This window comes from Pelophylax lessonae, assembly GCF_965119305.1.
Source record: "Pelophylax lessonae genome assembly, chromosome: 9".
NCBI classification, from domain to species: Eukaryota; Metazoa; Chordata; class Amphibia; order Anura; family Ranidae; genus Pelophylax; species Pelophylax lessonae.
In genome coordinates, this window is record NC_138776.1 from 202,812,075 (window position 1) to 202,884,163 (window position 72,089).

The following is a 72,089-nucleotide window of genomic DNA, read 5'->3' on the forward strand; positions in this document are numbered from 1 at the left end:
AGTTATTTTGAGGGGACAGCAAATTTACACTGTTATACAAGCTGTACACTCACTACTTTACATTGTATCAAAGTGTCATTTCTTCAGTGTTGTCACATAAAAAGATATAATAAAATATAAAAAAAATGTGAGGGGTGTACTCACTTTTGTGAGATACTTAATATACACACACACACACAGGGCAAAAACAAAAAAACAGAAAATTGAATTGGAATGACGTGTGATGACGAAACCAGGACATGTGTATGTGTATACCTGATACGCATTGGGAAGGACAAAGGACAAAATTGTTCACCAGATCAAGTATGCTATAGATGACGGTTATGATTGGCAGGGCCGGACTGGCCTACCGGGATACCGGGAAATTTCCCGGTGGGCCGCTTTAAGGGCCGGCACAGCTGCAGTGCTGTAGCATTGGGACGGTGACGGTCCGTCTGTCTGATAGTTATTCGCGTCAGGCGCTGTGAGCGGCATGACGTCACAACGCCGACGGTCGCGGGTGGGCTCAGCCGCTGGCTCGGCGGGAAAACTCAGTGGCTGTGGCTGGAGGGGTGGAGGCCGAGCCTGCGACTGACTGAGTGCCACGGGCGCTGCACGCGGCGCCAGCCAGCCAGTCAGCATGTGATCGCTCTCAGTGAGGTGAGCCTGAGGTCAGTCAATCAGTGCACTGCAGAGAGCTATAAAGATTGTGCAGCTAGTGGCATCTCCTGTACAATGTCCATACAGCCCCTGACCTCTCCTGTACAATGTCCATACAGCCCCTGACCTCTCCTGTACCACGTCCATACAGCCCCTGACCTCTCCTGTACATGTCCATACAGCCCCTGACCTCTCCTGTACCATGTCCATACAGCCCCTGACCTCTCCTGTACCATGTCCATACAGCCCCTGACCTCTCCTGTACCATGTCCATACAGCCCCTGACCTCTCCTGTACCATGTCCATACAGCCCCTGACCTCTCCTGTACAATGTCCATACCGCCCCTGACCTCTCCTGTACAATGTCCATACAGCCCCTGACTAGGGTTGAGCGGACACCTAGATGTCCGTGTTCGACAGGTTCGGCCGAACTTTAAAAAAAAGTCCGGGTCCGTGTCCCGGACTTTTACCGAACTTTTCCCGGACACCGAACCCCATTGAAGTCAATGGGGACCCGAACTTTAAGGCACTAAAATGGCTCTAAAACACCAAAAGAAAGGGCTAGAGTGCTGCAAATGGCAGCAAAACGTAATTAAGAGCATGGCAAGTGCTCTGCAAACAAATGTGGATAGGGAAATAACTTAAAACAACAAAAAAAACAGAAAAATAAAACAATGTTCTTCTTCATCTCTGAAGGACGAGGCCCATATGGAGTAGGAGGGAGGTTGAGGTGGTGGTGGATGTGGCGGTGACATAGGCATGCGCACAGGGTGTGCCGGGTGTGCCTGGGCACACCCTAATCACCTAGGGCACATAGCATTGCCAGTGAGGAGATGGTAAAGATCTCCCTCGGACCTGCTCTGCTCTATTTCTCTTTGCCTACAGGTACATGGCCCCGATACATTACTCTCCCTGCTGGCAAACACATGCATGTGTATTTCAACTTTGGGGTGCACACCTTAATGCAATAGGCTGCGCACACCTATGGGTGGTGTAGGTGGAAGCGGCGGTGGAGGAGGACCAGGGCCGGATTAAGAGCATCATGGGCTTGGTGCTGAGGATTTTGAAGGGCCTTAAGGGCCGTGCCTTGCCATGCACCCAGAGGAGGAAGGGTGCAGCCATGCATGCCTAATTCAACATGGGATGCTGTCTCTGAAGCCCATAAACACATCCATGCATCGGCAACTGTCCCTCCTTGTCCGGCCTTCGCGCTGTGTGGGGAGGTTCTGAGGGTGCTGCCTGGGGAAGCGAGCATAGAAGCCAGACTTCTGTGTTTACAAGTGACAGAAGAGCGGTAACAGTGAATATGGCCAACCCGGGGCCTATATAAAAGGTAGGGGCCTGGAGCTGCAGCTCCAATAGCCCCTACGTTAATCTGGCCCTGAGGAGGAGGACGAGGTAGCCAACACTGCTTCTTTTCATAAATTTTAAATGAGGGTACACCCCAAAAGAGTGAGAAAGAGCAAAAATGGAACAATGGGTGGGTAAGGTCGGTATCCATTGCTATTCTGCACAAGGTACGGAAAAGTCCCGTGGGATCCATGCCTGGTTCATTTTAATGAACGTGAGCTTGTCCACATTGTCTCTGGACAGGCGGCTGCGCTTGTCTGTTATAACGCCCCCAGCCGTGCTAAATACCCAGGGCCGGTGCAAGGTCTTTTGACACCCTAGGCGAAACTTAATTTTGCGGCCCCCATTGGCTCCGCCCCTGACTCCACCCCTTTGTCAGTGTTAAATGGTTTTATTTAACCCTCTAACTGCTACATCTGCAAGACGGCTTGTTCTTTTAAAAAACGATTGACTTACTAGTAGGATCAGTATGTGAAAACAAAAGCAAGAAAACCTAAAAGCAAGAAAGAAAACTAATGCAGCCACCCATCTAAGAACTAGTAAGCTGCAGTACAATAAATATTTTGCTTTACTTTACCACTTGCCGACCACCCGCCGCAGTTTTACTGCGGCAGGCTGGCTAGGCTGCGCAAAACAACATAGCTCTATGTCAGTTGTGCGCGTAGTGCTGGGGGCAAGCATGTGCTGCCGTTGGTGCGCTCCCCTATTAGGCAGCATGGATGCCAATCCACGGGACAGGCGGCCGTGAATGCAGATGGGCACCCGCAATCCTTCCCTACTGAGAGAGAAGAACGGTCAGCTGTTGTAAACACATCTGACCGTTCTTCTCTCTGGAATGATCACAGAGTGCATGTGATCCTTCTATATAGGATCACAGGTCTCTGTGATCATTTCAGAAGCCCCTCCCCCCCCCATACAGTTAGAATCACTCCCCTAGGCTTACATTTAACCCTTTGATCACCCTGGGTTAACCCCTTCCCTGCCAGTGTCATTACAGTAACAATGCATATTTTTAGCACTGATTACTGCAGTAATGTCACTGGTCCCCCCAAAAGTGTCAAAAATGTCAGTTAGGGGTCCGATCTGTCCGCCGCAATGTCGCAGTCCCGCTAAAAATCGCAGATCGCCGCCATTACTAGTAAAAAAAATAAATAAAAATGACATAAATCTTTCCTCTAGTTTGTAGATGAGATAACTTTTGCGTAAACCAATCAGAATACGCTTATTGCGATTTTCTTTTACCAAAAATATGTAGCAGAAAACAAATTGGCCTAAAATGATCAAAAATTTAGATTTTTACATTTTTTTTTGGGGAATGTCATATAGCAGAATGTGAACAATATTGTTTTTTTTCAGAATTGTCGCTCTTTGTTTATAGCACAAAAAAAAAAAAAAAATTGCACAGGTGATCAAATACCACCAAAAGAAAGCTCTGTTTGTGGGAAAAAAAGGACATCAATTTTATTTTGGTGCAGCGTCGCATGACTGCGCAATTGTCCGTTAAAATAATGCAGTGCCAAATCGCAAAATATGGCCTGGTCATTAAGGGGGCAAATCCTTCTGGTCCAGAAGTGGTTAATACCACTTTAAGTGCTGGTTCACACTTGTGTGATGTCAGACATCGCATGCGATTCACACCACATTGCTGCCCAGGTCACATGCGATGTCTGTGTGATGTGTTTTCAGCCATACAAACTGTAAGGCTGAAATCGCATTGCATTTGCACCAAAATGGTGCAGGTCTCAATTTTTGGTCCACACTGGAATCGGATCGCATGGATGTCCACACCTATGCGATCTGATTCCTGCACCATTTCACAGTTCGCACTGCGATCTTTGAACCAATCTGGGGGTGTCATTAACCTTACATTGACATCCCCAGTGATTCACAGATCTCAGTGTGAACCAGTGTGCAATTCTGGTGCGATGTGGGAACCGGCACTGAATCGCAGGGTTTCCTGCAGTGCACCAGTGTGAATCGGGACTAAGTGCTGGTTCACACTTGTGCGATGTGGGAAGGCTGCGAATATGCAGCGTGTTCCCGCATCACATCCACACATCTGGCAGTTCACACTGCCATATGCGATACGCAGGGGGTGTCAATTAAATGTTAACGACACCCCCAGTTTGATCGCATATCACAGTGCGATCTGACAGTTCGCACAGAATCGGATCGCACAAGTGTGAGCCATCATGCAATCCAATCCTGAGGCATCTCAAAAAATGCCTCCTGTGCGAGTTTGCTGCAGATGCGCTGCAAATTCAGCCATACAAAGTGTATGGCTGAACTCGCATCCACACATGAGATCGCATGTAATGAAGGAGCAGCGCGCTCCGAATCACATGCAATCAGCGCATCTGCACATATGTGAACCGCCACTAATACATAGGGAGATGATGGGAAGGAAGGAGTTTATTAACATTAACAGAAAGGGGTAAAGGGATTTCCAGTGCTGGCAAAGACAGAGAGAGAAGGGTCAGGGAGAGAGAGGGGTGACAAGTAGAGAGGGGGGGGAGAGGGGGGGGAGAGGGGGGGGGCAAGGTCTGGAGGGTCTGGTCAGTGAAGTGTTACCTCATGTGGAATGATCCCCGGGCTCTTTCAGCAGCTTCCCAGTGTGAGTGTCAGCTCGGCTTTTTAATCTTCCCGCCCACCTTCCTTCACAGACGGTGTACTACAACGGAGCTCAGAACACAGGAGGGGGAGGGGGGAGAAGAGATGTGTGAAGCCCAGGGAACGCACGCTGCAGCCAGTGAGAGATACACAGACAGTGACAGACTGTCACCTCTCTCTCACTGATAATCATAGAGGCGCGGCACCGGCCGCCTCTGTTCTCGCACATCGCAGACTGTCAGGGACTCAGAGGGGAGACCCTGATCAGTCTGCAGAGCCGAACGGAGAGGAGAGGGACAGACTAAGAGGGGGAAATCAGCGGCAAGGCGCCCTACAGGCAGTGCGCTCTAGGCGATTGCCTAACTCGCCTAGTGGTAGCGCCGGCCCTGTAAATACCCGTTCAGATAATACACTGGCTGCAGGGCACGCCAGCACCTCCAAGGCGTAAAGGGCAAGCTCAGGCCATGTGCCCAATTTGGAGACCCAGAAGTTGAAGGGGGCAGACCCCTCATTCACTACATGTAGGCGTGTGCACACATACTGCTCCACCATGTTGGTAAAATGCTGCCTCCTGCTAAGACGTTCCATCTGAGCTGCTGGTGCTGCTGTTTGTTGTGGCGTGCTGACAAAGCTTTTCCACATTTCGGCCATGCTAACCCTGCCTTCTGAGGTGCTGGCGGTGCCCTGGTTGCGTTGGCGACCTCCTCCTCCTCCTCCTCTGCCTTGTGCTTCCACTGCGGCCCCGCTGTCAGATGGGAATGCCAGCAGCATGGCGTCTACCAGCGTGCGCTTGTACTCGCGCATCTTGCGATCGCGCTCCAGTGAGTGAATTAAGGACGGTACGTTGTCCTTGTAACGGGGATCCAGCAGCGTGGCCACCCAGTAATCAGCACAAGTTAGAATGTGGGCAACTCGGCGGTCGTTGTGGAGACACTGCAGCATGTAATCGCTCATGTGTGCCAGGCTGCCCAGAGGCAACGAAAGGCTGTCCTCTGTGGGAGGTGTATCGTCCGTGTCCTCTGTATCCCCCCAGCCACGCACCAGTGCTGGCCTGGGTGCCACCCTGCTGTGAACATGGTTCCATCTCCTCCTCCAGCTCCTCCTCCTCCTCATCCTCCTCATCTTCCAGAACTGTGCCCCTGCTGGACAATTGTGTCCCTGGCGTTTGTGTGTGCAGGAACCCACCCTCGGAGCCCCTTGCGAATGACTGCCCTGAAAGCCTTGGAAATGTTACCTCTTCATCCTCCTCCTCCTCCTCCTCATCCTGTGCCACATCCTCTTCCATCATCGCCCGAATTGTTTTTTCAAGTAGGCATAGAAGTGGGATAGTTAAGCTGAGAACGGCGTCATTGCCACTGGCCATGTTGGTGGAGTACTCAAAACAGCGCAACAAGGCACACAGGTCTCGCATGGAGGCCCAGTTATTGGTGGTGAAGTGGTGCTGTTCCCCAGAGCGACTCACGCGTGCGTGCTGCAGCTGAAGCTCCACTATGGCCTGCTGCTGCTCGCACAGTCTTTCCAGCATGTGCAAGGTGGAGTTCCACCTTGTGGGCACGTCACATATGAGGCGGTGAGCAGGAAGCCGAAGTTACGCTGCAGCGCTGCCAGGCGAGCAGCAGCAGGGTGAGAACGCCGAAAGTGCGCACAAACGGCCCGCACTTTCTGCAGCAGCTCTGACATATCGGGGTAGTTTTTAAGGAACCTCTGCACCACCAAATTCAGCACATGCGCCAGGCAAGGGATGTGCGTCAAACCGGCTAGGCCCAGAGCTGCTATGAGATTTCTCCCGTTATCGCACACCACCAAGCCGGGCTTGAGGCTCGCTGGCAGCAACCACTCATTTGTCTGCTGTTCCATGCTCCTCCACAACTCCTGCGCGGTGTGTGGTTTGTCCCCCAAACAGGCAAGTTGTAAAACTGCCTGCTGTCGTTTACCCCTGGCCGTGCTGAAGTTGGTGGTGAAGGTGTTACGCTGTCCGGATGAGGAGGCGGTAGAGGATGAGGAAGCGGAGTAGGAGGAGTTAGGAACAGGAGGCAAACTGAAGCGCCCTGCAATCCTCGGTGGTGGAAGGACATGCGCCAAATTGCTATCCGCCTCAGGCCCATCCGCCACTGCATTTACCCAGTGTGCCGTTAGGGAGATATAACGCCCCTGACCGTGCTTACTGGTCCACGTATCGGTAGTTAGGTGGACCTTGGCACAGATGGCGTTGCGCAGTGCCCACCTGATTTTTTCCCCCACTTGGTTGTGCAGGGAAGGGATGGCTTGCCTGGAAAAGTAGTGGTGGCTGGGCACGACGTACTGTGGGACAGCCACCGACATAAGGTTTTTAAAACTGTGCGTCTCCACCAGACGGAATGACAGCATTTCAAAGGCCAATAATTTTGAAATGCTGGCATTCAGGGCCAGGGATCGCGGGTGGGTAGGGGGGTACTTCCTCTTCCTCTCAAGTGTTTGGGAGATGGAAAGCTGAACGCTTCCACGGGACATTGTGGAGATGGTTGTTGGTGACCCAGGTGGTGGTGTTGCTGACAGATCGTCTGTTTCCGGGGTGGCAGGTGCCGGTATCACTACAGATGTGGCTGGAGCGGCCGAGACTGCAGCAGAAGAGGAAGCAGGATGAGCCAGAGACGTTTCTTGGTTTTGAAGGTGTGTACTCCACTGCAGCTCGTGCTTTGCACTTAGATGCCTGATCATGCAGGTTGTGCTCAGGTTGAGAAGGTTTATGCCTCGCTTCAAGCTCTGATTGCACAGGGTGCAAACCACTCGTGTCCTGTCATCAGCACATTTTCTAAAGAACTTTCACGCTAGAGAACTCCTTTGAGCTGACTTTGGTGCGCTCGTTCCCTTGCTGCGTTGGGCAGTAGCGGGCGTAGTGTCTAGGGCACGGCCGCTCCGCTTCTGCACCCTGCTCCCTCTTCTGCTGTGCTGGTGGCTCTGTGCGACCACCGCCTCTTCCTCCAAACTACTCAGGTCACCTGCATGACGTTCATTCCATGTGGGGTCGAGGACCTCATCGTCCTCCACATCATCTTCCACCCAGTCTTCACCCCTGCCCTCCTTGTCGGTCTCCACAATGCTGAACGCCGCAGCAGTTGGCACCTGCGTTTCGTCATCATCGGAGACGTGCTGCGGTGATCCTTGCATGTACTCATCTTGAGAAATAAGTGGTTGGGCATCGCTGCACTCAATCTCTTCCACTTCTGGGGCAGGGCTAGGTGGATGGCCCTGGGAAACCCTGCTGACAGAATCATCAAAAAGAAGAAGAGACTGCTGTATGGCTTGGGGCTCAGACTGCTTGCCTGATTTGCAAGGGGGTGAGGTGAAAGACGGTTGGACATCGGCTGCAGGTGCCAACTGTGACCTTTCTGCAGTAGACTGGGTGGGAGACAATGTGAAGGAACTGGAGGCACTGTCAGCAGCAAACCAATCTACTATCGCCTCCACTTGTTCTGGCCTCATCACTTCTAGGGGCGTATGATGCCCTACCAAATACTGATGCAGGTTCTGTCGCCTACTCACACTTGAGGAAGGTGTTTCACTTGTGCGTGTAGCTGGCACAGATCGACCACGTCCTCTCCTTGCAACAGGAGCTCTACCAGCAGCACCACGACCCAGGCCACGGCCCTTATTTGACGGTCTCCTCATATTTCTGTAATTTAAGATCTTGCCCTAGAAAGGTTTTTATTGAATAGCGGAATAGGAAATATGATCCAAAAAAGTGTATGTATCTCGCACGTACAAAACCACACTAGGCCCCAATTACTATTGTTTCTACCCCTAAAAGGATGGATGAGGAGTAGGAGGAGTATGGAACAGACAGCACCCTCAAATCTTCAGAAGTATGAGATGAACCTCAAAAACTTGGAAAGGTGGATCTCACACGTACCGACACAGACTATCCCGCAATTCAATTGATCCTCAAAGGTTTTTATTGAATAGCGGAATAGGAAATATGATCAAAAAAAGTGTATGTATCTCGCACGTACACCACCACACTAGGCCCCAATTACTATTGTTTGTACCCCTAAAAGGATGGTTGAGGAGTAGGAGGAGGAGTATGGAACAGGCAGCACCCTCAAATCTTCAGAAGTATGAGATGAACCCCAAAAACTTGGAAAGGTGGATCTCACACGTACCGACACAGACTATCACGCAATTTAATTGATCCCCAAAGGTTTTAATTGAATAGCGGAATAGAAAATATGATCAAAAAGAAAGTGTATGTATCTCACACGTACACCACCACACTAGGCCCCAATTACTATTGTTTGTACCCCTAAAAGGATGGTTGAGCAGTAGGAGGAGGAGTATGGAACAGGCAGCACCCTCAAATGTTCAGAAGTATGAGATTGTGTTCACTGTACCCCACAAATATTGTGTTCACTGCACCCCACAAAGATTGTGTTCACTGCACCTCAAAAAGGATTTTGTTCACTGCACCCCACAAAGATTGTGTTCACTGCACCCTAAAAGGATTTTGTTCACTGCACCCCAAAAAGATTGTGTTCACTGTACCCCCCAAAGATTGTGTTCACTGCACCCCACAAAGATTCTGTTCCCTGTACCCCACAAAGATTGTGTTCACTGCACCCCACAAAGGATTTTGTTCACTGCACCCCAAAAAGATTGTATTCACTGCACTCCAAAAAGGATGTTGTTCACTGCACCCCAAAAAGGATTTTGTTCACTGCACCCCAAAAAGATTTTGTTCACTGCACCCCACAAAGATTTTGTTCACTGCACCCCACAAAGGATTTTGTTCACTGCACCCCAAAAAGATTGTGTTCACTGTACCCCCCAAAGATTGTGTTCACTGTACCCCACAAAGGATTTTGTTCACTGTACCCCAAAAAGATTGTGTTCACTGTACCCCCCAAAGATTGTGTTCACTGCACCCCACAAAGATTCTGTTCACTGTACCCCACAAAGATTTTGTTCACTGCACCCCACAAAGGATTTTGTTCACTGCACCCCAAAAAGATTGTGTTCACTGCACCCCAAAAAGGATGTTGTTCACTGCACCCCAAAAAGGATTCTGTTCACTGCACCCCAAAAAGATTGTGTTCACTGCACCCCACAAAGATTGTGTTCACTGCACCCCAAAAAGGATTTTGTTCACTGCACCCCAAAAAGATTGTGTTCACTGCACCCCAAAAAGGATTTTGTTCACTGCACCCCAAAAAGGATTTTGTTCACTGCACCCCACAAAGGATTTTGTTCACTGCACCCCACAAAGGATGTTGTTCACTGCACCCCAAAAAGGATTTTGTTCACTCCACCCCAAAAAGATTGTGTTCACGGCACCCCACAAAGATTGTGTTCACTGCACCCCAAAAAGGATTTTGTTCACTGCACCCCAAAAAGATTGTGTTCACTGCACCCCAAAAAGGATGTTGTTCACTGCACCCCAAAAAGGATGTTGTTCACTGCACCCCAAAAAGGATTTTGTTCACTGCACCCCACAAAGGATTTTGTTCACTGCACCCCAAAAAGGATGTTGTTCACTGCACCCCAAAAAGGATTTTGTTCACTCCACCCCAAAAAGATTGTGTTCACGGCACCCCACAAAGATTGTGTTCACTGCACCCCAAAAAGGATTTTGTTCACTGCACCCCAAAAAGATTGTGTTCACTGCACCCCACAAAGATTGTGTTCACTGCACCCCAAAAAGGATGTTGTTCACTTCACTGCACCCCAAAAAGATTGTGTTCACTGCACCCCACAAAGGATTTTGTTCACTGCACCCCAAAAAGGATGTTGTTCACTGCACCCCAAAAAGGATTTTGTTCACTGCACCCCAAAAAGGACATTGTTCACTGCACCCCAAAAAGGACGTTGTTCACAGCACCCCAAAAAGATTGTGTTCACTGCAGCCCAAAAAGATTGTGTTCACTGCAGCTCACACACAGAAAAATGGATGTGGATCACTGACACCTGCCTATCTCCTATCCCACACCACACAGCAATATCGATTGTAGTTTGTAGAACACAGTTTCCCTAAAATTCAGCAGCAGCCTCTCCCTAACAGGATTGAGAAGAGATCGTAGATCGGACTAAGTGCAGACCCCACACAGCAATATCGATTGTAGTTTGTAGAACACTCTGACCCTAAAATTCAGCAGCAGCCTCTCCCTAACAGGATTGAGAAGAGATCGTAGATCAGGATTGAGTGCAGACCCCACCCCCCACACAGCAATATCGATTGTAGTTTGTAGAAGACACTGACCCTATAATTCAGCAGACTCTATCCCTAAAATGCCTACAACTCGCCCTGCCTAAACACTCCGACCTGTCCCTCAATTCTATCCGGACACAAATGGTTTTTTCCTGCCTGTCTTTCCCTAATCAGCAGCCAGCACGTTGATGTGTGCTCTGTCCCTGATCTAAGCAGCAGAATGAAGACGATGCGGCTGCCTGGAACTTATAAAGACTTGGTCACATGCTTCAGACGGCCAATCACAGCTACTGAGACATTTGCAGGCATGGCTGGGATGGCTTAAGGCACACCAGTTAAACGATTGTTGATTGGCTGTTGAAAGCCCGCCATGAAAAGAGCGCCAAAGCATGCAAAACCCGGAAATAAAACGACCGAACACGGATTTTTACCCGAACATACAGTAAAGTGTCCGTGTCCGTGTTCGGGTACAAAAAATCCAATTATTCGGTACGAACACGAATAATACAGTCCGTGTTCCCTCAACACTACCCCTGACCTCTCCTGTACAATGTCCATACAGCCCCTGACCTCTCCTGTAACATGTCCATACAGCCCCTGACCTCTCCTGTACATGTCCATACAGCCCCTGACCTCTCCTGTACATGTCCATACAGCCCCTGACCTCTCCTGTACATGTCCATACAGCCCCTGACCTCTCCTGTACAATGTCCATAAAGCCCCTGACCTCTCCTGTACAATGTCCATACAGCCCCTGACCTCTCCTGTAACATGTCCATACAGCTCCTGACCTCTCCTGTACATGTCCATACAGCCCATGACCTCTCCTGTAACATGTCCATACAGCCCCTGACCTCTCCTGTAACATGTCCATACAGCCCCTGACATCTCCTGTACCATGTCCGCACAGCCTCTGACCTCTCCTGTACCATGTCCGCCCAGCCTATGACATCTCCTGTACCATGTCCGCACAGCCCCTGACATCTCCTGTACCATGTCCGCACAGCCCCTGACATCTCCTGTACCATGTCCGCACAGCCCCTGACATCTCCTGTACCATGTCCGCACAGCCTCTGACATCTCCTGTACCATGTCCGCACAGCCTATGACATCACCTGTACATGTCCATACAGCCCCTGACCTCTCCTGTACAATGTCCATAAAGCCCCTGACCTCTCCTGTACATGTCCATACAGCCCCTGACCTCTCCTATACCATGTCCATACAGCCCCTGACCTCTCCTGTACAATGTCCATACCGCCCCTGACCTCTCCTGTACAATGTCCATACAGCCCCTGACCTCTCCTGTAACATGCCAATACAGCCCCTGACCTCTTCTGTACATGTCCATACAGCCCCTGACATCTTCTGTACAATGTCCATACAGCCCCTGACCTCTCCTGTACAATGTCCATACAGCCCCTGACCTCTCCTGTACAATGTCCACATAGCCCCTGACATCTTCTGTACAATGTCCATACAGCCCCTGACCTCTCCTGTACAATGTCCATACAGCCCCTGACCGCTCCTGTAACATGTCCATACAGCCCCTGACCTCTCCTGTAACATGTCCATACAGCCCCTGACCTCTCCTGTAACATGTCCATACAGCCCCTGACCTCTCCTGTAACATGTCCATACAGCCCCTGACCTCTCCTGTACAATGTCCATACAGCCCATGACCTCTCCTGTACAATGTCCATACAGCCCCTGACCTCTCCTGTAACATGTCCATACAGCCCCTGACCTCTCCTGTAACATGTCCATACAGCCCCTGACCTCTCCTGTAATATGTCCATACAGCCCCTGACATCTCCTGTACCATGTCCGCACAGCCTCTGACCTCTCCTGTACCATGTCCGCCCAGCCTATGACATCTCCTGTACCATGTCCGCACAGCCCCTGGCATCTCCTGTACCATGTCCGCACAGCCTCTGACATCTCCTGTACCATGTCCGCACAGCCTCTGACATCTCCTGTACCATGTCCGCACAGCCTCTGATATCTCCTGTACCATGTCCGCACAGCCTCTGATATCTCCTGTACCATGTCCGCACAGCCTCTGACATCTCCTGTACCATGTCCGCACAGCCTCTGACCTCTCCTGTACCATGTCCGCACAGCCCCTGACATCTCCTGTACCATGTCCGCACAGCCCCTGACATCTCCTGTACCATGTCCGCACAGCCTCTGACCTCTCCTGTACCATGTCCGCACAGCCCCTGACATCTCCTGTACCATGTCCGCACAGCCTCTGACCTCTCCTGTACCATGTCCACACAGCCTAAGATGTCTCCTGTTCAATCTAATACGGGGGGCCGGATTTAAAGAAACTGCAGCTTCAAACATCTATGACGTGTTTCAGTTTCGCCGCGTTCAAATCAATTAACTGGCGCTGCGGCGAATTGGCTAGTGAAACAGCAATAATGAATTCCGCCGTCAGCGGGATTCACTTACGATCGCGGCTTCGCCAATTCGCAAACTTATGTCTTCGTGCTTATAGCAGTTTCACATAGCGATGTGGGCTAGTGGATTAGTGCACACATCACACGTCTGTAATTCATCTCCCTCTGCTGTAGGTTCGAGGCTTACCATCTCCACCTACTTTTTTTATTTTCTTTTTTTGTTTATATTGCTAAAATGTAACGGATTACATCATATATATTGCTAAATAATGTTACACTCAGAAGCGCTTGCAAGCTTACACCATTTTAAGTGTTTTTTTGATCTTGTCTGTGTGTCGAATCGATCTTATGATGGAAAGTACCAAAGGCAAGTGACCAAACCCCTACCCTACTTCAGGGCAAGATGAAACCTCACAATTTTACCATGGTCTTCTTCCCACATTCCATACAATGTTTAGTTCTTTAGCTATATGTGCTTTTTAGCCTTAACACACTCCTTTTTTTCCACCATACTGCTTTATTCTGCACAATAGCTAAGTGCTTTGCAACTTCACTGCAGTTAACAACGTCATGGGTTCAAATCACATCACTACACTTGGGATCTCTTTTCACTCTCATTTTTTTTAACAGTTTTTTTTTAACTATCTTGAATTTGGGGGGGGGGGGTGTCCTACCCAAATTTCAAGCACATCAATGGAAACAACACAATTTTGATTTTATGAGTGTGGTCCTAGTTTTATCGAGATGCAATTCTTTACATATTTACCATGGTTCTTACAATTTCTTGACCAATAAACATAGGTGTCTGATATTGGACTCTCTCCATATTTCAACAACACAGACCCTCATAGTCCAACACTACATTTGCCTCACACCTCAACACAACACTGTCACATCCCTCCTCTACATTACAACCCCTCACATCACCAGTACAAGCAGCATGCAAAGTGCAAAACTCCGGCCTTGGCAGCTTAATGGGCCATACACTAACAATTTGTCTAGACTTTTTCCTGTAGACTTAACCAAACCATATAATATAAGCTCAAACCTCAACACTTTCAATTTGGATGCAATCAGGCAGGCCCTTGCACTACATAGAAAATGTCAATCTGAAGGATAAAGTCTTCTCTAAATCTTAGTGTGGATGGCCCTTTTGTCTGTAGGCACCCACACAAAACAAAAAAAACACATGTTCAATTCTAAAGTCTTTATTTATTTGAGAATGACAGCAGAAGGAGGGATGCAGCAAAAGAATATTGTCACTCTCCAGTCCGTGTGCCTTTACAGCGCCAGACCACGATCTTTGCTCCATGGCTACGGGATTCTGATGTCTTCCACAACTTCAGGCAGAGTTCAGAATCCATTCTGCACCTCTACCAGCTCATAGGGGACAGGCATGGCAAGGTTGCTGGTCAGCTTCCAAGCCACTTTCGAAGTTCCAGGGTGTTCATGTTGGTCATTGGCCATGTGCCTTACCAAATATCCACTGACCACAAAAGAAAATGAGTGGAGTCCATCAAGGTGGGTTTCTACCACCTACACCCGCAAGCAGTACCACTCCTGGAAAAATAAAACAAAGGATAAGACATTTCATTATGAAAATCACATCTTAATGCCTGTTTGCTTCATTCTGAACTTCATTTAATTTCGACATCACGAGTGAAATAACACATTTTATGCCAACTTACACAAACCAGAAATCATTAATGTAAACATTTGAATACACACCTGTGACGCCAGACAGCCCATCACCACAGGCTTCCCATGGTACGTGCCATGATTCCAAGATGTTGATGTTCTGGAAAATTACAACACCATAAGATACCAAGCAGCCGTTCATGTTATCAATAACTACACAGGTGGCATAGACACAAATAAACACCTGCCAGCTCTTCTCAGCCCTTTACACTATTCACAATACCAACATGTTTATGGTTAGAGGTGCATGTTTTTGCTCAAGTAACACAATTTTACCAATGTTGACTACACTTTATCTACAATGGCAAGTGTCATTGGCAGATGATAATCACCCTCTGTCTCCCTGTGAGTGGCACCTCTGCTAACTAGCTAATTAATACACATGCCCTATCTTGACCGGTTACAGTACTTACATGTAAAGTGGCTAGCAACCAGGGTATTCCGGGTGGCCATACCGGCAGCGGTGCTCCGCCGCCTGGGGGCCGCCGGCTGACGGACCTCTGCCTCCCTCTCCTCCGTCAGCTCCCAAGAATCATCCCGGGCAACGCACATGTTGTGCAACACGCAGCACGCCAGGATGATCTTGGAAGCCTTTGTAGGAGAGTACAGGAGTTCACCCCCAGGCCGGGCCAAGCAGAGAAACCGGGACTTGAGAAGACCTATGGTCAACTCAATGATACTCCGGCTTCTCCGCAAGGCCCTGTTGTAATTCCTCTCTGCTGGGCCCTGGGGGTACCTGATTGGAGCCATCAGCCACGTCAGCTGCGGGTAACCAGCATCCCCTGAAAAATAAGAAAAATATACATTAGTTATTCATATCATGTGACTTTAGATGACTCCTCAAAATGGGAGACAATTAGGCATTTTACTAAACAACCTGCTCGTCTGTTTGCAAAAAATCATATGAAACATCTCAACTCTGTCTAACTGCCTAAATCACTAATACAAATGGGAAAAAGGACACACAAAGTGGTGGGTTTCTCTTGCAAGTTACAACTTGGCCCCTATTTTGTTCCTATTACATTAGCCTAGGTCTTACTTCTGGAATATATCTGCAACTAGAGTGAGGAAACCAATATTGACTCACTTATGCAAAGTACTTTGGGGATATGGCAATACCATTGGAATCATTTGTCGGTTTTCTTTGGGTGGCTAGAGGACACCATTTACACATTGGTTAACCACCTTCATTGGACTCAAAGACAACTTTGCAAATCTTTCTTTTGTGAGCTGCTAAGCTGCTGATCTGGTTGTGTGTGAACAGCCTGACAACTCCTAACACATCCATTTTAGGTAGGCTTTGCTTAAATCAGGGTGTACACCGATGTAGCTTATTCCTATGTCTATGTAATCTTACAGTTTATGTTGTTAAGACAAAATACTTTACCAATAAGCCACCCTTCGGGCATTTGTCCACTTTCAAACACCTCGTACAGAGTACTTGTTCTTAACATACTGGAATCATGGCACGACCCTGGGTGACCAGTGTTGACACTCATGATGCGCTGTTTGGCGTCACACACTAATTGGACGTTCACGGAGTGGTACTGCTTGCGGTTCCGGTATTCACTTTCGTGGCTCCTTGGGGGCCTAATGGCTATGTGGGTGCCATCGATTGCCCCTAGGATTTGCGGCATGTGTGCCCGCCGGTAGAAACCCAACTTGACTTCATTCCACTCATTTTCATTCTGTGGCCAGTGGATAAAATTGGGCACTATATCCACTATGGCATTAATGACCAACATGAACACCCTTGAAACTGTGGGCTGGCTAATGCCCATGATACTTCCCGAAGTGGCTTGGAAGCTGCCACGCCCTAAAATATACAAAGTGGCCAGCAATCTGGCCATGCCGGGCACCGCATGGCCGCGCTGTGTGTCCGGGTCAATTTTCTCTGCTATGAGCTGGTAGAGGTGTAGAATAGTTCCTCGCTCGAGCCGGAACTTCCTCCTGACATCAGAATCCCGCAGCTTGTCCAAATAGATCCTTGGAGCAAAAATGCGTGGCTGGCGAGGTAAGGGCACACGGACTGGAGGTGCTGCTGCTGGAGGTGCTGCTGCTGCTGCTGCTGCAGCTTCCCCACCTTCTGCTGCCTCCTGTGCCAGGGCCTCCTCAAACAAGGCACCAATAAATGCCAGCATTGCACCATCTAATGCGTCTGGGATATCGTCCTCCATTTTGAACGCGCAAATTCGCGAATGCGCAGATATATATAGAAACGGCCGCTAATTATCACACCTGTGAGCCAGCTATAAAAGGAGCACATGGCCAATATGGCTGCTGGATGTTATAGATCGATGTTTCTTATGTGCTAGCAAGACCCTGTGACCCACAACCTACATTATCTGGAGGTAAGACAATTGTATCTCTCTCTCCCAAAAAAAAGGAAGGAGACAATTTGTACTTATCTTGGGTGTGCTTAAGTTGTCTATGGTGAATCCCCTCCAACCCACAATAGCTTGGGAACCCCTCAAGTGTCTTTTAATCATTGGCAGTTGGCCCCATGTGCATGTGGTTTGGACATGTGTTTTCTCATGTTTGTTAAAGGTGTGCAGTCTAGATTTGGCATCTAAACCTGCCCCCTTACCTTCCCAGCTTCCAAAGACACCATTTTTGCTTTCCTGATAACTGTAATTTATTATGTGCACGTATGTAGGTCATGCGATTTCTCATGTATGTTTAATGTTTGCAGCCTCCTTTTGCCTATAAAGGATTACACCACCACCACCACCACCACTGTGTTTGTGCCATTAGGTAAGTGTTTGGAGGGCCTCGTGTGATTTGTACCCCTATGAGTTTTCTTATGTGTTTTTTTTTTCCATTTCTTTGCAGCCTCTTCTGCTCTTTGCCACCACCACCACCACCACCACCACTGTGTTTGTGCCATTAGGTAAGTGTTTGGAGGGCCTCGTGTGATTTGTACCCCTATGCGTTTTCTTATGTGTTTTTTTTTTTTCCTTTTCTTTGCAGCCTCTTCTGCTCTTTGCCCACTACTACCACCACCACCACGACCAAGTCTGTTTGTGCCATTAGGTAAGTGTGTTCTGTAACTGTTCACTAATTATACTGTATATGAAGAGCAATCTGCAAATCCTGTTTTTTCTGTTTTCTCTTTTGTCATTTCAGATTTAGGAGTTTGGGGCTCTTTGCTGCTGCTGGACAGCCAGATTCTCTGCCCACCTCGTGCTCCCATGGCCCCACCCACTGGAAGGATGAGAAGGGGCAGGGTGGCCAGGGGGGCCAGGGGGGCCAGGGGGGGCAGGGGGGGCAGGGGGGGCAGGGTGGGCAGATCGTCTGGCTCTGGTGTGAGGGAGGCTCCAGCTGTATCCATGAGGGAGTCCACCATCCCCATCCCGGAGGAGGAAGCCGGGGGAGGTGTTAACACACCAAGTGGACAAGCTGGCTCTTCTGACAGTAGTCCTGGAGCGGGTCCGTCCACCAGAGTCAGCTTGTCCACATTACCCCGGCTTCCCCGTTTCACCCACAATCAGTGCTGTGCCCTGGTCCACGCCTATATGGCCAGATATCAGGCGATACATGGGACCAGGGCCGCGTCTTACTCAGTAACAGAGAAGAACAGATTGTGGGATGAAATCCGGGATGCTGTAAATGCACTGGGTGAAGCACCTCGCCACCGTGACAGTGTGCGGAAGAAGGTCAACGACATCTGTGGGTCCGTTCGGAAGAAGCTAATTGCATGGGCTGCGGAGGGTCTTTATGACCGTCAAGGTCGGCTGGATGAACGTGCACGAAGTTCTCTCTGGGATTATCAATTACCTTTCTTGAACATCATAGGACCCGATACCATCTTTCCCAGAGAGGACTTAGATTCGGATGCTTTGCACCGAGGTAGGATATTATCTTGGATGTCAATTGTGTGAGTTGTTTGGAAAAGATTAACTACTATCCTATGTGTGACATTAAGAGAATGTGATACTTGCCCTTCCAATTGTCCTTTTTTTGTTTTCCCCAACCTGCAATTTGTTCATCTGTAGCACGGATCTCAGCCCCTCCACAGCCCATGCAGCTTGGCGAACCAGACGGACTCACAGGTGTTGACATCAGTGCTGACCCTCCTCCTGGTAGGTCCAATATCATACTGTGCCAAACAATGTAGATGTTTTTTTTTTTCCAAGATAGCTCATATTGCTATGTCCTTTACAGAAGATCCGCAGCAGGGAACACACCCAGTGCAGCTAGGCCTGGAGGAAGGTGTTGGTATGTCTAGTCAAATAATGTTTTTTTGAATCTTATTAACCCCATTAACACACATGTTTTTTCTTAGGAAAGAGTGTTGCCTTTTAGATGTTTACCCTGCAAAACACAGTTGACAGCATTAATGGGTGCCGTCATTAGTAGGCAGACCAAGCCTTCTTAACCTTTGGGAGGGTTTAGCAAGTGTCCTATGAGCCCAGGAAAGCACTTTTGAATGTTTGGCCTCAATGCTTCATTCATGAAGCTAGGAGGGCAATCTGGCCATAATCATTACTGACTAAGGTTATGTACTAAACATGTTTTTTTTTTTTTGTTTTTAAAAGAACATCAGGCCCCTCTTGACGTTGCAGCTGGAGTTGGATCAGGAGCTGGCGACGATTCTGCATCCAGTGCTGTGGTATGTGATATAAGGGAACAAGGTGCACATGTAACATTTCAATGGTAGCATTGATTTTGGACTAGATGTGGCTTACATTGTGTGTGTTAAATTAGTGCTATGACATTCTGACGATGCACCAGCACAACAAGAGTTCTATCTTGAACATCAGGGAATTATGTTATAATTTGGTGTGCCACTAATGTTCCAAAAACATCCAGGATCTTTAAAGTCCGGCCCGTCTTTGATTTTCCAGGTCCAAATTCATGGGTATCGTTTGGTTGGGTTGTCCTGTAGCCGATTGATGGCAAGATTTTAGACAACATACGTAGATGTATAAAGTCATTAGTGTAGTAACAGATTTACCAAAAGCATAAACAACCTACCACACCAGGGTTAATTGGGAACACCTTCATGTTGAATCTTTTTTGCCTTTGTCATATTAGTCACACCAATATAATATGTACCCATTATCAGAAGTGTTGCTAGCTTGGATAATCTTACAATGAACAAGTACTCATTAGAAGCACATCAAACTTTTCAACGTTCTGCTTGGGGTGTTAAGTTGTCAAACTAATCTGAAATATTTAGTCATGATGTTTGATAATGATTTGGTCTATTTCTTCTGCTTTCAGGTAGCCTTAGATGCAGAGGGATTGTCACCTACCCAACTTCGTCCATCTATGCTGGATGTAGCCGAGAGGCTGCTTGATGAGTATCAGGTCCAAAATGAGTTAAGGAGGCGTACTCAGCAATCTACTGAGGCAGTACGTCTGCTCGGGCTCATACAGGAATCTGTAGCAACAATGGTACAGGTTCACCAGGATATGTTACAGGTTCAACAGGATATGCGTAACAGCTTGGTAAGTTTAGCAGACCAGCATCAACGGGATCGGCAAAGTGTTGACACTCAGGTGCTGGCCACACGCCAATGCCTGTTTGGATCTGAAGATGCCCCATTGGCAGAGCCCTCCCAAACATCTCACTCACCTGCCACTGCAGGTTGTGGTAGTGGGAGGGTAATGCCAGTGTTGGCCACTTGTCAGGCAGCTGGGGATGGGACAATTCCTCCTGTAGCCACTCCTAGCACTTCACACTCCGTTCGGACTCCCACACCCCTCAATGAGCAATCCTCCTGCACAACCTCAATGCGCACTGGTTCCACAGTACCCCTTCCACCTGACTACATTCCCTCCACACCTTTATCACTTCACTCCTCCCCAGGCCGTTCTTCTTTTTTGTCACCAATGCGACATGTCGTTTGCCCCCGCACCGTGGACCACAACAACCAATCAACCACCACTCCCCACACATCTTCACAACCCTTGCACCACCAGCAGCATCAAATAGCCTTGGAGCAGCAACGATCCCATCTCATGTTAATGGCACACGTTGCCCAAATTCTTAGGCTGACCCCAGAGCAGATGAGACTATTGGCACAACATCTTCTGTCTGGGACATTTCCAAGGTTCAACACCCTGCATCATCAGCAGCCTCAGACACAAGATATGATCCTAATGGGCCACTTGACCACAACTCTACAGCTAACCCCAGACCAGATGGAACTATTGGCCCACCATTTGATGGCAGGAAACTTAACAGTGCTCACCACACTGCTTCAGGCACCACCACCAACTTGATTTTTTGTTTTTTTGTTTAATTTGGTTTAGTTTTGTTAATGATTGTTACATTGGCCAATTTGTTGGGCCATTTTTTTTTTAAATTTGAGGGTGGCACAATATGATTTATTATAGTGCTTCTTTTGGGGATGAAATAAAATTTTATGCTAAATGATTAGTTTGTGTTTGCTCTTTGGTTTTTTAGGAGTGTTGGTGGCCAAGTAATGGCCCTGGTTAATGTAGGCATTTATACACACGTGCTTCTCTATCTCCAAACATATGATTTCATGTAAATTTAGATAACTCAATGTTCACATAACGACCCAAGAAAAGGTCTCCCTTCAAATGTAGCTTCAAAACAAGTCTCATAGCTAACATAAACCAAAGCCAACATACTAACAATTACAGACCACACCACTCAACTAAACAAATACAACACAAAAGACATTCGATGTGTACACCAAAAAGAAAACTTGGGTAATAAAATAAATGTTTTAATAACACATGTGGGTGTCTACCAACTGTAGCGTACAAAAAATATATTACAATATATAATAGAATGAACTAAATTGCCAATGTAACATTTGTGTTGCAAAGAGCAACATACGTAAATTTAATTTAGATAAACATTTTAAACATTTTTTATGTTTTGACATTATTTTTTTGAAGGTTTTCACAAAAACAATTCTTTTTTGTAAACATTTGTGGTTTTGTCGTTTGCCATAAAAACAACAAGGCTTTTTTGTAAACATTTGTGGTTTTGTCGTTTGCCATAAAAACAACAAGGCTTTTTTGTAAACATTTGTGGTTTTGTCGTTTGCCATAAAAACAACAAGGCTTTTTTGTAAACATTTGTGGTTTTGTCGTTTGCCATAAAAACAACAAGGCTTTTTTGTAAACATTTGTGGTTTTGTCGTTTGCCATAAAAACAACAAGGCTTTTTTGTAAACATTTGTGGTTTTGGCGTTTGCCATAAAAACAACAAGGCTTTTTTGTAAACATTTGTGGTTTTTTCGGTTGCCACAAACAACAAGGCTTTTTTGTAAACATTTGTGGTTTTGTCGGTTGCCATAAAAACAACAAGGCTTTTTTGTAAACATTTGTGGTTTTGTCGTTTGCCATAAAAACAACAAGGCTTTTTTGTAAACATTTGTGATTTTGGCGTTTGCCATAAAAACAACAAGGCTTTTTTGTAAACATTTGTGGTTTTTTCGGTTGCCACAAACAACAAGGCTTTTTTGTAAACATTTGTGGTTTTGTCGGTTGCCATAAAAACAACAAGGCTTTTTTGTAAACATTTGTGGTTTTTTTGTTTGCCAAAAACAAGGCTTTTTTAATTTTTATATTTTTTTTGGTCCCAAAAACGAGGGTTTTTTGTTTTTTTTTTATTTTTTTGGGTCCCAAAAAAAAGGGTTTTTAATTTTTATATTTTTTTTGGTCCCAAAAACGAGGGTTTTTTGTTTTTTTTTATTTTTTTTTTGGTCCCAAAAAAAAGGGTTTTTCATTTTTATATTTTTTTGTTATATTTTTTTTTAGAATGTCGAAATGTGCCATTTAAAAAACATTGGAAAATTAACCAAACAAATTAAAAAATAAAAACTAAAATCTTTTTAAGGGTGAGACATTCCTGACAAATGGCTCCTGAGGGGCTGGATCCGCCCCATAAGTGTCTTCCAAAACTAATATTCGGTCTATGCACCATGTTACATATTCCAAAAGGACCTCATAGGTGAGGTGGGTGTGTCCTGGGTAGAAAAAGACATGACAATTAGTTTTATGCAAAATGATCCAAACAACGATTGTAATTAATGTGCCTCAACAAATATGCTTAGGAGTCTATTGGTTGGCTTTTATCAACACTCTGAAGCAAATATGCTAAATTGCTGGTGTAAACCTTAAACTCAAACTTTCACAGCAAATTGTTCAAAAGGTTACATAAGATGGCTTGGAATGTTAGTAGCAGTTCCACCAAAGCTAAGTAAAAGGCTTTTCTTCATGTCAACACAAGCAATCATTTAGAAGAATGTAAGGTGTTTTGGGTTCAATTGGTCAACACGATACATGTGCACACATTTATCTCTATCACCATTGGAGTTTGTGTAGCGTTCTCTCTCCCTCTTACTGTCTATAGATTGAACCTGACACATAGTAGAGACTTACCCTTTGGAATTCGGAGGGCCAGTTCTGGACGGAGCAGATGTGTCTGCTCCCCTGATCTCCTTTCCGCCATCCCAGCTGTGTTAAGAGAGAAGAAAAAGTTTATCAACAAATGGACTCACGCTAACTGTAGGTTAGGCAGTCATGAAAACGCTCTAACACCCACTCATTACCCCTCCACATTTCCCTGAAAGTTTTATTTAGACTTTGATATGGTGGTGATGCAGATTTGTACAGTGCAAGCGTCATTCTACTGGGTGAAGCTTGTAGCGTTAAGGATACGTACTCCCTGCTTTTGTGCTGATTGTGCTTTTCGGATGTTTTTTGTGCCTCAGCCCTGCCTGTTCTAAGTGTTGGAAACATATCATTTTGGGAGGGCTGTGGAAAACTAATCAGGTTAGACTTACACTCTCTAGGTTTTTGGGGACAAGAGAAATAACAATCCTCCTTTTTACATGGCCCCTGTACACACCTCTAGGCACCTCCCTCCTGTTGGTTGACCCCACAGCAGGCAGCTTGCTATGGAGGCACATGAGATGAAGCCAAGCACCCTGTGCCTGTTCAGGCACTAGGCTGTGAGCCAGCCTTGCCCCCCTCCCTTCCGATGGTCTCAATGATTAGGAGTGACAGCATCAGGAGGCAATATTGGCATGCTGTCACCTCAGTTAAGGAGGAGGGGGAGTCTGTTCCAGACAAGTATTAGTGCAAAAATTTGGACAGTAAAAAATGGTCCCAGTAAGTCTTAGGGGGAATATGCACACCTATCACTTGGAATACTAATGCATAGAATGCATTCACATAAAGAACCTGCTGCCTTTAGAGCAACTTGAAGCCTGAGCGGGGACATACACAGTTAGCATTTCTCCACTTACTAAGTAGACACATTACTGGAAAAGCACACAACTTACCATCATCAGTTTTTTTTTGGGCCCCCGAAGTTGATGGCGTGGCTGGCTCGGGAGAAACTGCACAAAAAGAACACAAATTGTGAACTGGAATGTGGTACATTACCGAGGAAGAGTATTTATGAAAGATTGACAAACACACATTTTCAGTGTTGACTAAATCAGGACATGATTAAATTACAATGTCCACAAAAAATTTACAAGTACAAAGCACACCATTTCCAATGTAGAGAAACTAACACCAATTTAGAATAGGGTGGCTTGAGATAACTTACAAAAGATAACATGTCCTGTAAAGCTGCCCAAAACCACCTTTCAAACATGAAGGTTAAGCAAGTGTGTTTCATGACCAACCTTCCTGTCACATATAGCAAAACTACACTTGCTTAGACTCCAACTTAGATTATCCTAGATACACATCATCCTAGCACACACAATTCATGTGAGAATCTAATTTTAGGTACTTACAGACTAGTTCAGGGGAGCCTGGAGTGGGGGAGGATGGGGGAGACCCTACATGGGGGGGTGGTGTCCCTTCATGGGGGGATGGCGTCGTATCTCCTAGAAACACAAAGACACAAATACAATCCTTGAACCAAAGCTATTTGATAAAGGCACACAGAAAGTAGTTGGGAAACATTGAAGGTAGTAGTTACTTTGGACTGGGTAAGCAGCGGCCCCTCTTCCCCAGTCCTCCACAACTAACATCCTCAATGTCATCTGCTACATAACCCCAATGGCAAAATATATATATTACAGCCCTTAGATTTCCCAGGACACATTGAACACACAAACACATGTAGAATACTTACTTCCCATTTGAGGAGAGCCCAGGTCCTCATCCGCTTGAGACCAATTGGCCTCTTCTTGGGCACCAATGTGTTCCTGGCCCGGATCCAGGCGACTTGGCCCTGCCTGAGGCTCCTCTCTTGCTGAAGTTACATCAACCACAAAAGAAAACAAAACAAACAATCATTCCTCCAAGTTCGACCTAATACACAACACACCAGCACATCCACATTACTTACAGGGGGCCTGAGAAGGCTGAGCCTCCACATCCTGATCACTGGTTTCTAAAATAAAAGAAAAACATTATATATTATTTATGGACACAAATAGGCAGTAACCTCTCATCATGCTAGCACCATACTCAATGCCCCTACAATTCAGAACATAGAAGTGCACTTACACCAATGAGATGCATTGACCATGTTTTAAAACAGGAGGGCACCATGCAAATTAAGCGGGCGCCTAAGGCCTCACACCTACAGGGGCCTTGCAGCCAGTGGCGGAGCACCAACATTTCGAAGGGCGCAGTCAGGGAAATCTCCCAAGTAAAAGATTGCTTTCAATCCTCGGATCAAAAAGTTGCAGCAGTGTGCTGCAGTCCCTTCACTGCGTCTGCCAGGTGTCTGTTGTCCGCTGACACTTACTCCTCCTTCTCTGACTGGGGATTGGCCGTCTGATCATGTTATCCTAAGATGTGGAGGAATCGGTAGGTGTGTACCTGCACCAGTAGGAAGTGACTGGCCGGTCAACTCACTCTGCTATCATCATTTGTTGCTCTGGGAGGAGAGCTCCGCCCTGGACCCGGAACATACAGGTAACCAGGCCCAGACTTGATATTTTGCAGGCTGGTCATAGATTTGTTGTGTCCACTATGCAAAGGGGTTGAGTTGCCCAAGGGAAGTTGGAAGAGTCTGAAAATGGTTGGTGGAGGAGGAGGAGAAGAAGGCCCTGGGTGGCTGGGGGACAAGGAGAGGGCCCCTGGGTGTTTTCTAGAGGAGGAAAGATCCACAATGACGCCAGAGTCAATTGCCAAGGAAGAGAGTGGAGCTGAGCAAGTCCTGCCTATCTGACCTGAAAGCCAAACATGGTGTAGATGGAGCCCTTTGCCCTACACAATGACAGCACCAGAGGTGGAAGGTGAGTGGTAGCGGGTCTTTGACATTATAGAGCATATGGACTCTGTCCATTATTGGTAGTTTTGTTTGGAGTTGTCCTTTAGATGTTTAACTGTGTTGCTTTTGACCCGAGCTGTGAGGGACTGAGGTATGACAGCCCACTATGCTGAGACTTATAGTGCCCTAGAATGTTGAGGACTGAGGAATCCTTAGTCCCTAACAGAGGGCACTACAAGTCTTAGCATAGCAGGCAGTATTTCCTCATTCCCCTACAGAGAGGATTACAAGTCCAAGCAGGTAGCCTTCTGCAGTGGGACTTGTTGTGCCCTTGACTGTGGTGGACTGAGGAAGGGAAGTGTAAGAGGGTCTCTGTAAGCTCAGATGTATGGGGGAGCTTTGGGGACCACAGAGTTCCCTTTTACACCAGAGTCCCCAGCTTCCCCCCTCAAATAATGGTTCCCAAACTCTCCTTATATCAGAGTCTTCACACTTCCCTCTTACAGTGTAGTAAGTCTGGAGACTCCGATGTAAAGGGGGCTCTGTAAAATGTGATTAGAGATTAGAAATTTCTAACATTTTTATTTTCTACTTACGATCCACAATTTGCAGTTGCTCAAATGGCTCGCTGCCTCTGAATGCATATTGGAGTGTGGCCGTCCTCCTCCTCCCCTTCTTCACCAAAAGCACAAGAGGGTGCCGGCCGTCCGCTTTGGCTAGAAGCAGAAGAAAAAAAAGAAACATAAAAAATACGAATGTACATAGTAGTATTAAAGGTTGTGAAGAGACACTTGATGGAGGTAGGAAAGGTAGGAGCGAGAGGGAGGGGGGGGGGGGTGTTGGTATTAGTGTTGTTGCATAGCTAAACACATGTCCACCTACCCAAAAAATTGTAACCTATCTGGTCACATGTAATGTATATTTTTACTTACCGGAGATTTGCTCCACAGCCTTTAGCAGGAGCCTGGGTGAGCGCCTTTTGGCATCACTCCAGGCCCGCTGCAGATCCACTATCTCAGGCAGGAACATGAATCTCCGCTGCAGCCTCATCCGGAGACGACACATCATCTTGTGCTTTTGGTGAAGATGCGTATAAACTTTATCATACCCCCAGAGGAGGAGGAGCTGTGGAAAGAGCAGTGTATGTTTGAGTCCAAGTATGTCCAAAATAGTACAGTCTTCAAATAACATGCTAGGTCGTCTTTGAGATATTGTAGAACAAAGAATTCCATTTCTGGTGATACATATATATCGATGTCCAAATCTACCTCCATGACATAGGTTGCCCCACACTGGTGATTTCCTCTACATGATATAGCCATTTTCTCAATTGGCCTTTCATGACACACCCAGGGCCGCCATCAGGGGGGGACAGGCAGTCACTGTATTTACAACCTTATTGCTGTCCATTTAGCAGGGTGCAAGTAACTTTACACACATGTAGCATAGGTATCAACTTTTGTCACCATGTTAAAAGGACAGCAGTATGGGTAGCATTACAGTGACTGTTATTAGTCCAGGCTCACTAAACTAGCCAATGCTTGGAAAAGCAAGCCATGCAGATTGCTTTTCAGGTCCCTTTTAACACGAGCTGTCTGATTGGGTGTGGCTGTTAATTTTTGACGCAGACCTGATAAGCCCCTCAATTCTCCTTTATGGAGTGTTATATGTAAATGGGATTGCTTCATTTGAGATGCAGATTTAAACTGTGTATGGCCAGGCTGAAGGTACCCAAGTTGATTGGTCGATCACCTGGAGGACAACGTACAACCAGTCTGTCAGATTTTACACACACTTATCGCTAGCATCTCTTGTAGCCACTAACAATAATCACTGTGTTTTCCTGGCAGGGGCAGCACCGGGTGAACACAATGGCTCCGCAGGAGGGTTTCCCCTGTCTGTGTGGATGGTGGAATCAAGGCAAAATGTTTTTCCTGCAAGCCACGGGGCAAACAAAGATAGTTTTTTAATTAATCCATGATTTTGCCAAAATGGAAAAAAAAAGATGTTTGCTTTGTATATTCTTAAGTTTGCTACATAACTAGAACATGTAACAGTGTTATATCATTGCAGGAGATTTCCCTTCACTTCCTGTCTTGGTGTCACCAGGACAGGAAGTGAGGGAATCTCCCGTGGGGATATAGCCAGCAATTCTTTCCTTTTATATATATACTATGGACATTATAAGGCAACAATTGCAAGCTATTTCCCCACAGTGATATTCCCCTCACTTCCTGTCTTGGTGACACTAAGACAGGAAGTGAGGGAAAATCTCATGCAATGATATCACCCTACTAGAAATTGTAGTTCCGTCTAAAAAGTATACATAAAGTAAGCACTTGGTTTCCAAAGTGGCAAAATTATGGAGGAGTTAAAACCCCATAGTGTGATCGGGTAATCTGACGGTGTGTTCCTACACTCCTCAATGTGTCTGTTCATTAAGCTGTGCTGAATTATCCTTGATTCACAATTCCTGCAAGAGTTGCACATGGTATGTGGGAGATGCAAATTTAAGGTGGCATAATTATCCACACAATCACACATAATCCTTTTTAAAGGTCCCCAGCAGAATTTGATGGCATAGTGGTTCACAGCAGTGCCATCAGATTCCAGTTAGATCTGTCAATTAACAAAGCAATGTGATCTGGGGGTGTATTTAACTTGCAATGGACACCCCCATTCATTATCATATGGCAGTGTGAGATGGGTGATTTGTTCAAGGCAATCCTTTGAAGACATAACCATTCCAGATTTTTGTGATCACTGATTCCATCTCAGGTGAACCAATTAGCTGCTGTGTGCAGATCCAGCTTATGATGGTAAGAGTGTCAGACAAGACAAACGGGGCCGAGCTTGCAGTGTGTATGGATGTATGTAAGGCAATAATTTTTGGCATTATGCATTTAGGGAATATAATGTTTCTAATCTTGCATATATGAAAAGGGTAAATACATTTGTCTTTATCGAGACAGATTCCAAAGCGTCAGAGCAATCTGTCACAGATAATTGTGTTTCATTTTGTGTAAAAGTTGAAACGAATCAAATCTATCTATATACAGGCATAGCCCACTTTAAGTACACAATGGGACCAGGGCATGTATGTAAACTGAAAATGTACTTAAAGTGAAGCAATCCCTTTGTAAATTTTGGCCACATTGACATAGCCTTACTCCCAAACCATGTGGGAGCATGTTAAGGGGAGCCAGGACTATGACATGATAGATTACCTAGGCAAGCTGGCCAGCCACAAAATGGATATGGTGTAGTCCTGGGTACCCTGTCGTTGCTCCCTAAGTTTGTTATCCCTGTCACTTATGGTTTGTGAGCAGTGTCATGGCAAGCTGAACAAGCTGTGTCCTTACTCACGATTGTATATAAAGTGAGTGTACTTAAAGCAGGGTATGCCTATCTATATCTATATAGAAAGTTCAGAGATGTGAACCTGTTCCCTATTATATACACTAATATATGGTATATAACATATTCTATAATGTATCTAATGTATATATATTGTATATAATATACACACACACACATATATATATATATATATATATATATATATATACACACACATACACACACATATATACATACACATACACACACATATATACATACACACACACACACATATATATACATATATATATATATATACATATACATACATATATATATATATATACATATACATATACATATACATATACATATACATATATATGGAACAGGTTCACATCTAGGAAGTTTCTATAACAGGAAGCTTCTAGATCACGTCTAATAGGCAGAAAGTGCATGCGCAGATCAGCAGACCAAAAGTTTCTTGCACACCCGCTAGATAAGCGACCCACCCAGCCCCCCAGCCACCATCCCCCATCCCGCACCCTGCACATTCACACCCCCTCCTTACCTTACACACAAATGCCACTATTTCGGCAGTAAACAGTGCAGGAGCCATGATGCACACTTACGACAGGGCCTGGACAATTTCCGGAAACGTGTGCACGCACCAAAAGTTTCGTTTCCGGTTTCATGTATAAATGTGAGAACGCGGTTTTGTATATTCGCGAATTCGCGAATAGTCAACATACACAACCATTAAGCAGATTTAACTTAGAAAAAGAAATACAAATACATACATTTGTGGACACCAGAAAACTTTATTTAGACACATGAAGACATTTAAAAAAAAAATTGGAAACATGCTGTTTATTACATTTGTATTTTTCAAACAAAAACAACCTTTGTACAACATTTAGACCATATACATCGACAAAGAGCCCATAATCAACAGATGCATGTGCAGATTGACAGAATTATGTTAACAGCAATAAATACTTACAGAGAGTCAACACACAACACAGCCAAATCTCACCTCCATAAATAACAAAGGGCCAAAAATGTTACCCATAAAGCATGTGACACACAAATATATTGGACCTCTTCATAGGTCAAATCTTTCCTGATGTCTGAGTGAGCTATATATAATCCAAGCAAACACACACCCAGAATGGTAACGCCCAGTCCAAAAATTAACTGTGTGTGTCCTGTGTGTTTTGGAGCATGCTCAGTTGCCAAAACAAGGGAAATAGAAATGAGGAATAGAAATGTATGTAGGTGTGTATAGTATATGTGAATTGAAAAAATTCTCTATTCAAGTTTGCTAGTCATTATTTAGAATGTTTAGATACAGGAATACATACATATATATACAATTACGTGAGAGAGAGAGAAATATATATTTAGGTAAACAATTGAAACACACCTTTTGGGATTTGGGAAGTGAGATTGTGACAATTGACCAGATATGTAAGCCAACAATCTGACTCATCACTCATGAACATCCCTAAATTTGGCGTGGCAATTATATCAGGCGTTCTTATGTGCATTTTGGCTGGCGTTTTCACAGGCGTTTTGACATGCATTTTTTGGGCAGGCATTGTTATATGAAATCACCTACAAAAGCCCCAAAAACAGACCACAAACACGTACATGTGAACGTAGCCCGTTTGGGGGCGTTTGAGAGGGATTTGTCCAGCTCAAGGATCAGCTCCCAAAACAGGCAAAAAATCCAATCCTATTCAGTTCAATGGCCCCTGTTCCCATGTGAGCATTTTGACGGCATGAGGAAAACACCCAGCGCTCACTGAGAAATAGCACAATGATTAGGGAGTCTGCCTTCCTGCTGTAGGTTTGTAAGTTCGAATCCGGAAGGTGCCCTCTGTATGGGCAACACTTGGATATCTCCAATCCTCCAAATGTTGACATCATTAATTTTGTTCATGTTTGAAAAAGGCATGTGTATCAGCAAACTTTTAATCTAAAGACATGAACAAAATACAAAAGATGCCACATAAAGTCAATATGTAGCAATATTGTGAGCTAAAGCTCTATTTGTTTGTTGGGCATACTTTGCTAATTAGCCAAGTATAAGGGATATATATATATATATACCTTCAGTTAAATGTGTAGTAAAATGGTAACACTTGGCCATACCCATATGGAAGAAAAGGTAGTATTTGCAATATATTTCTAAAAACATTCTTTGGAAACACATAAAATATTGTCAAAATTGTGACATTTCCTTGATATGTGTGAAATGCTAATAATCTTTCTTTGAAATATGTTTTACATCTATTTTTTTTATATCTGACGACCAATTCCCCAATGTAATATTTTGTGGGTTTTTTCAGATAATGTGGAGGTTCTATATAAACACTGTAGATTTGACTGCTATGATTTCGGAGTTAGCAGGAAAGGTGTATGGAATGTGATGGTGTTTACTAAGGGATCCCTTGTTGGAAGTGTGCATGTTTTTCCAATTCCGCCGGTTTTTGCCATTTTCTATGGGCGAGACAGCGGATTTGCAAGCGGTATTCAAAAAAAAATTGACCCAAAATCGCGCTGGCGAATTTTTTTGAGCCTATTTGGCGTTGCGCATGCGCACATTCGCGCGTTCGCAGCTCGGGGCTGGAGGAGCTGTTTAACCTTTCCACACTTTCGCAGATATCTCTCTTTCTAAGTCAGTTTTTGACATTTTTTAAACGCAAGTCATCTCCAAATTGACTTCCACACCTTCCACAGTGATTTGGGATTTTTGGGGGTACAGGGGAAAATTTGGCTAAACTTTAGTCGAGCTTTTAGCTGGCGTGGTTTTAAGTCGCGCTCTGACCATATTGCATCTTAATAAATCTCACACTAGGCGCTATTTTCCGCCCGCCGTTCTTTGAATGCCAATTTCAGACTTAAATAATCGCCGGTTCGCAAAATCCCGCCGAAACGCCAATTCGCCGTACTATGAATCAGGCCCATAGCCTCTGACCACCTGTCCTGTTTTGCTATCCTATAGCATATATTGCCAGAACATATTGGTCTTATCTATATATAATACACTCTTCAATGTGCTTTAAAATGCATGGTTTTCCCTTTTGTGAACAAGAAAATAATGGCGTTATGCTGTTGGGCCGGTATAATAATGCTATGGGGCTGGTATGAAATTTTTTTCAGGACTGGTTTTTATTCCCAGTCCGGCCCTGGTCTCTACCATGTTGGTAGTACAGGAAAGCGAGACGTTTCAGCGTGGATAGAGGTACAGAAAGGAGTGCGATCAATTTTGGAACTGGGAAGAAGGAGAATATTAGGAATACATAAAGATCACAGATAAATAACTTTGTAACTGAAATAAGATGTGCCCTTAGCTTCTAGCTTTCACTTTACCCACTTGCCTACTGGGCACTTTCATCCCCTTCCTGCCCAGGCCCGTTTTTAGCTTTCAGAGCTGTTGCACTTTACATGACTGCATGACCATGCAATTGTCATTCAAACAGGTAATGGAAAATGTGTGCCGCTCAGACTACAAGGGAAAACAATCCTGTGTCCACCACTGAGTGCAGGCCAGGGAAGGAGCTTGTCTTGGCTCCAAACAACTGTAGAGGAAAGGATGGACTGGCAGGAGCCCAGACTTAGACTGCCATTCATTCCAATACCAGTGGGTCTGCATTGATGTGCGACTTCATGGGATCCACCCTTTTCTCATGCAGTTGTGTACCCATATGACATTTTTATCATTTTTTATACACAAATAGAACTTTCTAATCACCACTGGGGTTTTTTATGTTTTGCTAAACAAAAGACCGAAAATGGAAAAAAAATACTTTTCTTAACTGATGAGGCTGCACTGATGAGGCTGCATGATGAGGCTGCACTGATGAGGCTGCACTGATGAGGCTGCACTGATGAGGCTGCACTGATGGGGCTGCACTGATTTTCACTGATGGGGCTGCACTGATAATCAGGGCACTGATGATCAGTGTAAATGTGCGCTGTCACAGGATTGCAGCTCATCTGCTTTCCTTTCCTCACACAGTGACAGCGCTGAGAAAATGAAACGCTGATTATCAGCATTTTTTTTACATGGGATCAGCTGTGATTGGACAGCCCCTGACATCTCCTGTACCATGTCCGCACAGCCTCTGACATCTCCTGTACCATGTCCGCACAGCCACTGACATCTCCTGTACCATGTCCGCACAGCCTATGACATCACCTGTACATGTCCATACAGCCCCTGACCACCTCTCCTGTACAATGTCCATAAAGCCCCTGACCTCTCCTGTACAATGTCCATACTGCCCCTGACCTCTCCTGTACAATGTCCATACAGCCTCTGACCTCTCCTGTACAATGTCCATACAGCCCATGACCTCTCCTGTACAATGTCCATACAGCCCATGACCTCTCCTGTACAATGTCCATACAGCCCCTGACCTCTCCTGTAACATGTCCATACAGCCCCTGACCTCTCCTGTAACATGTCCATACAGCCCCTGACCTCTCCTGTAACATGTCCATACAGCACCTGACCTCTCCTGTACCATGTCCATACAGCCCCTGACATCTCCTGTACCATGTCCGCACAGCCTCTGACCTCTCCTGTAACATGTCCATACAGCCCCTGACCTCTCCTGTAACATGTCCATACAGCCCCTGACCTCTCCTGTAACATGTCCATACAGCGCCTGACCTCTCCTGTACCATGTCCATACAGCCCCTGACATCTCCTGTACCATGTCCGCACAGCCTCTGACCTCTCCTGTAACATGTCCATACAGCCCCTGACCTCTCCTGTAACATGTCCATACAGCCCCTGACCTCTCCTGTAATATGTCCATACAGCCCCTGACATCTCCTGTACCATGTCCGCACAGCCTCTGACCTCTCCTGTACCATGTCCGCCCAGCCTATGACATCTCCTGTACCATGTCCGCACAGCCCCTGGCATCTCCTGTACCATGTCCGCACAGCCTCTGACATCTCCTGTACCATGTCCGCACAGCCTCTGATATCTCCTGTACCATGTCCGCACAGCCTCTGACATCTCCTGTACCATGTCCGCACAGCCTCTGACCTCTCCTGTACCATGTCCGCACAGCCTATGACATCTCCTGTACCATGTCCGCACAGCCCCTGACATCTCCTGTACCATGTCCGCACAGCCCCTGACATCTCCTGTACCATGTCCGCACAGCCTCTGACCTCTCCTGTACCATGTCCGCACAGCCTCTGACCTCTCCTGTACCATGTCCGCACAGCCCCTGACATCTCCTGTACCATGTCCGCACAGCCTCTGACCTCTCCTGTACCATGTCCGCACAGCCTAAGATGTCTCCTGTTCAATCTAATACATAGCCTCTGACCACCTGTCCTGTTTTGCTATCCTATAGCATATATTGCCAGAACATATTGGTCTTATCTATATATAATACACTCTTCAATGTGCTTTAAAATGCATGGTTTTCCCTTTTGTGAACAAGAAAATAATGGCGTTATGCTGTTGGGCCGGTATAATAATGCTATGGGGCTGGTATGAAATTTTTTCCAGGACTGGTTTTTATTCCCAGTCCGGCCCTGGTCTCTACCATGTTGGTAGTACAGGAAAGCGAGACGTTTCAGCGTGAATAGAGGTACAGAAAGGAGTGCGATCGATTTTGGAACTGGGAAGAAGGAGAATATTAGGAATACATAAAGATCACAGATAAATAACTTTGTAACTGAAATAAGATGTGCCCTTAGCTTCTAGCTTTCACTTTACCCACTTGCCTACTGGGCACTTTCATCCCCTTCCTGCCCAGGCCCGTTTTTAGCTTTCAGAGCTGTTGCACTTTACATGACTGCATGACCATGCAATTGTCATTCAAACAGGTAATGGAAAATGTGTGCCGCTCAGACTACAAGGGAAAACAATCCTGTGTCCACCACTGAGTGCAGGCCAGGGAAGGAGCTTGTCTTGGCTCCAAACAACTGTAGAGGAAAGGATGGACTGGCAGGAGCCCAGACTTAGACTGCCATTCATTCCAATACCAGTGGGTCTGCATTGATGTGCGACTTCATGGGATCCACCCTTTTCTCATGCAGTTGTGTACCCATATGACATTTTTATCATTTTTTATACACAAATAGAACTTTCTAATCACCACTGGGGTTTTTTATGTTTTGCTAAACAAAAGACCGAAAATGGAAAAAAAATACTTTTCTTAACTGATAAGGCTGCACTGATGAGGCTGCACTGATGATGCTGCACTGATGATGCTGCACTGATGAGGCTGCACTGATGAGGCTGCACTGATATGCTGCACTGATTTTCACTGATGGGGCTGCACTGATAATCAGGGCACTGATGATCAGTGTAAATGTGCGCTGTCACAGGATTGCCGCTCATCTGCTTTCCTTTCCTCACACAGTGACAGCGCTGAGAAAATGAAACGCTGATTATCAGCATTTTTTTTTACATGGGATCAGCTGTGATTGGACACAGCTGATCACATTGTAAAGGGCCACTGTGATTGGCTCTTTACCTCGATCTGTGATCAGCTGTGTCCAAAGGACACAGTGACCACAGAGTGCGCCTGATGTGCGCCCCGGGGGGCGGGGTTCTGGGAGGACATTATTAGATGCCCTCCTAGAACTGGATGACTGCGCTGTAGCTGTCTTTCGGATATAGCGCAGTCGGCAAGTGATTAATTACCTAAAGATCATTTTAACACAGGTTTACTCCAAAAAATATATGCACCCAAGTCAAACAAGATTGCAAATAAAATGTGTCACCATCTGCTGTCCCCAAGGATCAACAACAATACCCTGGTGGCTTCTGAAGCTATTTGCAAACTTCAGACACTATTTATATAAAATAAAGCAGTCAAGCATGTTTTAGATCTCTACACACAGGGTCCTGAAGGGCAAAGTTTACCTTTACCAACAAACTGCCTATGCAGATGAGGGGTGTCTGTAGATAAAAAAACAAGCTGTGCAGCTTTGACCAGAGGTGAATAATGCTCTTGCTAGGGTGTAGGCCATTTATGTATCTCATGAAGCCTGACTGGAAAACTCCTAGGAATTGATAATAGACTCCTACCTGTTACTGTTCACCTTCACCATCACAGGAGTGAGCTCTTTCTCTGATTCAACCCCCTCACATGCACCTTCTCTCCCCTGACACAGTAGGTCTGAGCTCAGCATTCAAGAGCTCACTCCTGCGATGGTGAAGGTGAAAAGTAACAGTTAGGCATCAATTAGCAACACCTTATAGGTTTTCCAGTCAGGCTTCATGAGGTACGTAAATGGCCTACACCTATAGCAAGGGCATTATTCAACTTTGTTTAAAGCTATCATCAAAGGAGAAGAAGTGTCAACACAGGATGACACTGTGGACACTTAAATTAATACGTGCCACGTCCTATTCAAAATGTTTATGGAGGGGATAGGGACAATGGACTTTATTGGCACTGACAACCGGACAATTATGTCATAAAAATCAAAATATTTTATTGAAAAATCATTAAAAGACATATGTACGTATAAATACCACCACAGGTGCAAAACAAGAAAAATCAAAAAAACATTCACATACAAATTCAAAAAACACCCATTAAAAGGCATATATAACCTTAATAGCCATGGCCTCTAAAAGCCCTCTACATAAACCAAGTATACCGTGATGGAGCTGTACAAACTGAAAGCTGTGAAAAAGCCCTAGGGCTGTTTCTGGTATGGTCATATGAAGCTAGTAGGCAGATTCATCGACAGTAGAGGTAGAGAGGCTTGGTATTGGGTAATGAATTCGTTCAGAAACAAAACTCTACATGTTTCGCGCGTTTAGCGCTTCTTCAGGAGTTTAAATATTAGCTGAACAATTCAATATAACAAATGTTGATAACACAGTGCACAAGAGGCACTATTTCCAATTAAAAACGAGGTTCAAATGCCTGAGCCTGCAAAGCAGACAGAGAGGAGCAGCTGTCCGAAAATTTTTGCCTCACACCACGTCCCAAACACAACGGAGAGGGGTGTGTAAGAAGGAGGTGGGGGGATATTTAGGAACACGGTCCTTAATCCATTTAAATAGGTAATGTGGGTGAGGTCACGAAATATACAGCTGGATGCTGTTTCACCTAAATGTAGTCAACAAGCAGATTTCAGAAAGGGTAATTCAACGTTCCCTGTGATTATATTGGTAAAGCTTAACCTGCATCCGGGGGGAGAGCGCCGGCTGGAACGGCCGTGACCTCAGAAGAGCTGCCTAGCTGTCTGACCAAATTCATTACCCAATACCAAGCCTCTCTACCTCTACTGTCGATGAATCTGCCTACTAGCTTCATATGACCATACCAGAAACAGCCCTAGGGCTTTTTCACAGCTTTCAGTTTGTACAGCTCCATCACGGTATACTTGGTTTATGTAGAGGGCTTTTAGAGGCCATGGCTATTAAGGTTATATATGCCTTTTAATGTGTGTTTTTTGAATTTGTATGTGAATGTTTTTTTGATTTTTCTTGTTTTGCACCTGTGGTGGTATTTATACGTACATATGTCTTTTAATGATTTTTCAATAAAATATTTTGATTTTTATGACATAATTGTCTGGTTGTCAGTGCCAATAAAGTCCATTGTCCCTATCCCCTCCATAAACATTTGTTTAAAGCTACACAGCTTGTTTTTATTTACAGATGCCCCTTATTTACATATGAGCTAACCATTTAGACTCCATTCACACTACCGCGACTTGTCATGCGACTGGTCAGCCTGACAAGTCGCGGTCCATTCGGTGCTACGGGAACCGCTCTAATTGGAGCGACTCAAGTCGCTCCGACTTAGAAAAAGGTTCCTGTACTATTTCGGGGCGACATCGGAGCGACTTGCATAGACATTCATTATATGAAGTCCGTGCAAGTCGCACCGAAGTCGCGGTGCACGCGACTTCACAGGTCGCCCCCGAAGTCGTGCCGCGTTAGTGTGAATCGGCGCTTAAAAGTCATCAAAATAACTAACCACTAGTCCCAGATACATGTAAAGCAAGTAGCCCTTCCCTGACTAAAGAACTACTGTACATACTAGTTCTAGAGCAGGTTCTTATATTGCAGAAGGTTTACAGTGCCTTGAAAAAGTATTCATACCCCTTGAAATTTTCCACATTTTGTCATGTTACAACCAAAAACATAAACATATTTTACTGGGATTTTATGTGATAGACAAACACAAAGTGGGACATAATTGTGAAGTGGAAAGAAAATGATAAATGGTTTTCAAAATATTTTACGAATAAATATGTGAAAAGTGTGGCGTGCATTTGTATTCAGACCCCTTTACTCTGATACCCCTAACTAAAATCTAGTGGAACCAATTGCCTTCAGAAGTCACCTGATCAGTAAATAGCATCCACCTGTGTGTGATGTATCTCAGTATAAATACAGCTGTACTGTGAAGCCCTCAGAGGTTTGTTAGAGAACCTTAGTGAACAAACAGCATCATTAAGGCCAAGGAACACATCAGACAGGTCAGGGGTAAAGTTGTGGAGAAGTTTAAAGCAGAGTTAGGTTATAAAAAAATATCTTAAGCTTTGAACATCTCACGGAGCACTGTGTAATCCATCATCCGAAAATGGAAAGAGTATGGCACACCTGTAATGCAAACCTATCAAATACATGTCCGTCCACCTAGACTGACAGACCGGCCAAGGAGAGCATTAATCAGAGAAGCAGCCAAGAGGCCCATGGTAACTCTGGAGGAGCTGCAGAGATCCAAAGCTCAGGTGGGAGAATCTGTCCAGAGGACAACTATAAGTCGTGCACTCCACAAATCTGGCATTTATAGAAACATAGAATGTGTCAGCAGATAAGAACCATTTGGCCCATCTAGTCTGCCCAATATATCTGAATCCTATGAATAGTCCCTGGCCCTATCTTATATGAAGGATAGCCTTATGCCTATCCCATGCATGCTTAAACTCCTTCACTGTATTTGCAGCTACCACTTCTGCAGGAAGGTTATTTATGGAAGAGTAGAAAGAAGAAAGCCATTGTTGAAGGAAAGCCATAAGAAGTCCTGTTTGCAGTTTGTGAGAAGCCATGTGGGGGACACAGAAAATTTGTGGAAGAAGGTGCTCTGGTTACATGAGACCAAAATTTAACTTTTTGGCCTAAAAGCAAAACGCTATGTGTGGTGGAAAACTAACACTGCACATCACCCTGAACACACCATCCCCACAGTGAAACATGGTGGTGGCAGCATCATGTAATGGGGATGCTTTTCTTCAGCAGGGACAGGGACAGGGACGCTGGTCAGTTAATGGGAAGATGGATGGAGCCAAATACAGGGCAATCTTAGAAGAAAATCTGTTAGAGTCTGAAAAAGACTTGAGACTGGGGTGGAGGTTCACCTTCCAGCAGGACAACAACCCTAAACATACAGCCAGAGCTACAATGTAATGGTTTAGATCAAAGCATACTCATGTGTTAGAATGGTCCAGTCAAAGTCCAGACCTAAATCCAACTGAGAATCTGTGGCAAGACTTGAAAATTGCTGTTCACAGACGCTCTCCATCCAATCTGGCAGAGCTTTAGTTATTTTCCAAAGAATAATGGGCAGAAATGTTCCTCTCTATATGTGCAAAGCTGGTAGAGATATACCCAAACGACTTGCAGCTGTAATTTCAGCAAAAGGTGGTTCTACAAAGTATTGACTCAGGGGTCTGAATACAAATGCATGCCACACTTTTCACATATTTATTTGTAAAAAATTTTGAAAATCATGAGTCATTTTTCTTATAATTCACTATTATGTGCCACTTTGTGTTGGTCTATCACATAAAATCCCAATAAAATACATTTACGTTTTTGGTAGTAACATGACAAATGTGGAAAATTCAAGCCATTATTATGCAGACTGCCAGCTGGGGAATGGCTATTTGCATCTGATGCTGATAGTTCCTCTGACTCATTATTCCCTTCAATGTACTTTTGGGCCAAGCACATCTAGGTGGGTATGGCGAATATCCTTAACATAAGACAAAATGCTATTGTTTTTGTTTTTTAAGACTGCATTGTATTTTACTTGACATATGAACATGAAAGAGACATTCTGGCAGGTCACTATAGGCAATACAAACAGTGCACACTGCTTAGGCTGGCCATACAGTAGATGGATCTTTTTTTTTAATCTGCCAGCTAATGAAAAAAAAAAAAAAGAAATGACTCCCCCATCCACACATTTGAAGTGGATGATGAAGGAATCCTCTCCGATGCGCTATTGTATTCTAACACTGGGGATTCCGCCGCTGTCAGAATACATTGATCAGAACAGCAGGCATTTGGCTGGTGGGCACATCTAACGTAAAAAGGAGCTCTGTTGGGCACACCTGAAGTAAGGGGGAGCTCTGATGGGCACACCTGATGTAAGAAGGAGCTTTGGTAGGCACATCTGATGAAAGGAGGAGCTCTGGTGGGCACACCTGATGTAAGAGGGAGCTCTGGTGGGCACCTGTGATGTAAGGGGGGGGGGCATTGGTGAGCACACCTTATGTAAGAAACAGCACTAGTGGGCACATATGATGTAAGGGGGAGCTCTGGTTGGCACATCTAATGTAAGAGGGAAGCTCTGGAGGGCACATATAATGTAGGGGGAGCTCTGGTGGGCACATCTGATGTAGGAAAGAACTCTGGTTGCCATTTCTGATATAAGGGGGAGCTCTGGCGGGTATATCTGATTTAAGAGGGAGCACTGGTGGGCACCCCTGATGTAAAAAGGAGCTCTGGTGGGCAAACCTGATGTAAAAAGGAGCACTGGTAGGCACACCTTATGTAAGAAGGAGCTCTGGTGGGCACATCTGATGTATGAAGCAGCTCTGGTGGGCACATATGATGTAAGGGGGAGCTTTGGTGGGCACATAAGTAAGATGAAGCTCTGGTGGGCACATCTAATGTAGGGGGAGCTCTGGTGGGCACATCTGATGTAAGAGGGAGCTCTAGTGGGTTCACTTGATGTAAGAAGGAGCTCTGGTGGGCACCCCTGATATAAGAAGGAGCTCTGGTTGGCACAGCAGATGTAAAAAAAAAAAGTTCTCAGGTGAGCATTTCTGATGTAATGGGGAGCTCTGGCGGGCACATCTGATGTAAGAGGGAGCTTTGGTGGGTTCACGTGATGTAAGAAGGAGATCTGGTGGACACACCTTATGTAAGAAAGAGCTCTGGTGGGCACATCTGATATAAGGTGGAGCTCTGGTGGAAAAACCTAAAGTAAGAAAGAGCTCTGGTGGGCCCAACGAGTTTGACTCCCTATACTCCAAGGGAAAACCCAAACCTTCGCCCAAATATCTACGAAATTGCATTTGGGACCCTTCAGAATGGCTTCGCTATGGTCAGATCACTGCCTGCCTCCGCCAGAATCCCCAACTACGTCCTCAGATCCCCTCTGCATTATGGACTTACCTATCCTCTTCCTCGTGGATGACAAAGAGCATTTCCACAATATACCCTATCCTTGGAGAAAAAACGATATTCACAAAGACCCATCCCCTGGTGAAATGGGAGCGTGACCTGGGGGTCGCGTTCTCATCCCTTCAGTGGATGAAAGCTTTCACCTTAGGACACAAGGCCACACTTAGCGCCTCGCTCAGAGAGCTACAGATGAAAATCGCCCTCAGATAGTACATCACACTGTCTCTTCTGGCAAAATTCAAGGGAGACTCCCCAGCTACATGTTGGAAGGGGTGTGGACACGTAGGCACACTTAAACACATTCTATGGGACTGCGTACCCATAGCCACGCTGTGGACTGAAGTATTTCCCTTGCTCTCCACGATCCTGAAACAGCCGATCCCTCCCTCCCTCGAACTAGCCCTACTGAACCTATCAATTGAACAAATCCTGGTGCGCTCGCGCACGGTGGCCCTTCACATACTCTTGGCTACCAGAATCTCTATCACAAGAAAATGGAATTGTATCCAACCCCCTTCTCTCACAGAGATTATATCCACGACACAAACTCATCATACATATGAACTGCTTATGACTCCTTCGTGTGCATCATTGCAAAAAGAAAAAGCCAAATGGCAACAATGGTCAGATTGGTACACCACACAGTTTGCTAACTCAGTGGTTCTCAATTCCGGTCCTCGGGACCCACTAACAGGCCAGATTTTAAGTATTACCTTGGGGGATGCAGACTAGAATACTGCAATCACTGAGCAGCAAATGAGATCACCTGTGATGTAATTTAGTTATCTTGCAAACCTGGCCTGTTGGTGGGTCCCGAGGACCGGAATTGAGAACCACTGTGCTAACTGACAGCTTCCTTCTCATCCAGACTTAATTATTATGAGCTGCAATGTTAACTAAGGCCGCTAGAGGGCATTAGAGTACTGAACAGAATTGTTGTTTGAATCTGATGATTACTTGTATGCTAACTCACTTTCAAACGCTAGATGGCAGTACTTATTTTTCATACCTATGTACAATAAACCTGCTTTACTCCCCCTGGTTTTCCCTTACTACTGATTAATTGCTACTTCTTACAAAAAATACCTATTGGTCATGTTAGACATTCAGAGCTATCCTGTGTCCTGTGATTGCTTCCTATGTTACCTTAAGGAGTCTAATTAGCCCTCCTAGTTTTTATATTGGAACTACACAATACTAAGTGACAATATTGCTGGGATAGGAAAATGGAAGTGTTTGTGTTGTTCAGCAAAAGACAGTTGGGCAGGCAGGGCTCATATTAAGCTGGCCATACATTATACAATTTTCTTGTTCAATTTCCTTGAGGGCCAGTTCACACCGCATGCAGTCCAGTGCTTTTGTTTCTGCATCAAAAACGCATGGAAAGTAGATTATATGGTTTTCAATTTACAAAAAATTGTATAATGTATGGCCAGCCTTACTTAGTCCTCAAAAAACTTTGTGTTGTCAGCTCATAACAGGACTTAAGTGCATTTCCAGCAGATCAACAGGTATTTTCTGTACTTGAAGGGTCTTTAAAAGGGTAAAACATTGAAATGTGCATGTACTGCAGAAATGTACTGTATTTGTTTTTTTTTTCCCTGACATAGACTTTAAAATGTATCTTGCAGGACATCTAGTGGAGATAAAATAAGTTGCAGGCAAAATAAAACTAATAACTTGTACCTAAATCTAAACATAGTGTACAAAATTCAGTATATGGTATATGTTTAAATACTGATCTATAGAATGTAGGTTCCTTCACATCTGTTCAAACCGATCCTCTTATCTGTTCCCTAAGAACATTATCACATGCACAATGTAGGTTGTTGATTCTTTACAAGAAAATTAATTAATTTTTGTTAAAAAAAAATCTATGCATTGCAAATAGTATAGCAAACTGTGCAATCCTCAATATAAGCACCAACAGTGCAAATGCAACACACCAAAAACATTAAGAGCCCATTCACACAGGGGCGACACGACTTGCCGGGGAGACCTGTGAAGTCGCGGTGCACAGCGTGCACCGCGACCTCGGCGCGACATGCACGGACTTCATATCATTGAAGTCAATGCAAGTCGCCTCCAGGTCGCCCCAAAGTAGTACAGGACCCTTTTTCTAAGTTGGAGCGACTTGTGTCGCTCCTATTAGAGCGGGTCCTGTGCTAATCAATGGCAGACGACCCACCTCGACTTGTCAGGCGACCAAGTCGCCTGACAAGTGGCGCTAGTGTGAATGGGGTCTAAGAAAACTGATGAGAAAAAAAACTTCCATTTATGTCGCCCAATCTCTCGCTGTGCTCCTTGCAAATAAAAGTTCAGACATAAGCAAAATGCAGCTGTAGAATATTTGTGCATTCTCCCATAGCATTCAGTTGTCCCTCACTTGGATCCAAATCTCTCTGTTCCTCTTTCTTCCTCAGTTGTCCCTCTTTTTGGTCTAATGTTAAGGCCTCTATAATTTAACTATCCTATTTCACTGCTAAAGGTTATACTTCACTAAATCTTTTATTCAACCAATTAAAATAATTGTTATTTTTAAAAAGACAGAATAAAGATAAAATAGAGACAAAGAATGAGGCTGGTTAGGCCTGATGAATAATATACAACTAGACAAATGGTAGAGACCTATCATTCTTTGGTTTTTAACCACTTGCCGACCGCCGCAAGTAAATTTACTGCGGCGGTCAGCCCCGGCCAGGCAAAGTGACGTATATTTACGTCACTGGCCTGAGCCGCTCTGGCGCGCGCGCGATCCAGCGGTCCCGCCGATGGCTCGATTGGGTTCAGAACCGATCAGTCATCAGGTCCAGGCCAATCATTTTTGGTCTGGACCTGTTGATCGGTCCTGCCCAATCAAGTGAAACTCTAAGCCTGTGAAATGTAAACACAGGCTTAGAGAAGATGTGCCCTCCCCTCCCAACGGTCTTTTTGGATCCAGCGTGAGAGGAGAGCACATCTAACTGTGAGTAACTGCACCAAGCACCCACACACAGCTAGATAGGCACATTTACCCCCCGATCGCCCCCCCCAATTAACCCCTACAGCCCCTGACACAACACACACTGTATACAGCATATAGCATTTTCCTATATACCTGTATACGTGTGATTTGTGGTCAGGTGTAGCGCTTGCGACCCCCCCTTTTCCACTTAAATTACCCCCCACCCCCCCTAATAAAGATTTAACCCCTTGATCCCCCCTAACCCCCCCTGATCACCGCCAGTTAACCCCTACCCCGCTGTCACATCAGCACTAATACAAACGTAATATACAGTGTTTTTGTATTTTTGTATTAGTGTGATTGTGATCAGAATTAGCGCAGGCGACTAAGTTTCTGTCCCAAGGAGGTTTAGGGTCCCCGCCACCCGCCCAATAAGGATTTAACCCCCTGACCCCCCCCCCCCCCCTGATCACCCCTACACCCCCTGCCATAACACACACCGTATACAGTATATAGCATTTTGCTATATACCCGTATAAGTGTGATTTGTGGTCAGGTGTAGCGCTTGCGGCCCCCCTTTTCCACTTAAATTACCCGCCACCCCCCCAAATAAAGATTTAACCCCCTGATCCCCCCTGATCCCCCCCTGATCAGCGCCAGTTAACCCCTACCCCGCTGTCACATCAGCACTAATACAAACGTAATATACAGTGTTTTTGTATTTTTGTATTAGTGTGATTGTGATCAGAATTAGCACAGGCGACTAAGTTTCTGTCCCAAGGAGGTTTAGGGTCCCCGCCAACCGCCCAATAAAGATTTAACCCCCTGATCACCCCTACACCCCCTGCCACAACACACACTGTATACAGTATATAGCATTTTCTATATACCCGTATAAGTGTGACTTGTGACCAGGTTTAGCGCTTGCCACCGTTCCTTTTATCCTTAGGATACCCGCCAGCCCCTTCCAATAAAGATTTAACCCCCTGATCCCCCCCCCCTGATCACATCCAGTTAACCCCTTCCCCCCTGTCACATTGCACACTAATACACACATAATATACTGTTTTTACTGTATTTTGTATTAGTGTGATTGTGACTTGAGGTTGCGCTAGCGAGTTAGTTTCTATCCCAAAGGAGGTTTAGGGTCCCCACCACCCCCCCCCAGATCCCCGGCGCATAGTTAAAAATAACCCCTTGATTACCACACACACACGCACATACACTTCCATTACTAGTATAGTGTTTGAACAGATCAATATCTGATCTGATCAGAACTATACTAGCGCCCCCATAGTTTAGGGTTCCCAAAATGCAGTGTTTGCACGGTCAGCACTGATTCCTGCCAGCACCTGCGTTTAACCCTTTCACCCAGGTAAGTGTAGTAATCAATAGATTACTGTCACTTACAAAAAAACACAACACACAAAACCGCTGTGTTAGCAGAGTCAGGCCTGATCCCTGCTAGCATTAGCAGTTTTTTTTGGTAGCGCTTGAAATAGTCCTTGACAACCAGGTGCTTTTATTACCTGTGAGTCGCATCACTGTACAGGTAAATTTAGTTACCAAAATGACCAAACGTTTGTACAGTGATGAATCTATATATAGTATAATGACCATGTCAGATGAGAGCGATGGGGAAGCCTCACTGGCAGAATCAGGGTCAGTATACGAACCAGATGACAGCAGCGGCTCCCTGACAGATAGCTCCAACGACAGATGGGTCCCTGTTAGACCCAGGCGTACCCGACCCCATTCTGGAGTTGTTGAGATGCAGGAATCGCAGGGTGCTCGTATGGAGCAGAGTGTGGTTACTAGTGTCGCTCATTTTTCTGGCGACCTGGCAAGCGCCAGCGGCCTAGTACACCCTGGACCTAGTACAACCAGCACTGCAGTATCACCTGGTGACGTGGCGAGTCCCCTAAGTGCAGTTGAAGCTGGTGCGGTGGCTAGCACGAGTAGTGGCCCGCAGCCACCGCGTATTCGTAGACAGGCCCGTAGAGCCCATAGTGCCCTCCCTGATGCGCTTGCATATCCCAATTGGAAACCCACTGATTCTACAGCGCCAGTACTTTCCCCATTCACTGCCCAACCTGGAATCCACGTGGAGACAGCTGGTTTTACGCCCCTGAACTTTTTTGAGCTGTTCTTCACGGAAGATCTTTACAGATCTATTGTGGATCAATCAAATTTATGTGCACGACAATTCATCGCCGCCAACCCAAATTCGCCCCTTGCCAGACCATTCGGCTGGAAACCTATAACGGTTTCTGATTTTAAAATCTTTCTGGGCCTTTCCCTCCACATGGGCATAACTAAACAGTGTGAATTGCAGCTATATTGGTCCACTAGCCCAGTTCACCATATGCGCATGTACTCTGCCTCCATGTCCAGGGCGAGATACGAGCAAATTCTGCGATTTGTGCATTTCAGCGACAATGTACTCTGTCGTTCTCGGGGAGACCCTGAATATGATCGGCTCCACAAAATTCGGCCCCTCATAGACCACTTCAATCAGCGGTTTGCAGCCTTGTTTACCCCCGAACAAGTTGTCTGCGTTGACGAGTCCCTGATTAAATTTACTGGCCGCCTTGCTATGAAACAGTACCTCCCCAGCAAGCGTGCCAAGTACGGGGTCAAACTGTATAAATTGTGTGACAGGGCCACAGGCTATACAGTTAGTTTCCGGGTCTATGAGGGAAAAGATAGCACTGTGGAGCCCCCGAACTGCCCAGACTACATAGGGAGCAGCGGTAAGATTGTTTGGGACTTGGTGTCACCCTTATCCGGAAAGGGGTACCATTTGTACGTGGACAACTTTTATACAAGCGTGCCACTATTTAGTCACCTGCTCGAATTACAAATTGGCGCATGTGGCACCGTGCGACCTAATCGCCGGGGCTTCCCCCAACGGCTTGTAAATTCCCGTCTTAGTCGGGGGGCGAGAGCCTGCTTGAAAACGGACAAATTGCTTGCGGTGAAGTGGAAGGATACACGGGATGTTTATGTTCTGTCCTCCCTTCACGCAGACACGACAGTCCAAATCCCTACGGCAACTGGCATTATGGAGAAACCCCTCTGTGTCCAACGAATATAACCTTAACATGGGAGGGGTGGACCTTAACGACCAGCTTTTGGCGCCGTATTTAGTTGCCCGTAAAGCCAGACGCTGGTACAAAAAAGTGTCTGTTTGCATTTACCAATTGGCTATGCTGAACGCCTTTGTCCTATACAGGGCGTCAGGACGAACTGGATCCTTCCGGGAATTCCAGGAAGAGATCATCCTTGCCTATCTGTACCCAGGAGGCATGCCTGCCCAACTTCCCCTTCCAGATGCAGTGAGCCGGCTGCATGAGAGACATTTTCCTTATGTCCTCCCGAGTACCCCTACCCAAAGATACCCCCAAAAAAGATGTCGTGTCTGTAGCAGGCGCGGATGTAGGAGTGACACCCGTTATTATTGTCCCAAATGTCCTGACCAACCTGGTCTCTGCATCGGGGAATGTTTCGAGCGCTACCATACACTAGTGGAGTATTAGTGTAGGGTACAGCACGACACAGTGTAGGGCACACAAACACAGGGTCTCGAAAGATGTTGGATGTCCATCGACATTTTGAGAGACCCAAGCTGGAAGATCGCAGTCCCAAATCAAGACATCAAGAAACAGTTAGAAAGAAAAATAAAAGGATCCAAAAACTGTTGTTGTGTCAGTCATTTTATATGTTCTTCTACTCTTTCCTACTGTACTTTTTTTAATGTACTTTGTTTGTTTTTTCATTCTTTTGTGACCTGTTTCTCTTGCAGGTACTCGTCGGCTACCATGACATTGATTTTATATATTCTGACACAAACAGTGTTTGCGCTCAGCATATATGGATACTGTGACGAGACCAATCTCGCCCCATTGCATTGGAGGAGCCTGGTTGCCCGCCTGCTGCCTTTGGACTATGGACCAGGCTTAAAAAGACTTTGGCTCCATGGCGATTAAACTGTATTCGTGGGGTCTGAGTGCTATTCACCTAATAATGTGCACTCCGACCTGAGCTATCTGGGGATATGTAACATGTCTATGTTTAATGTATAAAAAGTAACTTTATATATTTTAAAGCATAATACTGTATTTGGGTCCCCATGTGGATAATGGAGTCTTGCCTCTATCTTGGAAGCTAAACCTTCTTCCTGTAAACTGTAAGGAACAGGAAGTCAACTCCTAATATGGTCATCCCAGGAAGTTCTGAGGAGACAGACTGTCTAAGGTGGCTCCCCATTCACCTTTTGTCAGGTGTGCTAATGACCTGACCTATTGTCTGCTAAGGAAGGTATTGAAACTCAGAGCAATGTGTATTGAGGGCTCGTTAGGGAACCATTGTTCTGTGTCTGACTATAGTTTACATTGATTGCCCCCTGGGGCTTCTGTCTCCTTGCATTGGTCAAAGCTATCTGACCAATCACTGTTGACTCATTTTCAAGCCCTCATTTGCATGGGCTGGAGAGGACCTTATTGGGAACTGCAAGTACTTTACAATTGACCAATGGGAAAGCGGTTGTTGGGGGAAGGATGTTCCAATTTCTGTATAAAAGTGTGCTGTGTTCTTCCAATAAATGTTGTTCCTGTTTTACCCTCATCTCGGAGCTTTGTCTCGTTATTGGGGGAATCTGCTGCAGGGATTGCTATGGTCTTCCATACTCCCTTAGAGAATCACTAAGCTCTTGTAAGAGCTTGTGTAAGAGCTTGTTCTGCTGCACTCTCTGGGGAAAGAGAGGTTCACCCACAGGAACCTGGAGCCTTGTCATTGGTCCAGGGTGGGTAGGAGATGCCAAGACCCTAACCAAGCTGCGGCGGTTTGTGGAGTCTGAAGTGCTTACGGTGTCTGGTGGAGTGCTTGGAGCCCTCGGGAAGCACTAGGAGCATCTGTCAACGGAGGTACCTGCTCAGGGGTGCCCTGTTCCGTAACAGATACCTTTGCTGATAGCAGCTGTGGTGATTTTCTGATTTCAGCACTGCAGTTAAAATCCTATTTTGGTATACGTGGATAGTGTCGTGTATACCCATCATTAAATTCAGTGGGTGGCTGTTTGGGCGGTTAATGATGAGTAATACTACGCATTATTCCTGTGCTGATTTCTGATAGGTTCTCTTTTTTTCCGTTCAGCCTACAGTCTGCATGAAAAAAAAAAAAAAACCTATATGCCAAACAAGGACCAGCAATGTACTGGAACGTTGCTGGACTTTGAGTGGTTATACCAGGATGATGCCTGCAGATTTAGGCATCATCTTGGTATCGTTTTTTACAGCCAGCGGTCGGCTTACACGTAAAAGCAATCCTAGCAGGTAATTGGCCGCTAGACTGCTTTTACATGCAGTGGGAGGGCCCCCCCCCCCACCGCCGCCTTCCGCAGCCTTCCGTGGTTTTTCTCGGGCTCTCCTGTCCCACCGGTTAACCCGAGAGTGCAGCCGGTGGTTCAATTATCTAACCATAGAGCTAATTGGAGATTAGAATGGCTCCAATCATCTCTATGGCCTAAGATATACCGGAAGCTACGAGCATTTCATGACTTATTTTTCGCCAGAAATAAACAGGGCCATTGGGAAATTGGGAAAGTATTTTATCACACCAATTTTGGTGTGGTCAGATGCGTTAAGGTCAGAGGAGAGATCTAGAGTCTAAAAGACCCCAATTTTTTTAAAAAAAAGTACCTGTCACTACAGATTGCTATCATAGGGGATATTTAAATTCACTGTGATAACAATAAAAATGATTTAAAAAAAAAAATTAAAGGAAAGGTGTCAAAATAATATAAAAAAGCAAAAAAAAAAAAAAAATCGAGCCCCTCCCTTTCCCCCCCCCCCCCCGTGCTTGGGCGCAATGGCACAAGCAAGCGTTGGTCTAGTGTCATATGTAAACCGCAATTGCAGCATGCATGTGAGGTATCGCCGCGATCGCCAGATCGAGTGCAGTAATTCTTGCAGTAGACCTCCTCTGTAAGTCTTAAGTGGTAACCTGTAGAGACTTTTAAAGGTTTTTAAAAATGTACGTACTTTGTTGCCGCTGCACAGGCATGCGCAATTTTTAAAGCCTGTCATGTTTGGTATCTTTGTACTTGGCATAAGATCATCTTTTAAATTTAAATCATCTGTGCGCAAATACCATGTGACAAAAAATTTTGCAACATCCACCATTTTATTCTATAGGGCCTCTGCTTTAAGGAAATATATAATGCTTGGGGGTTCAAAGTAATTTTCTAGTAAAAAAAAAAATATTTTTTCATGTAAACAAAAAGGCACAGAAAAGGCTTGGTTTTCAAGTAGTTAGAAGAGTGGGTGATGTGTGGATAATATTGAGCATAAAATGCCGGGACAGTTCAAACACCCCCCAAATGACCCCTTTTTGAAAAGTAGACACCCAAAGCTATTTGCTGAGAGGCATGGTGAGTCCATGGAGTATTTTATATTTTGCCACAAGTTTCGGGAAAATTATAATTTTTTTTTTTTTGTTGTTTTTTTACAGAAAGTTGTCACTAAATGATATATTGCTCACGCATGCCATGGGAATATGTGAAATGACACCGCAAAATACATTCTTTTGCTTTTCCTGAGTACAGGGATACCACATGTGTGAGACTTTTTGGGAACCTAGCTGTGTACGCGACCCCGAAAACCAGTCCACATCTTCAGGTTTTCTAATGGCGTAAATTGCTGATTTTATCACTGCGCTACCTGTCACAGTTTCAGAGGCCCTGAAATTTCAAGATAGCACAAACCCCCCCCCCAAATGACCCCATTTTGCAAAGTAGACACTCCAATCTATTGGCTGAGAAGCATGGTGAGTCCATGGAATAGTTTATATTTTGCCACAAGTTTCGGGAAAATTATTTTTTTTTATTTATTTATTTTTTTTTTACACAAAGTTGTCAATAAATGATATGATGCTCACACATGCCATGGGTATATGTGAAATGACACCCCAAAATACATTCTGCTGCTTCTCCTGAGTACAGGGATACCCCATGTGTGAGACTTTTTGCCAGTCTAGCCGCGTACAGGACCCGGAAAACCAATCTGCACCTTCTGGCTTTCTAAGGGCGTAAATTGTTGATCTCACTCCTTACTACCTATCACACTTTTGAAGACCAAAAAAGCCAAGATGGCGCAAAACCCCCCCAAATGACCCCATTTTGCAAAGTAGACACTCCAATCTATTTGCTGAGAGGCATGGTGAGTATTTTGCAGCTCTCATTTTTTTTGGAAAATGAAGAAAAAACAGGAAAATGCATTTTTTTCCTCTTTTTTTCAATTTCCAAAATTTTGTGACAAAAAGTGAGATCTCAACATGCCTCTCTGCAAATAGCTTAGGGTGTCTACTTTCCGAAAAGGGGTCATTTGGGGGGTTGTGCTGTCTTGGCATTTCATGGCCTCCAAAACTGTGATAGGTAGTCAGGAGTGAAATCAACAATTTACGCCCTTGAAAAGCCTGAAAGTGGAGGTTGGTTTTCGGGGTCCTGTACTCGGCTAGACTGCAAAAAAGTCTCACACATGGGGTATCCCTGTACTCAGGAGAAGCAGCAGAATGTATTTTGGGGTGTCATTTCACATATAGCCATGGCATGTGTGACCAATATTTCATTTACTGACAACTTTGTGTAAAAAAAAAAAAAATATATATATATATATATATATATATATATTTCCCGGAACTTGTGGCAAAATTTAAAATATTCCATGGATTCACAATGCCTCTCAGCAAATAGCTTGGGGTGTCTACTTTCCAAAATGGGGTCATTTGGGGGGGGTTTTGTGCTATCTTGGAATTTTAGGGCCTCCGAAACTGTGACAGGTAGTGCAGAGGTGACATGAACAATTTACGCCATTAGAAAACCTGAGAGTGTTGATTGGATTTTGCGGTCTTGTACACAGGTAGGCTCCCAAAAAGTCTCACACATGGGGCATCCCCATACTCAGGAGAAGTGGCAGAATGTATTTTGGGGTGTCATTCCACATATACCCATGTCATGTGTGAGAAATTTATCTTTTAGTGACAACGTTGTGTAAAAAAAAAAAAATAAAAAAAAAATTGTAATTTTCCCAAAACTTGTGGCAAAATATAAAATATTCCATGGACTCATCATGCCTCTCAGCAAACAGCTTGGGGTGTCTACTTTCCAAAATGGGATCATTTGGGGGGTTTTGTGGTATCTTGACATTTCAGGGCCTCCTAAACCGTTATAGGTAGTGAGAAAATGCAATGAAAAATGTACGCCCTTTGAAATTCTGATGGTGGTGATTTGTTTTCGGGGTCCCGTACACAGCTAGGCTCCCAAAAAGTCTCACATATGTGGTATCCCTGTACTCAGGAGAAGCAGCAGAATATATTTTGGGGTGTAATTACACATATACCCATGGCATGTGTGAGCAATATATAATTTCAATGACAACTTTGTGTAAAAAAAAATAAATACATTTTTTTTTTAGTCATTTTTCAAACACCTGTGACAAAAAAATGAAATATTCAATGAGCTCAACATGCCTCTCAGAACATTCCTTAGGATCTCTACTTTCCAAAAAAGGTAGTTTGGGGGGGGGGGGGTTTGTACTGCCCTGCCATTTTAGCACTTCATGAAATGAGATAGGCAGTCAGAAATTAAAGCTGCGTAAATTTCAGTATTTACACCATAGTTTGTAAACGCTATAACTTTTGCGCAAACCAATAAAAATACGCTCATTGATTTTTTTTTGTCAAAGACATGTAGCTAAATATATTTTGGCCAAAAAAAATGACATAAATTGAGTATATTGGATATTATTTAGGTACAGCATTGCATGACCGCGCAATTATCAGTTAAAGTCACGAAGTGCCAAGTTGAAAAAAGGGGTCTGATCTTTAAGCTGCAAAATCCTCCGGGGCTTAAGTGGTTAAAAATTACTGTGCTGCTCAACAAAAAAACATGGAGAAGTTTGGACATACATTTCCAAGATCAAAACATTGGACATACATCTCCAAGATTAAAACATTCAGGGGCATGGGAAATGAATACGTCCACACACACCTGTACAGGTTGAACTGGATGGACTATCGTCTTTATTCAACCTCAACTACTATGTAACTATGCAACTATGGAGATGAGCCCTTTATACCTGAAGGTTTGTAGAACCAGAGTGGATAGCGTGAGTTCAGAGCTGTAAATCCCTTTAGAAGTGTCACTTTACGTCCCAGCGGCTGACCGGTAGCTAGATAGTTGGGATGGCCTGCCGCCATTACCCCCTCCCATCTGCTAACGCTGGTTATACCTTCAGGGACGGACCTTGCGGGTCACTTCCAAGGCCTTTACGGAAAGGTGGGGTCCCGGGTGTCGGTCTGGGAATCCCCCTCAGCTGGACCCAGGAGAAGTGTTACTTTCAATTTGTCTCGGAACTATGTAATTGTATGCAAACGTCTGGAATAATGTTTAACAACAATAGGTCATAAAAAGGTGTAGCAATCGTATAATGTATGCTGTACATCTTTTTTAACGAAACTAGAGTTTTCCATGTATTATTATTATATTATTATATATGTGTAGCACCCTCCTAGGTAGATGCTAGTGAGAAGGTTTAGTTTTAAGCTCTGTCTGCTTACCCGAAGAGCTGCAGGTAAACCTATATTGTTCTCTGCCTACCAGAGAGCAGGGTCGGTTAGTGAGGTCTGCTCATTGTGCTCAGAGTGCAACTCATTCTGTCTAGAGTGTTTCACACTAGTCCAATAGGGATGCATGTTGGACAGTGGGAGGAAACCTGACGAATGGGTGCATGGGCTTTTGATACAGTCCTGATGATTGGCAGAGGAAAAGTCACCTCGGTGCATGTTGGGATACTGTATAAAAGTCAGGGGCACATGTGCTTGAGGTCTTTCATCAGGGAGCGGAGTCCCGGAGGGAGGGGGAAGCTGCCTCCTCCTCTTTAGAGGTGCCAAGCGGCCTCAGGGGGTCGTCCTGAGGGCCTGAAGAGTAGCAGTGAGGAGCTGAACCCAGAGGTCCAGAGAAGCTGACTGAGAGGGAAGACACTGGAGGATCTGTCTCTGCAGTACAGTGAGTACAGAAACTCATGTCAAGGGGCATGACCTGAGGGGGGCCACCCCTGCTCCCAGGATAGTCAGTGGATGGGTGTCAACGGGAAGAGGATGCTAGTGAGAGTGTCCCGAAGATAGATTATCGTCCATCAAGTCATCTTGTTAAAGAGCAAAAAGAGACTTAATCCCATCCACGATAGTGGCAGTGTGGATTAACAGCCTTGCTGTTCCATATCTTTCCATTTACAAGCAGAGTTTTGAAGATCTCGAACAATGTGAATAGTTCAACTGAAGTATTCCACTATCCCCTTCTCCTATCCCAAGTTATCAATAAACAACAAAACCAACAACACCCCTAGACTGTTCACTCATCTGACGAGCCATTGGGAACAAGGAGGGATTCAGAAACTTGTTCAAGTAAATACAGTATGTGTTGGTAACCAGGGGAGCTCACAAAGACAATATCCAGCAGTTCCTGCGGGGGCAGTGCTACACATGATTTATATAGTGCGAAAAATTTGCGCAGCACTTTACAACATAAAGGGAGACAATACAGCAACAATACAAATTAATACAAGACGATTAGGAGGGCCCTGCAAGCTTACAATCTAATAGGGAGGGGCTGGTGGAACAAAATGTAAAATGTAGAAGATTTGGTTATTAGTTGAAGGCAGGATAGGCTTCCCTGAAGAGATGAGTTTTCAGGGATCGCCTAAAAGGGGACAGAGTAGGGGATAGCCGGATAGATTGGGTAGTGAGTTCCAGAGAATATGAGAGGCTCTGAATAAGTCCTGGAGATGAGCATTGGAGCAGGAGAGAAGGCAGCTAGTGAGCAGGAGGTCTTGGGAGAAGCAGAGAGGACGGTTTGGCGATATTTGGAGACAAGATTGGTAATGTAGCTCGAGGCAGAGTTGGAAATGGCTTTGAATGTTTGAGTGTTTTAAATTTTATTTGTTGGGCAATGGGAAGCCAGTGGAGGGATTAGCACAGAGGGGTGGCAGATACTGAAAAGTTGGTAAGGTGGATGGGTCTTGATGGACTAAAGGGGGAATAGCCTGAAAAGAGGTAGGCCAATGAGGAGAGAGTCAGGAGGCACACTTGATCTTGTTTTTTCTCTTCTTTGCACTCCCTACAACCTCAGCAATCCATGTTACCACAAGCCCAGATTCTGGAATACCTTTAAAGAAGCGTGCCCTGCTATGAAAAGATTTACCCCCAGAGGATGACGAATGTGTGTTTACACGTACATGCCAGTTATCGCCATGTGTATTGTGTAAGTTGCCAATTGCCTACTTAAATAACAGTTTTTAATAACCACTACACTCAGATGCACCCTCTGCTGTCCTAAAGCAGTGGATCATGCTTGTGCTAGCAGGTGCAGTAAGCTTACTTGCCACTACATGACTCTATTCCCATATAGTCTGGTACACGGAAAGTAGTAACTGGATGTTAGGCCCCTTTTAGAGAAACCCTTCCGTTGGTGATGTAATGGGAGGAGTTAGTGCCATATAAATACCAGAATGGGAGGAGCTTAGAGCATTGGGGCATGGGAGCCAAACACCTGGATGTAGTCAGCTACTGTCCTAGGGCCCCTAACAGGGCTGCAACCCTGGCTGAGGTAGTTCAACATCCAGAAGAACCATTTGCAGTCTCTCTTACTTTTTTACGGTTGTCTGCGGGCTATGAGCAGGATGAAAAAGTTCTCTGAAGTGAGTACCAGTACACCTGGGAGTAATTGTGTCATCTGAGAGTGTGTGCGGCTTGACAGAGCAGTGGGTTGGACATTAAGAGAGACTTGTATACTTGGTTATACTCTGTGATGGAAGCTGAACACTGTGGACTTAGTGTACATGGGGGAAGCTGTCCAAAATCTGTGGTGCTCCCTAGGAGAAGAGGTGCAAGGGAAGATATCTTACAGATTAAGTGCTGGCATTCTTTGGCCGAATGACAGCTACAGAATGTCTGCTTCTGTCAGTATGTCAACGTGGTGTTAGATATCATGACAATCTTAAAAAAAGTTACAGTAAAGTGCGAAAAATATATTTCATATGTGGATATTCCTTTATTCTTGAAAATTGTGTCATGAAAAGCAAAACATGTTTTTTTCATTTTGGATTGCATAAGGGAGGGTTGTCAGTTTTGTTTTTTCCATTTGAGTTCCTTCAGGGAGATTTCCCTTCACTTCCTGTATCATTGCCAAAACAGGAAGAGGCAATCCCTCCAAAGTGAGGGAATCCTGGAGTGTCAAAAAGTTATCAGAAGTAGTGTCCCATTAGAATACATCCCTTCCATTCCTGTTCTAATTTCAACCCAAAATTTTCGATTTTCTTTTACTTTCACTTTTGATGATAACGATAAACAGGACAAATAGAGAGGGTGAATCTTCCTAACAAGAGCACAGACAGCAAAACTTCTCTACAGGAGTTCTACTATCTCTCCACTCTATCCAAAACTCACATGTGTGAGACTTTTTCACAGCTTGGCCTCAAAAAAAGACTCAACATCCACGTAGCACCATCAGGCGTTCTAGGAGAAGTTACATACATAATTTTCGGACTATCTATCACACTTTTGAAGGCCCCAGAGCATCAAGACAATGGAAACACCCACCAAATGATCCCATTTTGGAAAGAAAACACTCCAACATATTTTTTATGAGGCACTATGAACATGTCTTTTTTTTTTTTTTGGAAAATGTGGGGGAAAAATGAAAACTTATTTATTTTACACAAAGTTGTCAATTTGTGAGATATTTCTAACACATAGCATGTACATAGCAAAAATTACACTCAAAAATACATTCTGCTACTCCGCCTGAGTGAATACCACATGTGAGACTTTTTCACAACCTAGCCACATAGAGGGGCCAACATCCAAGGAGCACCATCAGGCGTTCTAGGGACATAAATCACACACATAAATTCCTGACAACCTATCACATTGTTTAAGGCCCTTCATATTTCTAACACATAGCATAATACTCACCAAAATACATTCTGCCGAGCAAAGGGTAACAAAAGATTACCTGCAGTTTTAGCAGTGCAGTGGTCCACAGAGGAGAGCATTGGTCCAGGCAGCAGGCAGGAACGTAGACAGCGATAATGAAAGGAACTTTGAGGCAGCAGGCAAGAATACGGTCCATAGTCAATACAGGCAGAGATATTGTCAGCTTGTCAGCACAGCCAAAGCATTTGTCCAGGTAGAAGGCAGGGATGTGGTCAGCAGCAGCAAAGGGATTGTCCATGCAGAAGGCAGGAATACTGTCCATATTTAGTACAGGCAGCAGGCAGAGATATGGTCAGTACAGCCCAAGTATTGGTCCAGGCAACAGGCACATGTTCCAAAAAAGGCCGGGGTCAGTGCAGGCAGAGATATTGTCAGCACAGCCAAAGTATTGGTCCAGGCAGCAGGCAGGACCATCAAGCTTAGGGCCTCAGCAAGGAAAGAATGGGGACAGAGATGGAGGCTTCTCCCACCCAAATCACTTTGAAGCTTCTGGACTCCAGACCCTGTTCTGGGAGTTACAAAACCAAGAGAAAACCAAAACTGTTTTTCTCAACTCAGAACATTATTCTGAAGCCCCTCACATATGTGGGACCCCTGTTATTTTGAATCCCACTACTACAGTAGCAGGGTGAAAGAACAGTCCAAGTGGTAGGCAAAAAACATGTGTGGTTATGAGTAGTGTTGAGCGAACACGGACTGTATTATTCGTGTTCGTACCGAATAATTGGATTTTTTGTACCCGAACACGGACACGGACACTTTACTGTATGTTCGGGTAAAAATCCGTGTTCGGTCGTTTTATTTCCGGGTTTTGCATGCTTTGGCGCTCTTTTCATGGCGGGCTTTCAACAGCCAATCAACAATCGTTTAACTGGTGTGCCTTAAGCCATCCCAGCCATGCCTGCAAATGTCTCAGTAGCTGTGATTGGCCGTCTGAAGCATGTGACCAAGTCTTTATAAGTTCGAGGCAGCCGCAGCGGCGTCATTATGCTGCTTAGATTCAGGGACAGAGCACACATCAACGTGCTGGCTGCTGATTAGGGAAAGATAGGCAGGAAAAAAACATTTGTGTCCGGATAGAATTGAGGGACAGGTCGGAGTGTTTAGGCAGGGCGAGTTGTAGGCATTTTAGGGATAGAGTCTGCTGAATTATAGGGTCAGTGTCTTCTACAAACTACAATCGATATTGCTGTGTGGGGGGTGGGGTCTGCACTCAATCCTGATCTACGATCTCTTCTCAATCCTGTTAGGGACAGAGTCTGCTGAATTTTAGGGAAACTGTGTTCTACAAACTACAATCGATATTGCTGTGTGGTGTGGGATTGGAGATAGGCAGGTGTCAGTGATCCACATCCATTTTTCTGTGTGTGAGCTGCAGTGAACACAATCTTTTTGGGCTGCAGTGAACACAATCTTTTTGGGCTGCAGTGAACACAATCTTTTTGGGCTGCAGTGAACACAATCTTTTTGGGCTGCAGTGAACACAATCTTTTTGGGGTGCAGTGAACAAAATCTTTTTGGGGTGCAGTGAACACAATCCTTTTTGGTGTGCAGTGAACACAATCTTTGTGGGGTGCAGTGAACAAAATCCTTTGTGGGGTGCAGTGAACACAATCTTTTTGGGGTGCAGTGAACAAAATCCTTTTTGGGGTGCAGTGAACAACATCCTTTTTGGGGTGCAGTGAACACAATCTTTTTGGGGTGCAGTGAACAAAATCCTTTGTGGGGTGCAGTGAACACAATCTTTTTGGGGTGCAGTGAACACAATCTTTTTGGGGTGGAGTGAACAACATCCTTTTTGGGGTGCAGTGAACAAAATCCTTTTTGGGGTGCAGTGAACAAAATCATTTTTGGGGTGCAGTGAACACAATCTTTTTGGGGTGCAGTGAACACAATCTTTGTGGGGTGCAGTGAACACAATCTTTTTGGGGTGGAGTGAACAACATCCTTTTTGGGGTGCAGTGAACAACATCCTTTTTGGGGTGCAGTGAACACAATCTTTTTGGGGTGCAGTGAACACAATCTTTGTGGGGTACAGTGAACAGAATCTTTGTGGGGTGCAGTGAACACAATCTTTGGGGGTACAGTGAACACAATCTTTGTGAGGTGCAGTGAACACAATCTTTGTGGGGTGCAGTGAACACAATCATTGTGGGGTGCAGTGAACTCAATCTTTGTGGGGTACAGTGAACACAATCTCATACTTCTGAAGGTTTGAGGGTGCTGCCTGTTCCATACTCCCCCTACTCCTCATCTAGCCTTTTAGGGGTACAAACAATAGTAATTGGGGCCTAGTGTGGTTGTGTACGTGTGATATACATACACTTTTTTGGGATCATATTTTCTATTACGCTATTTAATCAAAAACCTTTGGGGATCAGTTAAATTGGGGGATAGTCTGTGTTGGTACGTGTGAGAGAGATCCACCTTTCCAAGTTGTTGGGGTTCATCTCATACTTCTGAAGGTTTGAGGGTGCTGCCTGTTCCATACTCCCCCTACTCCTAGCCTTTTAGGGGTACAAACAATAGTAATTGGGGCCTAGTGTGGTTGTGTACGTGTGATATACATACACTTTTTTGGGATCATATTTTCTATTCCGCTATTTAATCAAAAACCTTTGGGGATCAGTTAAATTGGGGGATAGTCTGTGTTGGTACGTGTGAGAGAGATCCACCTTTCCAAGTTGTTGGGGTTCATCTCATACTTCTGAAGGTTTGAGGGTGCTGCCTGTTCCATACTCCCCCTACTCCTCATCTAGCCTTTTAGGGGTACAAACAATAGTAATTGGGGCCCAGTGTGGTTGTGTACGTGTGATATACATACACTTTTTTGGGATCATATTTTCTATTCCGCTATTTAATCAAAAACCTTTGGGGATCAGTTAAATTGGGGGATAGTCTGTGTCGGTACGTGTGAGAGAGATCCACCTTTCCAAGTTGTTGGGGTTCATCTCATACTTCTGAAGGTTTGAGGGTGCTGCCTGTTCCATACCCCCCCTACTCCTCATCTAGCCTTTTAGGGGTACAAACAATAGTAATTGGGGCCTAGTGTGGTTGTGTACGTGCGAGATACATACACTTTTTTTGATCATATTTCCTATTCCGCTATTCAATAAAAACCTTTGAGGATCAATTGAATTGCGGGATAGTCTGTGTCGGTACGTGTGAGAGAGATCCACCTTTCCAAGTTGTTGGGGTTCATCTCATACTTCTGAAGGTTTGAGGGTGCTGCCTGTTCCATACTCCCCCTACTCCTCATCTAGCCTTTTAGGGGTACAAACAATAGTAATTGGGGCCTAGTGTGGTTGTGTACGTGTGATATACATACACTTTTTTTGGATCATATTTTCTATTCCGCTATTTAATCAAAAACCTTTGGGGATCAGTTAAATTGGGGGATAGTCTGTGTTGGTACGTGTGAGAGAGATCCACCTTTCCAAGTTGTTGGGGTTCATCTCATACTTCTGAAGGTTTGAGGGTGCTGCCTGTTCCATACTCCCCCTACTCCTCATCTAGCCTTTTAGGGGTACAAACAATAGTAATTGGGGCCCAGTGTGGTTGTGTACGTGTGATATACATACACTTTTTTGGGATCATATTTTCTATTCCGCTATTTAATCAAAAACCTTTGGGGATCAGTTAAATTGGGGGATAGTCTGTGTCGGTACGTGTGAGAGAGATCCACCTTTCCAAGTTGTTGGGGTTCATCTCATACTTCTGAAGGTTTGAGGGTGCTGCCTGTTCCATACCCCCCCCTACTCCTCATCTAGCCTTTTAGGGGTACAAACAATAGTAATTGGGGCCTAGTGTGGTTGTGTACGTGCGAGATACATACACTTTTTTTGATCATATTTCCTATTCCGCTATTCAATAAAAACCTTTGAGGATCAATTGAATTGCGGGATAGTCTGTGTCGGTACGTGTGAGAGAGATCCACCTTTCCAAGTTGTTGGGGTTCATCTCATACTTCTGAAGGTTTGAGGGTGCTGCCTGTTCCATACTCCCCCTACTCCTCATCTAGCCTTTTAGGGGTACAAACAATAGTAATTGGGGCCTAGTGTGGTTGTGTACGTGTGATATACATACACTTTTTTTGGATCATATTTTCTATTCCGCTATTTAATCAAAAACCTTTGGGGATCAGTTAAATTGGGGGATAGTCTGTGTTGGTACGTGTGAGAGAGATCCACCTTTCCAAGTTGTTGGGGTTCATCTCATACTTCTGAAGGTTTGAGGGTGCTGCCTGTTCCATACTCCCCCTACTCCTCATCTAGCCTTTTAGGGGTACAAACAATAGTAATTGGGGCCCAGTGTGGTTGTGTACGTGTGATATACATACACTTTTTTGGGATCATATTTTCTATTCCGCTATTTAATCAAAAACCTTTGGGGATCAGTTAAATTGGGGGATAGTCTGTGTCGGTACGTGTGAGAGAGATCCACCTTTCCAAGTTGTTGGGGTTCATCTCATACTTCTGAAGGTTTGAGGGTGCTGCCTGTTCCATACCCCCCCTACTCCTCATCTAGCCTTTTAGGGGTACAAACAATAGTAATTGGGGCCTAGTGTGGTTGTGTACGTGCGAGATACATACACTTTTTTTGATCATATTTCCTATTCCGCTATTCAATAAAAACCTTTGAGGATCAATTGAATTGCGGGATAGTCTGTGTCGGTACGTGTGAGAGAGATCCACCTTTCCAAGTTGTTGGGGTTCATCTCATACTTCTGAAGGTTTGAGGGTGCTGCCTGTTCCATACCCCCCCTACTCCTCATCTAGCCTTTTAGGGGTACAAACAATAGTAATTGGGGCCTAGTGTGGTTGTGTACGTGCGAGATACATACACTTTTTTTGATCATATTTCCTATTCCGCTATTCAATAAAAACCTTTGAGGATCAATTGAATTGCGGGATAGTCTGTGTCGGTACGTGTGAGAGAGATCCACCTTTCCAAGTTGTTGGGGTTCATCTCATACTTCTGAAGGTTTGAGGGTGCTGCCTGTTCCATACTCCCCCTACTCCTCATCTAGCCTTTTAGGGGTACAAACAATAGTAATTGGGGCCCAGTGTGGTTGTGTACGTGTGATATACATACACTTTTTTTGGATCATATTTTCTATTCCGCTATTTAATTTAACTGGGCCTCCATGCGAGACCTGTGTGCCTTGTTGCGCTGTTTTGAGTACTCCACCAACATGGCCAGTGGCAATGACGCCGTTCTCAGCTTAACTATCCCACTTCTATGCCTCCTTGAAAAAACAATTCGGGCGATGATGGAAGAGGATGTGGCACAGGATGAGGAGGAGGAGGAGGATGAAGAGGTAACATTTCCAAGGCTTTCAGGGCAGTCATTCGCAAGGGGCTCCGAGGGTGGGTTCCTGCACACGCAAACGCCAGGGACGCAATTGTCCAGCAGGGGCACAGTTCTGGAGGATGAGGAGGATGAGGAGGAGGAGGAGCTGGAGGAGGAGATGGAACCATGTTCACAGCAGGGTGGCACCCAGGCCAGCTCATGGCCATCACTGGTGCGTGGCTGGGGGGATACAGAGGACACGGACGATACACCTCCCACAGAGGACAGCCTTTCGTTGCCTCTGGGCAGCCTGGCACACATGAGCGATTACATGCTGCAGTGTCTCCACAACGACCGCCGAGTTGCCCACATTCTAACTTGTGCTGATTACTGGGTGGCCACGCTGCTGGATCCCCGTTACAAGGACAACGTACCGTCCTTAATTCACTCACTGGAGCGCGATCGCAAGATGCGCGAGTACAAGCGCACGCTGGTAGACGCCATGCTGCTGGCATTCCCATCTGACAGCGGGGCCACAGTGGAAGCACAAGGCAGAGGAGGAGGAGGAGGAGGTCGCCAACGCAACCAGGGCACCGCCAGCACCTCAGAAGGCAGGGTTAGCATGGCCGAAATGTGGAAAAGCTTTGTCAGCACGCCACAACAAACAGCAGCACCAGCAGCTCAGATGGAACGTCTTAGCAGGAGGCAGCATTTTACCAACATGGTGGAGCAGTATGTGTGCACACGCCTACATGTAGTGAATGACGGGTCTGCCCCCTTCAACTTCTGGGTCTCCAAATTGGGCACATGGCTTGAGCTTGCCCTTTACGCCTTGGAGGTGCTGGCGTGCCCTGCAGCCAGTGTATTATCTGAACGGGTATTTAGCACGGCTGGGGGCGTTATAACAGACAAGCGCAGCCGCCTGTCCAGAGACAATGTGGACAAGCTCACGTTCATTAAAATGAACCAGGCATGGATCCCACGGGACTTTTCCGTACCTTATGCAGAATAGCAATGGATACCGACCTTACCCACCCATTGTTCCATTTTTGCTCTTTCTCACTCTTTTGGGGTGTACCCTCATTTAAAATTTTTGAAAAGAAGCAGTGTTGGCTACCTCGTCCTCCTCCTCAGGGCCAGATTAATGTAGGGGCTATTGGAGCTGCAGCTCCAGGCCCCTACCTTTTATATAGGCCCCGGGTTGGCCATATTCACTGTTACCGCTCTTCTGTCACTTGTAAACACAGAAGTCTGGCTTCTATGCTCGCTTCCCCAGGCAGCACCCTCAGAACCTCCCCACACAGCGTGAAGGCCGGACAAGGAGGGACAGTTGGCGATGCATGGATGTGTTTATGGGCTTCAGAGACAGCATCCCATGTTGAATTAGGCATGCATGGCTGCACCCTTCCTCCTCTGGGTGCATGGCAAGGCACGGCCCTTAAGGCCCTTCAAAATCCTCAGCACCAAGCCCATGATGCTGTTAATCCGGCCCTGGTCCTCCTCCACCGCCGCTTCCACCTACACCGCCCATAGGTGTGCGCAGCCTATTGCATTAAGGTGTGCACCCCAAAGTTGAAATACACATGCATGTGTTTGCCAGCAGGGAGAGTAATGTATCGGGGCCATGTACCTGTAGGCAAGGAGAAATAGAGCAGAGCAGGTCCCAGGGAGATCTTTCCCATCTCCTCACTGGCAATGCTATGTGCCCTAGGTGATTAGGGTGTGCCCAGGCACACCCAGCACACCCTGTGCGCACGCCTATGTCACCGCCACATCCACCACCACCTCAACCTCCCTCCTACTCCATATGGGCCTCGTCCTTCAGAGATGAAGAAGAACATTGTTTTATTTTTCTGTTTTTTTTTTGTTGTTTTAAGTTATTTCCCTATCCACATTTGTTTGCAGAGCACTTGCCATGCTCTTAATTACGTTTTGCTGCCATTTGCAGCACTCTAGCCCTTTCCTTTGGTGTTTTAGAGCCATTTTAGTGCCTTAAAGTTCGGGTCCCCATTGACTTCAATGGGGTTCGGTGTCCGGGAAAAGTTCGGTAAAAGTCCGGGACACGGACCCGGACTTTTTTTTAAAGTTCGGCCGAACCCGTCGAACACGGACATCTAGGTGTTCGCTCAACCCTAGTTATGAGTAAACGACCTACAGCGTCGTGAAACGCGTCAACCCGACACGTCTGTTTGCACACTGTCTGCATATTTCATTTATGAGGAATAAAAGAAACGTTTTTGATTTCACCATATACCTTGAGTGCGGTCTCAAATTTTGGATTGCTTCAGGCAAAAAACAGGGTCATAACAGGCCGATCAAAAATAAATAGCTGGCGCACAACGGGGAACAATAATCACCAGGGGCCATACCAGTAGCACTAGACACACATGATCAATCAGAAGGACAATATTAAAAGTTAATAGATTAGAACATTAATTAATTAAAAAAATCCATGTATAATAAAGTCCATGGAAAAGTCCATAAAATCCATAGAAAGCTCAAGGTGCACTCCTGAGGCAGCTCTTGTAACAAGTAGAAGATTTGTTTGGGGCCAACTAGAAGAAAACACAGGTGCCACTCTAAGTGCAATAACTTGTAACTTCTTTATTGGATTAACCGCTAAAAGGGGGGTACTCACAAAGGGATGAAATAATACAGCTCATAAGCACACTCCGGTGAGGATCAGGATGGCTCGAGTGGTAGCAGGTAGATAGGCTGTAGCGGTAGCTGCCGCACTTCCTAGTCCCGGGGACACTCCAAACACCATCCGTCATCACTTCCGCAAACGGGATTACGTCAGGGCGCCGGCGACGCGTTCCCAGAGCATGCGCTCCTTCCTCAGGCCGATATCGCGCCATTTTGGATGTGGGCTTATGTAAAGAGGGAGCCAGAGTCTGCCCGGTCCTAATGCCCGTCTTTAATTCAAATGTCACGGCGGGTTGAACTCTTCTAATACATATAGCAGCATCTGACTAGTAAGACTGGAATACTTTGCATGTTTGCAGCAATTTACAAAATGATAATAACAATTTAGACAGTGGTTACCAGACTCTAAGGCAAAATTAAATCAAGTCAAATTACCAAATATGCTAATAATGAGCAATATGAAAAATTGTTTTAAACAATTTAAAAATAATGGGATTAAAAAAAAAAAAAATAAAAAAATAAAAAAATAAATAAATAATTAAATAAAAATAAAAATAAAATTAAAAATTAGGACTGAATAAATAAAAATAGAAATAAAGGTAGGTAATGTAATATAGTAAACTATCATGATATATACATATAAATAAAAATAATAAAGAAACAAAAAAACAATATGGATGGAAAAAATAATAATGACGAATATATATGTATATAAATAAATTAATTCTATATATGTACATGATATCAGTAAGATCTTCATGCACATAATTAAACCAATTCTTTATATATACATGATATCAATAAGATCTTCATGCATATGGTAGCCACCATGAATTAAAATGTATAGACAAAAGAATGTGCTAAAAACAAAGGAATGTACTAAAAATGAAGGAATGTGCTAAACGCAACTGCCTTAATGAAAAGACATTTTTTGTGGTAGTTCATATGATGTCAATAAGGAAAATTAACTTGGGGGGGGGGAACAAATTTCTATTTGGGGCGGGTTATATGAGTGAATTTGTTTCAATTTCCTCATTTAAGCCACCCGGCACTAACGTATCGAGGGTGTAGATCCAATAGGCCTCCCTTTGACACAGCCGCTTAAATCGCTCGGCCGGTGCAATGGTGGCGGGTATGGACTCTATGATCCATACTCTCAAACCAAAGGATGATTTATCATGACAGAGCAGGAAGTGACGTGGGACACTGTGCTTATCCTCCCCTGCTTCTACGAATCTGCGGTGTTCCCCAAATCTCTTCCTCAAAGGTCGGATAGTTCTTCCCACATAAAACTGTCCACAAGGACATGTCAAACAATAGATGACATAGTCCGTGGAACAGTTGTAAAATTTAGTGATGGGGTATGTTTTGTCCTCGGCTTCAAAACTTTTCTGCCCATGGGTTACGTGCTTGCACGTTAGACATAATGCTTTGCGGCACTGATACATGCCTATGAGTGGGATAAGGCACAATCGCGCATCCCCTCAAGCGCGATTGTTCAGTGAGGATCTCTGAATGATCCAATGTTGACCTAAATGACTAATGATGATAAATAGAATCCACCTGTGTGTAATCAAGTCTCTGTATAAATGCACCTGCACTGTGATAGTCTCAAAAGTCCATTTAAAGCGCAGAGAGCATCATGAAGAACAAGGAACACACCAGGCAGGTCCGAGATACTGTTGTGGAGAAGTTTAAAGCCGGATTTGGATACAAAAAGATTTCCCAAGCTTTAATCATTCCAAGGAGCACTGGGCAAGTGATAATATTGAAATGGAAGGAGTATCAGACCACTGCAAATCTACGAAGACCTGGCCGTCCCTCTAAACTTTCAGCTCATACAAGGAGAAGACTGATCAGAGATGCAGCCAAGAGACCCATGATCACTCTGGATGAACTGCAGAGATCTACAGCTGAGGTGGGAGACTCTGTCCATAGGAGAACAATCAGTCATATACTGCACAAATCTGGCCTTTATGGAAGAGTGGCAAGAAGAGAGCCATTTCTTAAAGATATCCATAAAAAGTGTCTTTTAAAGTTTGCCACAAGCCACCTGGGAGACACACCAAACATGTGGAAGAAGGTGCTCTGGTCAGATGAAACCAAAATTGAACTTCTTGGCAACAATGTAAAACGTTATGTTTGGCGTAAAAGCAACACAGCTCATCACCCTGAACACACCATCCCCACTGTCAAACATGGTGGTGGCAGCAACATGGTTTGGGCCTGCTTTTCTTCAGCAGGGACAGGGAAGATGGTTAAAATTGATGGGAAGATGGATGAAGCCAAATACAGGACCATTCTGGAAGAAAACCTGATGGAGTCTGCAAAAGACCTGAGCCTGGGACAGAGATTTGTCTTCCAACAAGACAATGATCCAAAACATAAAGCAAAATCTACAATGGAATGGTTCACAAATAAACATATCCAAGTGTTAGAATGGCCAAGTCAAAGTCCAGACCTGAATCCAATCGAGAATCTGTGGAAAGAACTGAAAACTGCTGTTCACAAACGCTCTTCATCCAACCTCACTGAGCTGAGCTGTTTTGCAAGGAGGAATGGGCAAAAATTTCAGTCTCTCGATGTGCAAAACTGATAGAGACATACCCCAAGGCGACTTACAGCTGTAATTGCAGCAAAAGGTGGCGCTACAAAGTATTAAGTATTAACTTAAGGGGGCTCAATAATTTTGCACGCCCAATTTTTCAGTTTTTTATTTGTTAAAAAAGTTTGAAATATCCAATAAATTTCGTTCCACTTCATGATTGTGTCCCACTTGTTGTTGATTCTTCACAAAAAATTGCAGTTTTATATCTTTATGTTTGAAGCCTGAAATGTGGCAAAAGTTCGAAAAGTTCAAGGGGGCCGAATACTTTCGCAAGGCACTGTATGTAGCAGAAAACAAATTGCCCTAAAAAATGTTAAAAAATTTAGATTTTTCAATTTTTTTGGGGAATATTATATATCATCGCTCTTTTTTTCAAAAAATAAAAATCGCACAGGTGATCAAATACCACCAAAAGAAAGCTCTATTTGTGGGGAAAAAAATGACATAAACTTAATTTGGGTACAGCGTCCAATGACCGCGCAATTGTCCGTTAAAGTAACGCAGTGCTGAATCGCAAAATATAGACTGGTCAGGAATGGGGTAAAATCTTCCGGTCTTAAAGCGGGTTAAAAAAACGCTCATTGAGGATTTTTTTGTCAAAGACATGTAGCTAAATACATTTTGGCCTAAATATATGACAAAAATTGAATATATTGGATATTTTTTAACAGTCAAAGTAGAAAATGTCAATTTTTTCGCAAAATTTTCGCTCTTTTTTTATTATTGCAAAAAATGTGGAAAGAACTGAAACAATGTACCATGTGAGCCTTTTGTTGAGCTGCAAAGATCCGCTGAAAATCCGCATTTGCCCCAGTGTTGCTAGGGACAACAACCTCTCTTTTTAGCAGACTCCGTTCAGGCATGGATGGGGCTCGTTCAGGCGGTAACATCCCCTCCATCCATAGAATCCGGTCTCTCATTTCAGCTATCTTTGCATCTTTCAGGCGTTTTGATCGCCCCATCTTCAATAACTCCACAATAAATTTTTCACAGTCCAGCAAAAAATTTTGAGACCACTGTCTCTTTAAAGCCAGTAGCTTTTCTCTCTCTTGCAGGATCTCCTTTCCTGCACACACAGTTTGTGCAGTCTCATGCACCAGACAAAGTTCATCGGAAATTTTTGAGACCGTCTCTTTAAAACAAGTAGTTTTTCTCTCTCTCAGGATCTTCTCTCCTGCACACAGATTGTGCAATCTCATGCACCAGACAAAGTTCACAGGACAGATGAACTTCTTTGCAGGGATCTCTGCTTCTGCCCAATACATACCTCCACCATATGTGGGGTTGATTAGCTCGGTGGCGGGTGTGGATGACCCCTTGGGGGGTTCGTTACACAGGGAGATAGCCGAGAAGTGGTTGAAAACAACAGTGTAAGGTTTATTCTTGCAATTTTCTTCACACAAGTGCAAGCCTCAAAAACATCAAAATAAAAATAAACACAAAATAAATCCTTGCCACTGTGGGCGGCTACCTTCTCACATACAGGAACCTACCTACGGAGTCTGTCTCCAACCTATTGTTGGGCAAACTTTGCTGATCCTACAGCAGACACTCAATAGTCCATGTTTTTTCTTCACACAACAAATGTCCATTAATCATGTCCCTTTTCCTCTTCACATTGAACATGTCCCTTTGCTTGTCTCTTCACATAGCAAACAGTTCATTTATTTCTTCAACATAGAAATAGTTCATTTTCTCACCTTGAGAAGTCTTCACATTTTTTACCCTCCTTAGTGCACATCGCTCCAGGAGGTCTTCTCCCATGCTCACACAGCGTCGGGAGGCACACATCTGACTGTCCTCCTCTCCCCAGCTTCACACAGCGTTAGGAGGCAGCCATCCTTCTCCCATGCTTCACAGAGCGTCGGGAAGCACACATCTGACTGTCCTCCTCTCCCCAGCTCACACAGCGTCAGGAGGCAGCAATCCATAGACTTTCTTTGGACAAATTATAGAGGCCTTAACTTCCTCATTCCGAACAGCTGAATGGTTTTCAACTTCTTTACACCTTCCTGCTGCCTTTGCAGCCGACACCCTATAGTAATTGGTGAATTTTCTAAACCAGGTGGAAATGTATCTCCTGTCTGTGACTACATCCACAGATTTACATGACTTCCTGTCACAGCAGACAAACGCGACAAAATGTTGGCGCGCCTTCGCCTACAATATTACTCTGCTCACAACAAAGCGGGCAAATTCTTGGTGTCACGGCTTAAGGCGAGGAGAACCAAAACAAAAATTGACTTCATTACCCATCCCCACACGGGAATGAAACAGATTCACCCCGAGAAAATCGCGGACGCGTTCGATGACTATTGCAGCTCCCTATACAACATCCACTTAGATCCCAGTACTCCCCAACCAACAGATGCAGGTATCCAAGCATTCCTTAGCAGACTCCGTTTACCCTCTCTAACAAGTGACTCCCTGGCCAACCTCAATAGCCCCTTTACATCCCAGGAATTGACTGACGCAATCGCAAGCCTTCCTCTGAACAAATCCCCGGGCCCTGACGGTATGACCAACGAATATTATCGATCCCTTCGCGACATACTCTCACCCCACCTGTTGACTACGTTCTCTGCAGCAATCTCTTTGGGTACTCTCCCCCAAGAGATGCTCAGAGCTACTATAGTCACTCTCCCCAAGCCGGGTAAACCCCCTACAACTCCTGCCAATTTTAGGCCCATTTCACTCCTCAATAGCGACGTGAAACTATATGCTAAACTTATAGCCAACCGCCTAGCACAGATCCTACCGTCACTGTTAGGGGGAGACCTGATGGGGTTTGTGCGGGGACGTCAAGCTCCTGACACTGCCAGACGGGTTGTTAATTTAATACACCATGCTGAAGTTGCCAAAACGCCTTCTCTGCTTCTTTCCATAGATGCAGAGAAGGCGTTTGACCGTATTCACTGGGGATATATGGAAGCAGTTCTCCACAAGTTTGGTTTTTCAGGCCCGATACTTGGAGCTATATTAGTGCTGTACTCCTCTCCGTCGGCTCAAGTCTTGTCAGCGGGCATGCTGTCCAAATCATTTGCTATAACGAATGGTACGCGTCAGGGGTGCCCGTTGTCAACCCTCATTTTCAATTTGCTGATAGAACCTCTGGCGGAGTTGCTCCGCACACATCCCCTAGTTTCGGGCTTCAAATTTGGGCAGTCTAAACATACCATCACGCTGTACGCTGATGATGTCATACTCAGCTTGACGAACCCCGTTGTGTCTCTCCCGGCAGCACACCAAATACTTCAAGACTTTAGCTGTGTCTCTTAATACAAAGTTAACTTTAGCAAGTCCACGATTCTCGGTATGAATATACCCACACCCTCCCGCATGCATCTCCAATCACAAATGCCCTACACCTGGACTACACAATCCTTGCAATATCTAGGAATTCAGCTGACATTTCCCACTGTACACCTACTACCGTGTAACTTGAAACCCCTGCTGGCCACCATTGCCACAGATATCAATAGTCTCAAAATCTCCGAACTCTCGTGGACGGGTAGAATAGCGGCATTCAAGAGGATATGCCTGCCAAAAATACTATATTTCTTTCGTACTCTCCCTGTACATATTACCAAGAACTATTTAACCTCCTTGTCCAAACTCCTTCACGTTTTTGTGTGGCAAAGGAAGAGGGCGCGTTGCACCTATTCACGTCACAAAAAGGTGGGAGGCTTAGGCTACCCTGACATAGAGGATTACTACCATGCCTCTA